This window comes from Eublepharis macularius, chromosome 5, assembly GCF_028583425.1.
Source record: "Eublepharis macularius isolate TG4126 chromosome 5, MPM_Emac_v1.0, whole genome shotgun sequence".
NCBI lineage: Eukaryota > Metazoa > Chordata > Lepidosauria > Squamata > Eublepharidae > Eublepharis > Eublepharis macularius.
In genome coordinates, this window is record NC_072794.1 from 154,801,102 (window position 1) to 154,873,190 (window position 72,089).

The 72,089-nt window shown below is 44.5% G+C and overlaps 1 protein-coding gene across 1 annotated transcript; it reads left to right on the plus strand.

Annotated features, from left to right (window-relative positions):
- The first annotated feature begins 2,492 nt into the window (after positions 1 to 2,492).
- RBM38 (RNA binding motif protein 38) lies at positions 2,493 to 42,485 on the plus strand. Its single transcript, XM_054980564.1, has 4 exons — positions 2,493 to 3,014; positions 7,209 to 7,332; positions 12,935 to 12,989; positions 40,284 to 42,485. Exons 1-4 carry the CDS (start codon positions 2,847 to 2,849, stop codon positions 40,585 to 40,587), a joined length of 651 nt encoding a protein of 216 aa, XP_054836539.1. The 5' UTR covers positions 2,493 to 2,846; the 3' UTR covers positions 40,588 to 42,485.
- The last annotated feature ends 29,604 nt before the right edge of the window (positions 42,486 to 72,089 follow it).

Below are 72,089 nucleotides of genomic sequence, written 5' to 3' on the forward strand. Positions count from 1 at the left end.
ACTTACTTCCAAGTAGGCAAGTTTAAATTTGTTCCCCTAATGTCTTAACAGGGAAATCCTAAACAGAGTTACTCCAGTCTAAGCCCATTAATTTTATTGGGCTTAGACTGAAGTAATTCTTCTTAGGATTGCACTGTTAGCCTTGGAAACTTTGGCTGCTTCCATATACCTTTTTTTGCTGTTTGGCTCCGCATTGGCTCTCAAATGGGTGCAATCCCCCCCCCCAAAGAATCCATGCAACATTGTCCTCCATTTGTCCACTTTCCAAGGTTTCTCATGCTTTGCTCTGATGTTTCCCAAACCTGCTTTGGGGCAATCTCCCCACTCCCAATGAAGTCCAAACAGGTTTGCATGCCATGTAATCAGAATAATGCACATTTTCAAACCTCCTGCCCATATGATCACCATTTGGATGCCATCACCCCCACCCCCCCACACACAATTTAAGAAAATGTTGCTATAGCATTATAATGCTGTATGATGCTATAGCGACATAATAGCTACCCAGAAGCTTCAGAGATTGGCAGAGGGACGTGGCTGCAGGGGATGGCCAAGAAAGTTATGTAAAATCCTCCCATGGGATACTGGATGGATGGAGGGGGCATCCTTTAACAGCTATTGAGGGCTACTGCTGTGAAGTGGCTCATCTCTGACTCTGGGGCCCCAAGTTTTGCCAGAGGCCCAGAATTACTAAGATTCCCCCTTCCCATGTTGCCACTGCAGATGTCTCTGATTTCACAGCAGCAGTGGCTATCCAAGGAGAACAGTAACTGTATAGAATACCTTCCAGAACAGCTTTATGTATACAGCTAGCTCCCATGTTCTCCATATATCCCAGGCATCTAACAACATGAACTTTTGCCTGAGAATGTCCCTGCTAGTGTAAACTAAAACGGCAATGGAACCTGTTGTGCCAACAGTAGATGTAAATTGAACATGAATGAAAGCAGAGAGTGGAGGGGATCCAAAGGAGTGAAAATTACAACTCTATAAAATACAGTAGCAAACAGCATGGGTCCACTAGCACCTATAAGGCTAACAAAATTTGTGGTAGGGTATGAGCTTTTGTGAGGCACAGCTCACTTCTTCACTTCAGATATCTGAAGAAGTGAGCTGTGACTCACAGAAGCTCATACCCTACCACAGATCCTGAGGAGTTAGCCGTGTTAGTCTGTAGTAGCAAAATCAAAAAGAGTCCAGTAGCACCTTTAAGACTAACCAATTTTATTATGGCATAAGCTTTCGAGAATCAAGTTCTCTTCATCAGATGCCTGATAGCAAAATCAAAAAGAGTCCAGTAGCACCTTTAAGACTAACCAATTTTATTATAGCATAAGCTTTCGAGAATCAAGTTCTCTTCATCAGATGCCTGATAGCAAAATCAAAAAGAGTCCAGTAGCACCTTTAAGACTAACCAATTTTATTATAGCATAAGCTTTCGAGAATCAAGTTCTCTTCATCAGATGCCTGATAGCAAAATCAAAAAGAGTCCAGTAGCACCTTTAAGACTAACCAATTTTATTATAGCATAAGCTTTCGAGAATCAAGTTCTCTTCATCAGATGCCTGATAGCAACAAATTTTGTTAGCCTTATAGGTGCTAGTGGACTCTTACTCTTTTCTACTGCTACACAGACAGGCAAACACGGCTACCCATCTTGATCTATAAAATACATTGTCCAACCAATTCCAGTTCGAGCAGCTTTCTTTGACAAGGGCTTTTCTTGCCTTCAGCATCTGTCTACTAAGTGCATGAGGCTTCTCCACAATTGCCCTACTTAGTGGTGGGTACGTGGGCTTGTCAACCTCCAGGATGGGGGCCTGGATATCCCCCAGAATTACAGCTCATCTCCAGACTGCAGAGATCCGTTCCCGTGGAGAAAATGGTTATTTTGGAAGGTAAACACTATGGAATTATATCCTGCTGAGGTCCCTTCCCAGGTTCCAAACCCAAATCTCCAGGTGAGGTTGCCAGCTATACCTTGAGAAATTCCTGGAGATTTGGTAGGTGGAGCCGGGGGGGCGGGCGGGGAATAATGCCGTGCCATCACCCTCCAAAGCAGTCATTTTCTCCTGGGAAACTGATCTCTGTGTAATCTATAGATCAATTATAATTCCAGGGAGCTCTCCAGCCACCACCTGGAGGTTGGCAATCCCAGCCAGAGGAAGCCCGCAGCCTTTGCCAAACTTCTGCCTGCCGCAGCTGGAGCCTGCGAAAGGCACAGGAGCCTTCTGAAGAAGCCAAGCTGGCAAAGTTCCGCAAGCACAGGCACCAAATAACTTCCAAGAGGGTCTGAAATTTCAGGACGGCGGCTGCGAACTACAAGCCCCGTGGGCCTCTGCGGGGTTGGAGCTAGTTTATCCCCCCCTCTCCCGTTGGGGGGTGGGTGGGAGGGGAGGCGTGGTTGGCGCCCGGGCTTGACAAGGGGCGGAGGGAAAGGATGGGTACAAAGCGCCGTGCGCGCCGGGGCCGGGCTGTGTGCTGCGCTGCTGCGAGCGGGAGGCGGTTTGCAGGAGGGGGCGACGGCAGCAGCTGCTTGCGCGCTGGGAAAGCCAAGCCAAGCCAAGCCCGCCTTATGCTGCCCGGGCTGCATGGGTGGCCAAGCGGCCGCTCTCCCTGATCCGTGGGCGCTGCTCCTCGGGGGACCGAAGCCCTCGCCTGTGGCCGGCTGCAAGGCGGCGATGCGCCGGCTCCTGCCTTAGCCCTGGAGGTCTCGCCCGCCTCCCGGCCCGGCTGCCCCCTTCCTCCTCTTGGATGCTTTGCCCAGCCTCTCCCACTCCCCGCCGCCTTCCTTCTCCTTCGGTTCTCCGAGCAGCGGCCGCCGTCGGGGCTGCTCGGCCGGCGCCATGCACACGGTGCAGAAGGACACCACCTTCACCAAGATCTTCGTCGGGGGGCTGCCCTACCACACCACGGACGCCTCGCTGAGGAAGTACTTCGAGGGCTTCGGCGACATCGAGGAGGCCGTCGTCATCACCGACCGGCAGACGGGCAAATCCCGGGGATACGGCTTCGTAAGTGCGGGCTGGAGGGCGCAGCGGGTGGAGGAGGAAGGCTCCGAGCCGCCGCTTTCGAAGCTCCTCTGGCGCGCCGCGTTCATTTGTCCCGGGTAGATGGCGAACACGTCGGGGTTTGTCGGATCGTCCCGTGCCGCTTAGAAATCCTTGCTTCGCCTCTGGAGATAGATCAAGATGGGTAGCCGCGTTAGTCTGTCTGTAGCAGCAGGAAAGAGCAAGAGCTCTTATAGCACCTATAAGACTAACGAAATTTGTGGTAGGGTATGTGCTTTCCTGAGTCACAGCTCACTTCTTCAGGTAGTTGAAAGCTCATAATCTACCACAAATGTTGTTAACCTTATAGGTGCTACTGGACTCTTGCTCTTCGTCTCTGAAGTAGCCTGCACTGAAGTCGGTCTGTGTCTGTGTAGCCTACATTGTTTCTAGCCCGCCTTTCTCATTGAGTCTCAAGGCGGATTAAACAGCTTAAATCCATACAGTTAACGGCAGGGATATTCAAGAAGCAAGGGAGTTCTGACTCTGGAAAGCCCATATCCTGGAAATCTGGTTGGGTCTTTAAGGTGCTACTGGACCAGAATCTTGCTCTTCAATAAACAAATATATTTAAAGCCGACAGAAACGCAGTATAGAGTTGAAGAAACGCTGAAACAGTGTGCAAGCTATTATAACATGGAAACATGCTATGTGAACTAGTTAAGGCTTTAGTTCGGAAAGATTTCAGCTGTCCTCAGTTTTCTACTTATTTCAAGTTTTTCTGTGACCATTTCCTATTGCATCTGCTCATTTTTAAAAAAACAATTTATTATTCCATTTATACAGCCCACAGATTTTAAACAATAGGAGCATCTGTTCATTGAATGTCCTAACTGTTGATCGTGTTGCACCTCGCTTGGTAAATTTTCTAGCTGTTGAATATATTGTATTCACTTGGACTGGGTGATCCATCTTGGGTTTTAGTGCAAAAGGCAGATGATAAATAAATTAAAAAAATAAGACTGACATTTTAAACAACACAGAAACTACCCAGTAGGATCATACCTTGTCCATAAAACATGTCATACTTTTAGCCCCCCATGCTCCTTCCTCCCCAACCCATTTGTTTCACTTTGCCCCCATTTTAGCCAATGCTTCATTACTCCTTTTGCACATCTTTGCCGCTCCCTTGATGCATGACATAATTGATGGAGATCCTTTAGCCCTTTGAGGTCATGAGTAGGGCGACGGGCTTAGAGCTTTGACTCTTGAAAGTTCACATCCTGGAAATCTAGTTGGTCTTTAAGGTGCTACTGGACCTGAATCTTGCTGGCAGATAACTGGCCTGTATGAAACTACATGTGCCTGCAGGTGTTGGATTTGCCAGGCCTTGTAGCAGGGTGGTGTATAGTGGGACTAGTATATGAGAGCTGGGTTCAAATCCCCCACTATGCCATGAAGCTCTCTGGATGACCTTGGGTTTCTCTGGCTCCCTCACGGGGTGGGGGGAGAAGAGATCTTTGCATACCCTGCCCTGATTGGCTGGGAGGAAGGATGCGATAAAGATGCATTACATGGGTAAAAATATTCTCCCCCCTTCCATGGAGTTTTTTTTACAATGGTGTAAGGAAGAGGAGGAAATCAGAAAAGTCCACACAATTAATCTTTATGGCTAAGGAAAAAAGCTCTTCCAAAGCTTCTCAAGAACAGGTAGATGAGATGGAGTGATTCATGGAGCACGCATGTGAGTTTTGGTGGGTTGGATGACTGTGAGTAGACTAAGCAGGAGGGCTGGATTCACGGAGCATCTCTGGAGATGCTGAATCCTCAGGCTTGGGTTCAAGAAGCTGCCTTACATTTGTAGACCTATCATGATTGCAGGATAGTAGTAAATAACTGCATTAGCTTTTTCAAAAATGGAAACCTTGCTAGCTGGAGGACAATGACAGTTCTGTGGCTCCAGCCATAGTCTGTTCCATTGTCTCCGCTCTGTAGGATGCCAGGCCTGTATTTCTGGAAGTAGAGGGCGATATCTCTTGGCTCTGACGGTGTGCATCCAAAGAAGTTCTGCAGTTTAGGGGGTGTCCTCTAGCGTGCTATCTTTTCAAGGAATCAACTTTGCCATTCTGTAATGGTGGGCTTGACCCACTTCTGTGTTATGCCAAACTTTATATTGTGCTGGCTGATATTTTTTTTTACATTTTGTTATGCTTGGTGGCAATTGCCCACTCAAAGTTCTTTCGTTTTTATAGAGCCGCAACAGTTAACTTGAGGCTATATTTTGTTTCTGGTTCTTGGCTCTTACTGTGGAATAACTTCATTGTCCCAATATACTGCCGTCTTCAGCTGTCCCCCTGAACTGGCTCTTTGTAACTCTTCCCAGTTTTATAAAAAAAAGGGGGGGGGAGAGAAAGAGTCTTCTCTAATCCCCCCACCAGTAACATTAATGCTCTCTTCCTCCTGGGTACCACACCAGCTCTAAGATTTGTCCTTTATTTATCCTGTAACTTTCCACCAAACATCATAGAACATTATTGGAGGAACAGAGGTCATCTTATCTCCCTTATAGGAAATACTGAAATAAGTTCTAGACAACATGGCAGCAGCGAGGCACAACTTGCCACCAAAGTGAAGCACTTAATTCCACTTGGTTCTGTCTATCCACTTGAGGCACAGCTAAACTCACTGGTTTGGGAGCTTTGTTGTCCAAAGGCTCCTGCTAAGATGATTTTCCAGAGGAAATCTGAATCTCAAAAGCAACAAGTGGGGGTCAGCCCCCTAACCAGCTCTTCCGGTGATGCCACTTTGACGTCTTGGACAGCTTGTTTTCACGTAAAAAGTCAAGAGTTGGCAGTTTGAAGGGTACCACAGGACTGTACTTTTGACAGCCTATTTTCTCTGAGGCACTCAGCCAAGTGCTGTCGACCAATTAAAGCAACTTCTTATAGTCTGCTTCTCAACCAAGTAATTATAAAAAAATTGAATAAATTTCCTTTTTACTCAAACACTCCTTTCGGCGTAACTACCATTTCAATAAGCAAAGAAAATCTTTATTTTCTTTTTATGCCTGATCGTATAAATACACCAGAACTGAAATTGCTTTTTTTTAAAAATAACATAACCTCTACCTCTTGTTGCTCCGATCAGTTACAACTTTTATTTTGTTATGTTTTTTTAAAAAGAGGAGGTGCCAACTGCCTTATACTGTGTCACACTATTGGTTTGTCAACATCATTATTGTCTTCTCTGACTGCTAGTGGCTCTCCAGAGCTTCAGGCAGAGATCTTTCGCCTCACTTCCTACCTGATCCTTTTTAACTAGATATTCTGGGGATTGAACCCGTGACCTTCTAGCATGCAAAGCAAATGCTTTATCACTGAACCACAGCCCCTTTTACACTGAAGGGACATGACCTGGGCTTCCTAGCACACACACGCACCACAGTTTATATTCATAACAGGATCATCATATTTATCTATAGAATTCAAATTTTGGTCTCTGGATGCTCAGCATGTCTTCATATCTGGGGCCACCTTTCCTGGCGTGTTCATGTTGTGAGCTGAGCAGATTTAAAGGCTGTGTGTATATGGAAGTAGCACCTGCCCTCTTCTCAAAATGGAGTAAGGTATATTTTCAAGAGGAAAGTTCATTGCTTGTATCCTGTTTTTCACTGCTGACTGAGTGGAGGCAAACGACTCCTGTTCCTTTTGGCAATGACCCTCTCCTTCTCTCGGCAGGGCACAAACGGAGGCCTCTTCATTTCAGAAAACAGGAACAAAAAGTTGTAGTTGCTCTGAGCTTGGCATCCGCCCGTAGTTTACCCCACTCCTTTTATTGTCAGTTCCCTTGGGATGCTTCTATCTGCTGATACTTGTGCTAGTGTAAATCATTACCAACCCACCCCGGTTGAAGACCAAACTTTGCAGGAAGCAGGTGTACCAAGAGCTCAAGGAACCTTGAAAGAGGCATGGCAGCATGTCTCTGCTTCAAGGAGTGTGGGGATTTGTGGCGTTCAGCTTGCTAACCTTTTACTTTGTTGTGAAGTCAAACAAAACATCATACGGACGGAGACGGAAGGCTTTTCTCTCTAATTTTGACCTGAAGGACGACTCCCTCCTGCAGCTCTTTTACCTCTGCAGTTTTTGTGCAAGTGCTTGTTAGAAGAGAACAAGTGGGACGTTCAGATGCTACAAAACGTGGATTGTTTTTTTTTTCTAGGTGACTATGGCTGACCGAGCTGCAGCCGAGAGAGCCTGTAAGGACCCCAATCCCATCATCGATGGCCGGAAAGCCAATGTCAACCTTGCATATCTGGGAGCAAAACCAAGGAGTATTCAAACTGGTGAGCGTTCAGACATTTATTTCCGGTTAGCCAGGCTTGCTTAAATTTGTTCAAGACCTTGAATAGGGCAATATAAATACGGCTGGGATTTTATTGTTTGTGCCCAGGAAATTCAGATTCTGCCATCAAAACAAACTCTGCCTGTTATGCTTGTTTTGAGTAATGCTTTCTTCTGCCGAACATTGAGCTCTCAAAGCGCTGGCAGTCCTGTAGGAAGTCGAGGAGGGGAGATGAGGCGGGGAAAGGTGGGCAGTTCAACCACACACATCCCTGCAGAAAAGGTGGGCAATGTAACCACACACAGCTCTGTGCTGGTGGCTGAGAAGGGTGGGCTGGTGACCATAGCAACTGTGACTAAGTGATGACCTCATCAACCTGCGCCAGTTTCTGTCGGTGTAAGTTGTGGCTCTAGAGATTGTAGCATGTAAACAGAAGATGGAAAGGAAGGATTAAGGAGAGATGGCAAAGTCTGTCTTTACTTGAAAGAGCCTACCCCTCTGCTCAGTGAAGTTCAAAATCTCCTTGGGTGGAGGAAGGCTTCGAACTTCGCTGAGAGGAGTGGGTAGAATATTTGACAATAGAAGGGAATGCTAAATGTTCCATTGCGCCTGGGGACAGAAGCCGCCACAGGCGGCTGCACTGCTGTGCAGACTGGAGACAGTTTGGTAGTTGGCAACAAAATAAGATAGAGGAACACCAAAAAAACAGCGGCTTGTCAATTTTAGCTGCAGGTGGCCTTTTCTGTTGATTAGGACAACCAAAATATTGTACTATGGCTGCCAACTGCCTGGAGAGAGAAAAATACCCTATCCTTTTAAGGGGGGCTTAATGGGGTGTTATTTACCAGGTGATTTCCCTGTCTTTAAGAGCATCACCTGCCTGTTTCTACACATACTAAAGGGGCAGGTTATTTTTCTCTGTTGGCAACCCCTGCATGTTTCACTGGTGATCAGAATGCAACCTTGCTGACTTGGTAGCTTTCGGATAGCTAGGTTTTGTTGTTGCTGGTGCTCTTCTGGTGTGTACACCTTGGTACAAAAGCCAAGGGACTGCCAGAACCTTCCTGTGCCCTGGTGACTCAAAGGCTGATTTGCCATCATCCCATTAATAATAATAACATAATAATAACATTCAATTTATATACCGCCCTTCAGGACAACTTAACACCCACTCAGAGCAGTTTACAAAATATGTTATTATTCTCACAACAATCACCCTGTGAGGTGGATGGGGCTGAGAGAGCTCTGAGAAGCTGTGAATGACCAAGGTCACCAAGGTCACCCAGCTGGCTTCAAGCATAGGAGGGGGAATCAAACTCTGTTCTCCAGATAAGAGTCCTGCGCTCTTAACCACTACACCAAACTGTCTCACCAAACTTGCATTAGAATACAGGAGTCCCCTTCGCTCTTGTACAAGTGGCGGCCATTTAGTCGTATCATGAAACACATAGTAGACTGCCCTTAAGGCCATTTTTGCAAGGAAGATGAAACCTGCACCTGCCAGGGACAGCGTTGCCACAGCAGAGTGTGTAGTGAGTTTGCGATATGTAATCCTTCTTTCTATCCAACAGGCATTTTGCTCCTATCCATTCCTTTTTGGCTTAATCACACATAACTGAGCAAGTTGCTAGTCCTGTTTGTTATATTTTTATCCTTTTCTTTCTCCCAAGAATGCCGAGCAACCAACAGGGTTATCACCACCCTTTTTAGTTTCGCAACAACCTTGCAAAGCGGGTTGGTTGAGAGACTGGCCCATGGGGACGTAGTAAGCTGTTAGGGTCGAGCAGGGATTTGAACCTGGCTCTCCCAGTCTTAGTCTGACATTGTAATATCTGCATCATATTGGCTTATGCTCTTGTTTTGGCTACTTACATTTTCTTTGATTTTGCACATTTCCATCCTTGGTATTTATATGTGCAAAGAGAGTGGCAGAATTCTGGTGCTCAACTTTTAAAATGTTTTTTTTCAGTGTAACCCTAAACAGAGTTACACACTACTAAGTCCATTGAAGTCAGTGCACTTAGAAGGGTGCAACTCCGTTTAAGATTGCACTGCATATCAGGCAAGTTATAAGTGTGATTTGGTTGAATTAAAACCTGTTGGTTTGCAACCATGCAGAGCTTCTCCAAAGATCTTGGTCATTTATTCTGTGCCTTTTTTGCATTAGACAACTGCTTATGCTGGTGTGGCATGGTATAGTGGTTAGATTGAGATCTGGGAGTCCCAAGTTGACATCCCAGTTTGCTATGAAAGCCTGCCAGGTAGAGCTTGGGCTAGTCACACAGTCTAACCTACTTCACAGGGTTGTTGTGAATAAAAAATAGAGAAGAGGAGAATGATGTAGGCCACTTTGGGTCACTATTGGGGCAAAAAGTGAGGTATAAATTAAGTAAATAAATACTATTGAGTCCCTGGGGACGATATGAAATGAAGATTTCACTCTTATTGCAAGCATGCAAAGTCACTAAGCAAGATAACTAAATTGTGTTCATTCTTGTGAACGCTGACTTGGGAGTTTCAGGGACTAGGACTAGGAAATTCCCAATGGATTTTGTTGGACTTATTTTTTTAGAAGAATGCTTGGACTTGAGCAATAGTTTCGGAAGTAATGGCTTCTATTACTGGGTAGAATAACATTTCTCCATAAGACAGAAAATAAATTTTTATGCTATTTCGGCTGGTAGATCCATAAATACTTATAATTTTGATAAGTGGGTACATTATAGATCTTGAGTAACAAGAGGGCAGAAAAATGGAGTAAAAGATCACTGATGTGGGTTATTTGAATGATCCTAGTGAAAGACATAATAGTATCTCCTGGAACCTAAAGCTGATGATGATGTGCCTGGATCCTGTAGCCTTTAACAATAAATTCTTAACTTGCAGTGTTATATTTATAATGCATAACCTTAGAAGCCACATATTGTCTCCCCACCCACCAGCCACAGCGATTACTTTGTTAAAAAGCTACTCAGAGGTGTTTGACAGGAAGTCATGGGTTCGGTTTTAAGACACTGGCCCAGGCAAACATTACAGCAACTGATAAGCCTAGCAATAGTGTGGTGGTGGTGGAGACTGCCGTCAAGTCACAGCTGACTTATGGCGACCCCTGGCGACTTTTCATGGCAAGAGTCTAACAGAGGTGGTTTGCCATTGCCTGCCTCTGCAACCCTGGTCTTTCCTGGAGGTCTCCCATCCAATTACTAACCAAGGCCGACCCTGCTTAGCTTCTGAGATCTGACGAGATCAGGCTTACCTGGGATCACCTTGTTATTGGGATACATGAAGCTACCTTCTGTTAGATTAGATCACTGGTCTATCAAGGTCAGTATTGTCTACTTAGACTGGCCGCTGCTCTCCAGGGTCTCAGGTGGAGGTCTTTCGCATCACCTGCTACCCGGTCCTTTTAACTGGAGATGCCGGGGACTGAACCTGTGACCTTCTCCGTGCCAAGCTGTTGTTCTACCACTGAGCCATAGTCCCTCCCCAAATGTTGACTTGATTATAACAGGAAAGGGAGGAGGAAATCTTTATGTGGACCAGAGAAGAGGGAGCACGGCGCCTCTGGAAGTCCTGGTTTGGTGCTCAGCTGTTACTGACAACGGTCAAACTCAAATTTCATTATAAATGCTGATTTTTAAAAAAAGCAAGCCAAAATGATTGCCTGGTTTTTTTAACCACTGTGATACGTTTGGATGAATAGTTGGAATGCAGTGTGTAGGATACAGTGTTATGTTTGCCATATTGCTTAGACTGGAAAGTGGACTTCCCGTGTGGGAAAGCTTGGGGAGCCAGTATGGGCTCCTGGAGAGGCCAGCTGTTGGGTCCCTGCTGATACTGGGGCCTCTGGTTTGCAGAAAAATCCTGTTTTGTTTTTAAATAAAGCCCCAAATGGAAAACTTTGTGCAGTTAGAGGATTCTGAGAGCAAATGATGGCAGATGAAGGCAGCACAAAGAGACGGGAGTTACACTGATTAAAATGGGCGCGTGCTGCTCAGCCAAGCCCAGGAATTACAGTGCAATCCTATGGAGAGTTACTCCAGTCTTAAGCCCATTGACTTCAACTGACTTAGACTGGAGTAACTGTGCATAGGATTGCACTGTTAGTCTTTATGGATTTGGTTGCCATTTGATAATGTAACTTTGAACACTTTGCAGACTTAAGAATAAAAGAGTGTCTGTTGGGGGGCAGGGCGGATGATAGATATTTTTATCTGAAGGTGGTGTAGCCTGAGTCTGCTTTTATGAGCATGTATGTTCGAAGGTATAAATGAAGTTGATGGCATGGGAGCCCACTAATGAGTCTGTGTGCAGAAAAAATAATCATGTGACTAAAGTTTGTGCAAATATTGGGGCTGTTTGGTTTGACAGGAACCCTTTCCCCCAAAGTATACCCAATCCTTTACAACTGCTATAGACAGGGTATGAAAGGCTGTTGGTGGAAGCAGAAACAAACTTCTGAGACTGAGTGGGAAACTGACAGTGATAGATCAGAGACAACAGATGTTAGGGAAGAAGGAAATTGCATATCACTGTCACACCAATAAAGGATGTACCACTGTGAAAAGAATAAAATATGGCAACACTTTGCATCCAAGGAGAGGGGCCTGAAAAAGGGGAAGAAAATAAAGCACTGGCAGAAAGAAAACTGTAGGCGACAGTTGAAATAAATGGCTGGAAATAAATTAACAAGAAATCGAAGTTTTGAAGTTCTTCATCTGAGTACAAATGAATTCTTGGAGATAGGTTATCTGTGACACCATAGCATAACTATTTTTTAAAAAGGAGAGAGAATTCCAAGCACAAAGAGTGTCTATCAGTGTGCAACTGTTAAGAGTAGAACAGGAGAAGCAATGTCAACAAAGTAGGATTTGAGTTTCATAGAGACCTGTTGAAGAAATAATGTAGAAAAAGAATACCTTTGGAAAGGTGGAGATTCCAAGCAGCCATATTGGTTTGCTACAAAATCCTAAGATAAATGATGCAATATCTTTTAAGACCAATCAAAATGGCAAAAAAGAAAATGGGCAGACTTTCAAGTTATCCAGAACTCTTCATCAGGCTGTTTAAAAAAATAAATTAAAAAAAGTAGGGGGAGAGAGAAGTGATATTTCAAGTCATGATCCTTTAGGCTTTTTGTCTGCATCCTGTTTTGGTAAGAGCAGTCCCCCCGCCCCCCTTCAGATGTCTGCTACAAAAAGAATTTTAAATACTTTATTCAAAAGAGTAGGCTGTATTGAAAGGTCAAAAGTAGTATTTAAAAATCAAGAAGTATTTTTTTAAAATGCAGAGGTCAAAAGGAACAAAGAAGCAAAAATCATACCACTTCAGTAGTATCATCTATTTAGATTTTTATAGTCTGCCATTTCCTTTAGGTACAAAATAGGTTACATTCTTCTCATTGTAATCTTATGGGACCCAACAACATGAATGGCAATACCTTGTTCAAGGTCTCCCATAGAAAGTGTGCGGTTATGCTAAGTCTTAAATTTACATGGCCTAGAATTTGGACTAACGCCCGTATCGTTGGACTACGCTCATTCTTAATCAACAAGATGTTTTATGGAGTAATCTAATATTATTCTTAACAATTTTCCCCCTAGGTTTTACCTTGGGGGTGCAGCAGTTACACCCAGCTCTCATTCAGAGACCCTACGGGTAAGTGAAGTTTTTGTTAATATCCTCAACAATTGGTTTCAAAGAAATGCTTTAAAAAGAAAACAAAATGTTAAATTTGAGGCAGTAAGCAAACATCCAATATCTTGTGATGAAGCTTTCTGGTACTTTTATTTTTCTTGGTAAAACTTTTTGAAAAGTTGTCTGTGGGTTGTCAGTTTATTGTGACTTAAAGGATGTTACACCGCCAACAACTAGCAGACATGACACCCAAGCCCTCCCTGTGTACATCCTGTGTTTGGACATGTGATAAGGTTCAATAGAACACTGTTTCTCTCTCCTCTTGTCCTCACCCCACCACCAGTAAAACATGGCCACTACAGGGAAGGAGGGTCTGCGTGGCACCCTCTTCAAGCTCACATATTTGGGGCGGGGCCCCTCCATGTGGGCATTGGACACATATGAAACATGAACATATGTGCTCTACTTTATTCATGCAAGTGAAATTTGTTTTTCTTGTCTCTTGTGGAGGAGGCTATCTGATGCATCTTCTCCCTCTTCGAAGCACTGACAATTCCATAATCCAGTCCTCTGTGCCATTGCTATTATTGTTGCTACGGTTATTAACAATGTACTTATATATTGCTCTCCCAGACAGATTAGTGCCCCACTCTGAGCAGTGAACAAAGTCAGTGTTGTTGCTCTCCCCACAATACAGCTGGGGAGCTGGGGCTGGGAGGAGTGGCTTACCCAAGGCCACCTGCAGAGTTCATGGCAGGAGTAGGAGTCAAACCAGCAGAGTGCTGATTTGCAGCTCAGCCACTTAGTCACTATGCTACAGCAACTCACTATGGAAGGAAAGCTCTCTTTTGCAGGCTCCATTGAACCGAATGGGAGTTGCACCAGATTGCTGTTTTGTGACAACCGAGGGCCTCTTGTGAGCCCCTGCCAAAACGACCCTCCTTAAAATCTGAGCACGGCCGTGCCTCTGCACAGCCCTCATTCATTTCCACGGGGCCTCCATTGGAGACGCGGTATGTTTCTGCTTTGTTCTGCAAGTAAAAAATTCTGGCCCTAACAACAAGCTGCATTTGGATACCAAATCTAATGTTTGATGAAAGAAACATCAGGTCAAATTTGATTCTGGACAGATGTGAGACGGGGCTTGAGGAGTCCGGAGAAGTGAACCATTGTCTTCCGCTTTCAATAGCAAAGACCATCCCTCCCTTATCCAAACCATCCTCTTTTTCTGCATCTAATGGAATCTGGCAGCTGCTCTGGAAAAGACAAGTGTGCTCCCGTGGAACAATAGGGACTGTCATACTACCTTCATTTAACTGTTGAATGATTGATGCAGTTCCTTTTTTTTTTTTTTAAAGTACCATTTTGGGAAGTGACTATTGATTGGGTTTTGTGTGAAACTTTTCAAGGAAAATAGGTCCTTTTTGGTTTGTGATTTTTTTTTTAAAGAGAAAGCTTTGGAATGCTGGTTTTTAAGGGATAATGCGTGAGAGTTCTCCCCTTGCCCTTTGCCAAGAAGAATTAATATTTAATCTTTTCTCCTGCACTCCACACACAAATCTGCCTTTCTTTTCCAGCTGTCCTACTCTGGCTTACACAAAGGCATCAAGTTTATGCTTCTAAAGATCTAAGATTGAGCAGGGTGGTGTTTTTGAAACATTGAGCCATAGCATCTTTATGGTGTGTATTGTTGAAACACATTGTTTTCCTTACAGATAGCTAATGGTGAATGCCAGGGGAGGGGAACTTCCTAAATAAGCGGGGGCAGGGGGGCAGGGGCTGCTTTGTTTGTTTAGAAAGCCTGTTGTAGTCATTGAAATCAGTAACAAAAACCCTGTTGAGTACAGTGTAACTCTTATGACTGCTGTTTTTCTGGCAAAATCCTCAGTTCCTTGAGAATTTCACTGCCTCTGCAATCCCATCTGAACATAGGTTTACATATGCATGACTGTTTTCAGAAATGAACTCCTTGCATTTTGTAAAAATAATTTCTACTCCCCCCCACCCCCCAATGGAGTGTTAGTGATGCTATGGGTATCAATTTGGCTGTCATTTAATTGAAAACCTCTGTAAATTAATTTATTGTCAGAGTGTGCTAGCTGCTGCCCAGGACAGAAGTGGCTAAGTCCCAGTTCAGAAAGTCTATAGCTTATGGGCTACTAGTAGAGCAGGCATAGCAGATAGCAGCCATAGAATGTGTAGTATAATATCAGGAGGGAATCCTCCCTCCAAGCACTCTGTATCTCCAGTTCACTGTCAAATATGTATGCTAGAAACAACGACTGTCTGCAGAATCCATTGCCTACAGTCTCTGTTTCTGTGGTGTTATGGAATGTTCATGAATATTCCAACTGAGGAGTGTAAAGGATCACTGCAAGTGCAAGGTCACACAGGACGTACAAAGATTTATGCACAGCTGCAGAGGGAGAAGAGGCTTGCCATTACAATCAGTTAAGTCCTAACTGTGTAATAACTTGGTGAATCCAGGGTAGAAACTTTTGTCCAAGCTTCTTCAAGTACTGAGTCACTTAGCAAAATTTCTTGAGCAACCTGGGCTTTCCCAACACTTCTGCAAATGCATCTGGCAGACTGCATTCCAGAGAGTGTTATTCACTTCCATTGTAAATGGATGACATCCCGATCTACGTGATATTGTCAAGAACAGACTGGACTGCAGGCGGGGAGGACTTTCCAGGTTATCAAATGCAACTTGTAAAGTCTGAGCCTGTTGGCAGGGAAACTGTATGGAGTTGAAAGTAAAGGCACAACGAGGAAGGAAACACCAACAAAATTGCCTTCCTGGGGTGCAGTCCTCTGTCTGCTTTCATGTTGATTTCCATGGGACTTGGAACCAGTCCCCGTGTAACCCTCACAGGGCAGCTAACGTTGAAAATGGCACGCCGGTGTCTTGTTTTGCATTTCCTAATGTTGACTTCTGCCGCACATGGGTTGCTCTTACCCCACTGAGTTGCCAATGCCACTGTTCTACTTTCTTGAGGCTGGTGGGGGGAGGGGGGTGCGGGACGGGCATGGCGACCCACAATGTGCAGGGAGTGATCCAGACAGAAAAAGTACTTAAAAATATCTGTAGGACGGAAAACTCATCACAAGGATGCCATTTTCAACAGCATCTTCTCATCACTTGTGAAGTATGTAACGTCCTCACATAGGCCTTGGAATACAGCTTTAATTAGACTCCAGCCCGGGCTTTTTTTCAGCTGGAATACGGTGGAACAGAGTTCCAGAACCTCTTGAAAATGGTCACATGGCCGGTGGCCCCGCCCCCTGACTTCCAGACAGAGAGGAGTTTAGATTGCCAGCGGCATGGAGGGCAATCTAAACTCCCCTGTGTCTGGAGATCAGGTTGTGGGGCCACCGGCCATGTGACCATTTTTGCCAAGGGTGTTTTAAACTTACCCCCTCCTTGTTCCAGCTGATCCAAAGTGATGTCAGTGTGTGGTCCTGGGAGTGTGTGTGCACTTTGCGTGCGTGCATGTGGTACCAGGGGCACCACCTGCCACCAAGAGTTGCCCCCTGTGCTGGCAAGCCACTGAGTTCCACCACCTCTTTTCGCAGAAAAAAAGCCTTGACTCCAGCTATACATTGCCTGCCTTGGAATGGGAAAAGTTGCTGGGAGAGGGGGGTGATGGGGAAACGCTTAACCTGTCCCCCTATTTCAGATTCTCTACCACCACCCCACACCTTTTCCATCTGTGGTGCTTGTAATGGATGTTTGCTGGGTCTTGCCCCTTCTAAAATGGCTGTCAGTCTGCCATTACATATGCATTCATGTGATGCGTGGTTTCATCCACAGCTTCTCAATGCAATGTGTGTGTCGTGGAGAAGCAACTGCACCCTGATATATTCAGAGCAGAGCTCTTTTTCTGTATTATCAATCTGTGCGCTCACAGCAAAAACAAATGTGCATGAAACTAGTGTCGTGTGCGGGTGGAAGAGTTTTACAGTATCTGTGTTTTCCTTCATGCACCACAGAACATGAAACAATTCATGTAGATAGGGCTTGGCAGTCTAGGCTGTTGATGTTCCATTTCTGGGGCATGTATTTCGCCAGTCGAGAACTGTCAGGGCTGCACGGAGTGCACATGACAATGAATTTGATCAATTATTTATTGGTTGCCAAGAGACAGGATCTGGGAGACCAGGGGAGGCAGGAAAGGGGGTGGGGAGAGAATCTCTCTCTCATTATTTGCAAGCATACGTAAACAAGATCTTTGCTGCGTCCTGCTCCAGCAGTAATTTGCTCACGTGAGACGCAGGCCGGCAAAAGTGGGGCAGGTACACCCGAGCGATTGGTGTGAGCAGCACAGCCAGTTTCCTAAAGCGGAGTGGCGAGTGCTGTCCTGGGCAAAACACGTTCAGCAGTTGGAACAATCGGATGAACGTCGGTTCTGATGTTCCTTGAGCGACCCTACGATCTTCAGAAAGGAATATTGCGGATTGCAATGTGAAGCTCCAGATTTCTGTATAAGCAGATGCAAGCGAATGAGTTAAGGAAGGTCACCTGCCCTCCTGCTTTTTAAAAACCGAAAGCAGAATTAACAGTGTATTGTCGAAGGCTTTCACGGCCGGAGAACGATGGTTGTTGTGGGTTTTCTGGGCTGTATTGCCGTGGTCTTGGCATTGTAGTTCCTGATGTTTCGCCAGCAGCTGTGGCTGGCATCTTCTGAGAGATCTCTGTCTTTTGGTGCTACACCTCTGAAGATGCCAGCCACAGTTGCTGGCGAAACGTCAGGAACTACAATGCCAAGACCACGGCAATACAGCCCAGAAAACCCACAACAACCATAGAATTAACAGTATTCGTTTATTGGAATATTCTGGGTGATCCCAATTACTGTCCCCGAAGGTGCAGGGAAGTGGGTTATGTGCACCCACATCCATGGGTCCCTCCCTCTCCCCCTCCCTGCCTCCCCCACAGTGTCCTCCTTCATTGTCCCTTAGATGTGCTATCAGAAGCATGGACATTGCTGCAAGCTCTCATGGTCCAGAGATGTCTCCAAAGGGGAAACTTTTTGCATGAAAGGGGCTTAAAATATAATGCCAGAAAGGAATCCAAGGGAAGTCTTTCAGCTCAGTCTGTATCATAGGGAGGAAAAGAGTCAATTTTTTCTGCAGTCAATTTTATTGTCTGTTGAATTTTAAGCTGCATAGCTAAGACTTGGATTCCCCCCCCCCAGGTCATAGTTAGCCTGTTGAATTAGGCTCTGAAAAGTCTATTCCTTGGATAAATATTTAAGATGCTACGGTCTAGGGAGCTTCAAAAGAACAGTTATACGCTGACCATAAGGACCAATTGGAGGCCTTTCCTTCCATATCAGAAATCCTCAGGGATTGACTTGTGATTTGGGGAGACGTCCTGAAGACCTGTGCTTGTGTTAACTACAGATAACTGATCTGCTGTTTAACAGTATTGAAACTTTAAGCCTGAGTCTTGTGAGAATCTGCACTGAAATGCAGCCGATGAGTACAAGAGTCAACCTTTCCCCTCCACTTTGCTTATATATATTTTTTAAAAGTTTCAGAGTGTACAGCTGTAGAGAGATGTTTGAGGGTGGCAGCCCCCCCCCCTACATGGATGAAACGGAAAAATATTTAAAATGAGACTTGCTGGATCTTAAGACTTTTCCTTTGCTGAAACTTCCAAGATTTTGAGCAGTCCTCAGTGGGGCGTAATTCTAGCTGGGAATGCTTGCAGGAATGTTAGATGCTGGTATCCCCCCGCTGCTTACTGGGAAGATAATCCTGTTTGGGGGGAAGAGAAATGGACCGGTACCTGCCCGCACTGTCTGGTGAGCCTCCACATGGACCATCTATGCAGATGGCTGGATTCTCTCCCCACCCCACTTTTGAGAGGGAAGAAACAAATGGTCTGGGTTTCCGTGTGAAGGTATCTCCACTTCAGGAGAGTGTTTCATCCATATCTGAACGGGAGCAGCTCTGGGGAGTAAACATTGGAGGTACTCCCTTTAGGGACTCGCTTTGTGTTGCATGCTGAGGCACGCAACTTCCAAAGGGTCTGTTCTCATGTTTGCTGTTACAGCAAAGTTACTATGGGGAAAAATTAACTTAGAAAGGAGGGAAGGGAAGCGAAGTCTGTATTGTCCCCTCTGACTGACGGTGGGTTTCCAGGATCTCAGGTTGAAGTCTTTCACATCACCTGCTACCTGAGTCAGGGATGGAACCTGGGACCTTCTGCATGCCAAGCAGATGCTCTACCGCTGAGCCACCAGATTCATAGCTTCATATGAAGCTGCGAACTCCCTTCATTGCTACTTCTCCAAGTGGCAGTGGGCCCCAGTGAGCTGCTATGTGGTGTGCTATTATGGCAAATGAACAAGCCCTGAATGTTGCCTGTATCTGCAAACAGTGGTTCTAGGCAGCCATTTGAAGTTTGGGAAACAGCACTGGGAACAGGGGAGATTAATTTTTTTAAAAGGGCAACCTCTTGTCATCACGGTCCTAATCTGAATTTCTTTGCATTGAATTTTTTTTTGCATTCCTTTTTTGAAGAGGGAAGGCGGACCCACTTGAGATCACAGAACTTCTTACATCTGTAATCATAATTATTTTTATTGGCTTCATTTATAGCCCCCTTTCTCACTGAGAGTCAAGGTGGAATACAAAGCTACTGAAGTTCCACTATCTGTGCCAGACAGTCTTCACTCATTGGCTCAACAGCAGCTTCTTGAGCTATGTTGTCCTGGTAGAGATCCCAGGGTGCAGAATACACAGCCAAGATATTATTTGTGAGGGGCTCATGGGTATGTAAACTGCAGGACCGGATCTAGGGTTGCCGGCACCCAGGGCAACCCAAGTCCGGCTCCTCACACGCAGCTCACGCTCCGGCGTGCTGTGGAGTTGGTGGAGGCAGCGCGGGTGGCTGGGAAGCTGCCCACGCCATTCGCCTGCCCCACAGGACAGGGGGTGGCCGCCCGCCCCCTGTCCTGTGGGGCAGGCGAATGGTGCAGGCGGCCTTCCAGCCACCCGCGCTGCCATTCACCTGCCCCACAGGACAGGGGTCGTGCAGCAAGCCGGCCGCCCCCTGTCCTGCGGGGCAGGCGAATGGTGCGGGCAGCCTCCCAGCCCCCCGCGCTGCTGCCTGTGCACTCCCGGTGGCTGGCAGCTGCACCTGGTGCCCCCTCTTTGGCAGTGCCAGGGACCCCCCTGCCCCCCATCGATCCAGCCCTGGTAAACTGTTGCTTTCCCTTCACGTATTGGAGACAGACCCCTTTCGCCTCTGCTTTGCATTATGTCTCTGTAAGCTTTATAAGGGGATGAAACAGTTTGCACAAACAACTGTGTTCTTGGCACCTGGCAGGGTGTGTTCGGTGGGCAGCTCTGTTTGCTGTGCTGGAGCACAGACGCAGCTTGAAGCTTTTCCCTTTACAGTTCCTGTAGTTGGAGACAGTCTCTGAGCCCTTGCATGCTGTTGTTGGGCTTGAATACAGGAAAGCTATGTTCAGATCCCCACTAGGCTTTGAAACTCCCCCGAGTGGCTTTCAGGCGAGCCCCACGCACTCGCCCAGCCTGCCTCCTAGAGCTGCCAGTGGGGCTCAAGTGACACTCTGAGCTCTCTGGCGAAAGCGGTGCCTGCAAACTCATGAAGCAAATAGTGACTTCCTCTTGGCCTGTCTCCAAGTTGTTGGCTGCTCACTGAAATGCCTTTTGAAATCGGGAGAGCAGGCCCAACCGTTTCCCGGAGCTGCGAGAACAATGCTTGCCTATGAAGATGTGCGCAGGCCAGCAGCCTGGCCTGCAGTGCTGGAACGGGTTTCAGGCCTTGCAAAGATTGGTGGCAGGAGCGGGGAGCCTTGAGCGTTGGGCAAGCAGGCACTGTGGGCCAACTTGGGGTGGAAGAAAGGTGTGTCGACCGCCAGAATATCCCCCATCGCTGACCTGGGAGGACAGCAGACTGGGGGATGGCTGTAGTTGTGGACTAATGTAATCTCAGGTAGTCTTTAAGATAGCTTGAAAAAGCAGAGCACGGAAGGCAGTTGAACTCATTTCTGGGGGGAAATGGATCCCAACAATTTGGGCTTGGCAAGGGTAATGCTTCTAGCCAACAGGAGCTTGCCAGCATCCCTTTTCAATGTGAAAGGGAACTAGGGTTTCGATCCTACGACCGTGCTTCGCTTCAGCCACAGCGCAGGTCGCTTCCTCTCCACTTGCACTTTGGTTTGCTCAAGGGCTCATTCAGAACCATTGATCTTGGGTGAATGGAAGTCCTGGGGGCAGAAGAAGTGAGCTTGCACGGAGGCGAGAGGACTTGTCGGGACCATGCCCTGAATCTTGTTGAGAATAGTGAAGAGTCCAGTAGCACCTTTAAGACTAACCAACTTTATTGTAGCGTAAGCTTTCAAGAACTACAGCTCTCTTCACCAGATGCATCTGATGAAGAGAGCTGTGGTTCTCGAAAAGCTCCAAGAAAGTTGGTTAGTCTCATAGGTGCTACCGGACTCTTCACTATTTTGCAACTACAGACTAAGACGGCTAACTCCTCTGGATCCTTGAGAACCGTGGAAATACTGGCGATGCTGCACAAGCCCTCTTTTCCTGCCTCTGCAGTGAGGCTGCCATAATCAGAAGGCAGCTGCTTTGTGAAGATTGCGCGCTGGAAGGGGGTTCCCTACGCCACTGTTCCTTGGGATTTGCACCGTTTTCAGTGTGCAGCTGACGAACTTGAGCACATGAAGATACCTTATCCTGAATCAGACCATCGGCCTATCAGAGTCAGTATTATCCCTCCAGTATTGGCCCTCCAGGGTCTTTCACATCACCTACTACTTGCTCCTTTTAACTGGAGATACCCGAGATTGAACTTGGGATCTTCTGAATGCCAAGCAAATGCTCTTATCACTGTATCTCAGCTCCTCCCCTCTAACTCGGTTACTGAGCAAACGGTCTTGAATTAAAACAAGTAGTCCCGAGTTTCTAGCCTCGGTGGCTTCCCTGATCAGTTAACTGGAACTTGAGCATCTTACATTGTTCATTTGTTCGATTCAATTTATATTCCACCTGACCTGCAAGCAGGTTCAGAGCAGGATAAAATCATAACATAAAAGTATAAAAACAAGAACATAAAAGTATAAAAACAAGAACATAAAAGTATAAAAACAAGAACATAAAAGTATAGAAACAAGAACATAAAAGTATAAAAACAAGAACATAAAAGTATAGAAACAAGAACATAAAAGTATAAAAACAAGAACATAAAAGTATAGAAACAAGAACATAAAAGTATAAAAACAAGAACATAAAAGTATAGAAACAAGAACATAAAAGTATAAAAACAAGAACATAAAAGTATAAAAACAAGAACATAAAAGTATAAAAACAAGAACATAAAAGTATAAAAACAAGAACTCATTAAAACAGCAGCAGACATAGATTGCACAGCCCTCCAGTATCAGCAGATCTGTGGGGCAGGGTGGCCAGTTGATAAGCAGCTTAACCATACACCGGAGGCCAGTTGGATGGCTCACCTGCCTCAGTCACCATATGCCTGGCGGAACATCTCTGTCTTACAGGCCTGGTGGAATGATAGCAAATCCTGCTGGACCCACGTCTCCGCAGACAGAGAGTTCCACCAGGTTGGTGCCAGGACCGAGAAGGTCCTGGTCCTAGTCAAGGCAAGGTGAACCTCGTTGGGGCCAGGGTTCACCCTCCGGGGAACATGTGGTTCAGACTTCCTGAGGCCCCTTCGGACTAGGCCCAGTGGATGAAGAAGCCACACCTGAACTAAAGTAGGAGTGATAAGAACGTTTCCTGCGTGCATGGTCATGACACTTTCTCTTCAGCTATGCAAGCATTTATTTCCAAGGTCAGTTCCAGTGTAAACATCTCTCTTTCTACAGATACTTCTACAGGGAGGGGTGGGCAAGATAAATTCTGAAGGAGTGCATTCTCAAGCATTTACAAGCAAGATCTTTGAGTGAGAATCCCGCCTTTCCTGTGTTCCGCTCATTGATTGAAGAAAAACAAAGTGAATTTTTCATTCAGATTACGGGTTTTTATGGATAGAGCAAAAAAAAAAGCCCCAAGTGACTTTTTGTTGTTGTTCCTGTCTTATTTCCAAAGTTTGGCACTGGGATAAAATTGAGGGGGGGGGGAATAAGCCGTGCACATTTGCCACAGCTCTTACTGTTGTGATAATTTAATTTTACCCGCCTTCCCCACAAGCAGGCTCAGGGCTTGTTACAACACTATAATAACACTAAAACCATTTAAAATACAGTACATAGAAGGAAAAACAGCCACAGTATCAAGTTAAAACAGGTTACCCGAGATGGCTATCAGTGTTCACAATACACCCCGTCGCTCGAGATGTTATGGGGTAGGGCAAGCAGATGATATATGATGTTAATAACAGGTGTACCACACAGATCACAGTGGGGGCGGGAGGGGGGCAGTTGGACAGTTCTCCAAGCCTCAGTCACCACCATAGGCCTGGCAGAACATCTCCGTCTTACAGGCCCTGTGGAACTAACAAGTCCTGCAGAGCCCTAGTTTCGACGGAGAGGGAGTCCCATCAGGCTGGTGCTGGGGCCCAAAAGGCCCTGGCTCTGGTTGGGGCTAGGTGAACGTCCCTGGGGCCAGGGTCCACCAGAAGGTGTTTGTCAGCAGATTGAAGTGCCTTCTGAGGAACATATGGCAAGAGACAGTCCTGCAGGTTTCAGTCAGGTAGCCATGTTGGTCTGCAGTAGAACAGTAAGATTCCAGCAGCACATTGAAGACCAACAAAATTTTCAAGCTGTAAGCTTTCGAAAGTCAGAAGGGCATCTGGCCTGCCTGCTGAGGAACCAGCAGTGGGCAAAGTACTGTGATAAGAAGTTCCATTCAAACACAACAGTATCCCCACAACAATCTGTGGTGGAAGAAACATTATGTGGGAATGGTCTAGCGCCTACAGAATGTTGCTGGGAGCAGGTTTTATCTGCTTCTCGTCTGGCTTCATCTTTATGCTCAATACATTGCAAAGGCAGGGGCCAGTCAAGGAGAGCCGCCGTTATGATGTAAATATAAAAGAATGCCTTTGTTGCAAGTTCCTGTTTTCACGGCAACATTTGCAGCCTAGAATGCAACTCCTGTTTCTTCATTGCACTGAAAGAGCATTGGCCAAGGTTCTAGAGGAGGCAAAATGCAAACCATTGATCTGATCATACATGAAGAACAAAATGATCTATTGCACAAGATTTTAGGAACAGGACGGGACTAAGGGCATGGGAACATCTATGCCCGATACATAAGCATTTAGTTGCTTAGTAGTAGTTAATGGATTGGAGCAGTGACTTTTCATCAGTACTCTGGGAAAAGTCTAAAGTTTTTGGAAAGCATTGAAGGTTCCTCAACGAGAAAGTGATTATTGATGGGCAGTTACTTCCCACCATTCTAAATATTCTCTTGCAATGCTCAGCTGCAGAAGAATATTGAATGCATTCTAGAGTGTACGCTGCATTCATTTGGGCGATACATGAGGCACAATGTGCCAGGAGAATGGGGTGGTGTGTTTGAAAATATAACACCCCAAGTCTTCTACAATGGTGTCTAGTGTGTTTGTTTTTCAGGCTTCCTGCCTTCTGGGAGGCTCTTCTGGATCGTCTGCTGAGGTCCCATCCGAGCATCTGCCCCGGAACCTCTTGAGATTCTTTGCGCAGAGGCCACTGCTGGTTCCTCAGCAGGCAGGCCAGAACAAATTTCCTCCCTTCCACGAAAGAAGGAATGTTTGTAGAGAATTAAGACACGCACACCCCAGGGATCCAGAATATGATCATGCATATTTTTTTAACCAGTGGTGAATAATAATAATAATAAGAACAGTAACAGAGCAAGACTCAGTGGTACCTTAAAGACCATCTAGACTTCCAGGGTATGAGCTTTTGAGAGTCAAAGCTCTCTTCAAGTTTTGACTTTTGAAAGCTCATACCTTGGAAATCTCGTTGTTCTTCAAGATGCTGCTGGACCTGAATTGGGCTCTTCTACTACGGACGAACACGGTTACTCACCTGAAACGATAAGAATAATAGAATCGGAAAGGACCCTATTTGTGTTACGTTTTACTCTCCAGCGACAATTGTTTCTCAAAGCAGCTCACATTAAGTAAGAGATACAGTTCTTGTCCTCAGTGTTAAAAGCTAAAAATATGAGATGCGCGAGGGAAAGGGGCAGGGCATGGAAGCTAAAAGGAAGAGACTTGTGGCGAGGGTCCTGTGACTGCATTCTGCATATGCTGGACCCCTCCGCCATGCAGCATGTTTCCACTTGGGTCCTGTGACTGCATTCTGCGTATGCTGGACACTCTCCGCCATGCAGCGTATTTCCTCCTGCATTAAAAAGCACTGAACTTTAGGAAGTTCTAGCAGCAGCAGAAGCATGCTTTGCATCTGAGGTTGTCCAGCGCATGGGGAATGAAGTCACAGGATCTGAACCAATGTCCACATTTATATCCAGGTGCTGCCAAATGGCCCTTGCTGGTGTCCATCTGGAGAGCCAGTGGCTTCTCCACTGGTTGGCGGCTTGGGCGAGAGGTTCTTTCCCAATTGCAGTGCCTGGACAAATTGAGCAGAATATTTATTCATTTCATTTATATCCTGCCTTTCTCCCTGATCTGGTGTACCTTGTTCTCCTCGACTCCATTTTATCCTCACAACAAGCCTGTGAGGTAGGTCAGGCTGAGTGTGTGTGGTCACCCAGCAACCTGGACAAAGGACAATGGCATCACTGCCCAGGATGACACGAGCGTGTGAATTGGCCGTCAGAGATCAAACTATAGCATCCTTACAAACGCAGTCTTTTTGAAGGGAAGCAGCTTATGCACTCGGTTTCAGGTCCTTGAGGAAAGTTTAGAGATAGCAAAAGGAGTCCCTGTATAAGAAGATTAGTAGTCTGTTGTCACAAAAAGGTTATAACACCATTCATGCTAGTAGACTATATGCTGCCTGCTTCCGCATACTGTATAAAATATACTGGAAAAAACGGTAATAATTCCAGGGGGAGTGATTGTGTTAAGTCAGGGCCAAGCTACAAGTGACGAATGACACTTGAACAGCAAGTGGATTGAGTGGCGCAAGTGAACAGGGAGAAATACACTTGCCGTTCACTTGTAGCTTCGCCCTCAGTTACAACAAAAATAAACAGAAGTCTTATATATTTATTTTGTTAATATTCTGCATTTCTTCCCAGTGGGAACCCAGAAATTGGAGCGCCTTACATTGTCCTTCTCCATTTTATTTTCACAACCACCGTAGGTTAGGCTGAGTGTATGAGATTGGCCTAAGTTTAACTCGGCAAGCTTCCATAGCAAAGCAGGGATTACAAACTTGGATCTCCCGGATCTAGTCTGACACTGTGGTCACTGTATCACACTCATGGCACCTTAAAGACAAACAAGAGTTTATTTTAGCACACATTTTTCCTCGGTTAAAATTATGTTGATCTCTGAGGTATCAGAAGCCCTCTATTTACTTTTTGCAAAGAGAATTTTGTGCTACAAACAAATACAATTCTGTTTGTCTTTAAGGTGCCACAATTCTCCTGTTTATTTGGGGAAAATCATCTGCATATATTTTCGCTAGGGTACCTTGGAGGATAAACCAGGAAGTTCATATCTCAGGCAGAGGAAAATCCGGCAGAGACTTTCCTACCTGAAGTTCTTTAATTAGAATTGTTGGGAATTTGGACCTGAGACCTTCTCCCTTACAGAGGAGGTGCTCCCCACTGAACTGTGACTCCTCTGCAGTAATCCCCAGACACACACCACAACTCTGTTTGGAGCGCTCGTTTAGAGCAGTTTGACTGCCGTGGTTTCCTGCCTGAATAGTGGTTAATTGGGTAAATTTAGATGCTTGAATAGTTTAAAAGGCAGAGATGCTGCATTTGTATCTGAGAAAAGAAACTTAACTTTCATTTTTCCCCCCTCCTGTGGGCTGTACAGTTTTTACTGTAACATGTCACACCCTCGGCTTCCTCTGGTGCCTCTCCTTCTGTGGTGTTTCTCTTCTCTACTCTTCCCCCTCCTCCCCCAACACACACGCTTCCTGTGTTATAGTTTATTTATTTATTTTTCTAAAAATACCGAACAGGGCCCCAGATCACCACATCAGGTGCCGTGTTGCCCCTTCGAAGTAGCTCGCGACACCTATTGGTGGTGGCGGGTGAGAGACAGGGAATTCCAAAGTAAAGCTCCCACCCTAATACAATTATTTTTTCTCTGCTTCATTCGGAACATGGCTGGCTGGCAAAGCTTCCTTAACTTTGCAGCCATGAAGCGTTGCCATTTGGAACATAAAAGGTTAAAAGAAAACCTGGCTCTGCCAGAGCATGGTATGGAAAACCAGGGGCTGATGATCTCTGTGGCCCCTGGTTGCGCAGTGTTTGGTGTCATTTTGGTTGGTTCTAATAAAAAGTATCCTGACCTGTATAGCCCAGGTGAACCTGATCTCATCACATCTCAGAAGCTAAACAGGGTTGGCCTTGGTTAGTAATTGGAAGGGAGACCTCCAATGAAGGCCAGAGTTGCAGAGGCAGGCAATGGCAAACCATCTTTGTTAGTCTCTTGCCATGAAAACCCCTCCAGGGGTCGCCATGTCAGCTATGACTTGAGGGCGCTCTACCAATCGAAGGCATTACATAGATTTGGGTCTTTGTTCTGGCTTTGTGGAGGCTGGTACAGCTGTTTACAACTGTAAACAACTCTTTGGGTTGCTAGATCACCCTGCTAGCTAATCTAAGAACAAGTGTAAGGATTATATACCAGGTTCCCCTCCACCACTACCTTTGAGGCAGACAGATTTTTAAAAAATTGTTGTTCATAAGACGCCACTTTAAAAATTGCAAAGCAGGCAGGCTCGACTCAGATGTCACATGAAAGCAAAGCCTAAGTAAACTCAGTACGGTGATCCTGCAAATGCAGGCCAATGCACGAACTGTGGTTAGTTCAGATCACTCAAACTAGGATTTGGAGCTATGGTTTGAAGTGACCTTATTAACCACAGTTGGTTTTAGCTGTGGTTTAGTGAGACACACATATCCTGGCTTAACCCTGGCCTCTTTCCTATCGACTCTTCACCCCACCCCACCCCACCCCACCTGCACTCCCTAGCTATGCTAGCACTTGTGTAAGAACAAAGGCAATTAAACTAGCATTTGTCAAGGCTAATCAGGATTTAAGTTTGAGATTATACAACTGGGATTTGTTCATTTTACAGACTAATTAAAAACACACACACATCCCATGCGTTTGTGTTATACTTAAACCAAGTCATAGTATAAAAGTGTATAAAGAATAAATATTCAACATAACTTACGTCAGCCTTCCCAGAATTTAGTAACACATTTATTGACAACTAGTCCTAGAATTGATTATCTTCTGCTTTAGTATTGATTCTTGCCAATACTGTGTCTTTTAAACTTGTATCTATTAACCCTATGGTATTGTTTATGAAATGCCCTTGATACTGTATTGAATGTACTTGACACTGATTGTACTAATCTCATAGTGTGTAATCTGCCTCGAGTCTCAGTGAGAAAGTCAGACTATAAATGACATAAATAATAAATAAATAAAAATATTGACCGTTGTCAGCAGGCTAGTAAATCGAAGCCCCCTGCCTGCTAAACATTTTATACTGATGTTCAGGAATGTATGGATTTTTCTTAGCCTTGAAATATTTCCCCCATTCCTGCAGTGGTTTGGGGAAGCTGATGGTCTGGGAGAAATAGTTACATCATCTCAGATGGATGTGTCTTCCCTGATACGGGTTAACCTCAGCTGTACATGCTGTACCCACCCTGTCGTAGGCTGCATCCATGCAGAGTGGATTCGCTGTTTTGCATTCATAGCTGCTGCAACTGCAAAAGCATGCACGTTAGCAGTGGAGCAGCCAGAAAGTAGTTTCCCATGTACCTTCTTTGGTCACCTGCCATTTCCTCTGCATTCTTCTTCCCACCGTGCCACTGGATGTCTTGTTCAAGGCTTTTTAAAAAAAATAGTAGTTGCCGTATGTCGGTTATGATTTGACAGCACCTAATTCATTACCAGTTTTTTAAACACACCCTGGTGGTACGGCAGGGAAAATGGCAGCCACAAGGGGCCAATGGAAGGAAAATGGTGCAGATATAGGGGAGATCTTTGCAAATGAAACCTTCTAATCCAGATGGCGTGATAATACTCTTGGGCTGTGCTCTTTCCCAAAAGATAGTTGCAAAGCAGGATGGGGAAAGGACAATTGGAGCATGATTAGAGTGCAATACGTGTGGATGTTTGAGGGGAAAGTGTTCTTATTTGGCCACCAAAGAAAAAGTCTCTGAGTGAATGCAGCCATATTCTCAATCCTGGAGGTAAAGCTGTAATGACAGGATTTCTTCCATATTTTTGCACTCCATTCTTACTAGTAGAATGGGGAGGGTTGGTTTTAAAGGCCGCTCCATAACTTTTGGGTTATTCACTAAAAAGGATTTAAACCTTTTTCAGCCTGTGGGCTCCTTTTGAATTCTGAGGGTGAACTGAGCACCAATCTAACATGGATGCCATAGGAGGCACAGCCAAACCAAATACCCTCCCCTTGCTTTGCAAAAGAATTCCAGAAGAGGACTAAAAAGGAATGAGGGAAAACCAAAGGGGCAGGGAAGAAGAAGGGGGAATAAAACAAAATAAAGAGAAGCCTGAGGGGAGAATGGAATTCCCAAGAATCTGGAGAGAGTCTAACAGCCAATCTTCAGCACTTGACCAGCTACAATTCCCTGGTTTCGTTAAGATGGGTAGCTGTGTTAGTCTGTTTGTAGTAGTAGAAAAGAACAAGAGTCCACTAGCACCTACAAGACTAATAAAATTTGTGGTAGGGTATGCGCTTTCATGAGTCACAGCTCACGGTATTTGAAGAAGTGAGCTGTGATTCAAGAAAGCTCATACCCTACCACAAATTTTGTTAGTCTTATTGGTGCTACTGGACTCTTGCAGGTTCCGTTAGAGGAAGCTGGGTCAGTTGAACTGGTGTAAAACCTATCTTAAGTTTACGGCATGCCTAGTATCTAAGGGTATGGTGATGGATGTATGCCACCTCTCACTGCCCCCCCTCCCGGGAACCAGAGCAACTAACACTCCCCCCACCCTCTTCTTTAGATGTCTTTAAAGAAGAAGTAAGGACCATTAGCTGCTCTCTGGAAGCAACTATGTGTGAGTGCAGAACTGTAGGGTACCAGCTTTTTTTGTGGTCTCATGTGCATGTGCAAACATGCGCAGTTCTTACAGTCTATAGATGTATAGCCAAAGAAAGAAAGAAAGAAAGAAAAAAGGGACGACTGTGTGTGTGTCTGTGTGTAGCGTATAAGAGTGAGACTGTCATTTTTCTCTCTAAAGCTAAGCAGATGCACAGGCATTGTTTCCATGTGGTGGAGAAGGAGGCTTCTTTTTTGCCATTATTTTGTGCAGATTGTATCTTGAACTCTTGTTGCCTAACAACCTTTCTGGTCTATTTGTCCAAAAGTATTTTTGGCTGAGCCAGCATGTGGCATTGCTAGCTGTACTGGTGGACAGAACAGGGAAGGGGGGCACTGCAGATCTTTTCAGAATGGATCCCTTTTAGCCCGGCACCCAAGTGTGTTCGCTTACTCTGCAAATGATCTCCCCTCCTTCACACTTCCCTGCTGTTCTCACAACAGTTGTGGCAATTCCTGATTGCAAATGCTTGTGTTTGCAGGATTTAGCAGCCTGACAGTCTCTGTTGCCATGGGGGTGAGGGGAGTGAGTGCAAATTTCTATTACTTAGGTTTCCTTTCTCTCATAAGCCAAATTTCAGAAAAATATATTTCATCAGAGGAGCAGAGCTTGCGGCCTCTTTAGCTTTGGCTGTTATAAAATATTTGCATATTTTTTGAAAGGCACCGGGGCTTTTTTCCCCCTTTTACAGACCTTCAGTTACTTTGGCATGGCATTTTAATTTTACTTTTAAAAGCACAAGAGTATAGACTTTCTTGACAATAAAATTTGCATCAGTTTATAACGCTGAGAGAATGCCTGCTGCTACTCATCGGACGTTGCTACTTTCTTGGAATTTATTCCTGGTAGTTTCCTCGAATTTGAGTACATGACAGATAAGATCTGTATAATCCTTGGGGCAATAGTGGATGGGAGAACCACCTTGTAGCTTTAAAATAACACCCTCTGAACACATTGTGCTGGTTTTATGTAGTGCAAAACTTGGTGCATTGTTGCACAATTTCAGGGACCAATGGGTATTGTGTGTAGACTTGAGCTGAGCAGTTGGGTGGTAAGGAGGCGTTAGGCCTGCAGGCTTTCTGGCCCAGCTTTTGCCATTGGAGCTCACAGGGGTGTTCCAGGAAAGGTGTGATCCAAGATGCACAAGGTACGTACCAATAGCATCCTCCCCCTTCGTTTGAGTTCTGCTATACTATAATGCCAATGGGCTGTTCAGCATGTGTTCACACAACCTTAATGCATTTTTAAAGTCTCAGTCCATGGCCATTTCCAGACGGCTTACCTGCCTCCGGAACGTCGCGCCATGTTGTGGGGAAAACGCGAAATACCGCGTTTTCTTGCGTGACGTCACGCAAAACTCGCGCGAGAAAACGCGGTATTTCGCATTTTCCCCGCAACATGGCGCGATGTTCCGGAGGCAGGTAAGCCGTCTGGAAACGGCCCATGTTTGCTTTGTGAAATGGATGTGGTGGGGGGTGGGGGAGGTTAAGTTGATTTCTTGCAGTCTGGGCTCAGCTGACATTTGAGGATAAGGGGTTTCAATATTTGCCGTGTCTTTCTTTGCTTGCACTGTTGATCACTTCTGCAGAGGGGAAGGCCTGGGCACCTGGGAAACTCCACATGCACACTGAAAGTTCTCACATGTGTGAAGAACCCATGCACCATTGCTTTCATGAACAGGATTTTGCCTGCTTTTTTGTGATGGATTTGACTACAAACTTAGACAGAAATCTGTAGCCCGGTTCATTGTTTTTGTACGAAAGCCTTTGTGGAGAAGTGGTTAGAATGCTGGAGTAGAATTTGGGATCGCCTGGTTCAGCGTCGCATGCTGCAGCTATGAAGTTTACAGGCTGACTGTGGGCCTAGCACTCTTTCTGAGCCTAACCTGCCTCTTAGGGTTTTTGTGAAGGTAAAATAGGGAAGGCAGAATCATCTATTCCACCCTGAAGAGATGATAAAAGTGTGATAGCTAGCATGGGGAAATGGTCTCATACATACACTTGGTGTAATCAGCAATCGCCTTGTTCCAAGTGTGATAAATCTTAGCAATGATACATTGAGTGATTCCACACACGTTGGATAATGCACTTCCAATCCTTTTTATAGATCATTTGGAACAGATTCTTTTGTGTGCGTAACAAAAAATCCACCTCAAACGATTGATAAAGTGCATTGAAAGTGCATTATCCAACGTGTGCAGAATCAGCCATTAACAGAGCAATCCTAAGCAGAGTTACTCCAGTCTAAGCCCATTGATTTCAGTGGGCTTAGAATGGGGTAACTCTGCTTAGGATTGCACCCTAAGTGTTCTCTTACTACCTCATCATGCCAGCATTGTGAGGCAAACCCCCCTCCCCAGTCCCAAACCCAGATTAATATGGCCATTCCCAGATCATGTATTCTGATAGGGCTACTCTCTTTAGGAGATGCATAGACCCAGGGTGGATTTGATTTAAATCAAACTGATTTAAATCACGATTTAAATCACTAGTCATTAAGGCTTGATTTAAATCATAGTTTTCTACATAAAGACTAATTCTTGCTGGTATAACTTTAATATGCAAGTAGATGCCTGCCTTACCGATAGGTAAAGGAACTTCATTAAAGTATTCCCAAACTGGGTCTCTTTTATGGCCTGCTGTCATTATAGGTTTTTTCCTCCAAGGAAAGAATGTGAAAAACCTCAGGTCATACACACAAAAGATCCAAAGACTTGTGCAGTATTGTGCTCAAAAAGTTTCACTTTCATTTTGTACTGCTTGCCCCTCCCTCCTCACACTTAGTTTCTTCTTGTGCAGATCTATTCCACTCCAAACAATCAGAAAAATATTGTTTCTATTCACTGAACTTCTTGAAACTTAGCACTGGAGGGGTTGATTCTGTCTTCATAGGTTTGTAGAACAATAGGATTAAGGTCTTTTTCTCAACTCTGTTCATGTTATAACATTTTTGCTGTGAAGAAGAGGCATGTGATCTCTGCTGAGCTGACACAAATTCAGTTTTGAGAACTGCAAAACCAAGCATCTGTGATAATATCTTATAGGCAGAGAAACTGCCCAATAATCTTACAAAAACCTCTGGAAGAGCATGACATTGTGAATGGATTAATGGAATTTATTTACCAAAAAAATTAAACATATACAGCCTTATTCTACATAATTAAAAACTAATCTTTATTTCATGATGGAATAACCTTTGGATTGTAATATATTTTCCTCAAAAAGCATTTTATTTAAAAAAATCCAATTTAAATTTAAAAAATCCGATTTAAATAAAAAAAATCCGATTTAAATAAAAAAAATTGATTTTTTTGATTTTTTTAAAAAAATCATTGATTTTTATCCACCCTGCATAGACCAGTGTTTCTCAACCAAGGTTCCACAAGACATCATCAGAGGTTCTGTGAGAAATTGTGAAATAAATAATTTTTTTTGAAATACTGTGAAAAATTCCAAATAGCCCTCAAAATACTACAGTTATTAAACTTACATTTAGTTGTATCATGTGTATGTTTCGTACTGTTACAGAGCATCAACAATACAAATGGCAATAATTTAGCAATAATTGAATTGTGCTCCCCACCATATTTTTTCTGGATTATAAACATTTTTGTAGGTAAGGGTTCCTTGGGATTTGAAAGATTAATTTAAGGGTTCCTCCATGGAAAAAGAAGATTGGGAAATACTGGCATTGACAAATATTTGAATTTGGAGCCAGCCATTCTGTATCACGGCTATTCTTAGATGGCTATGAACTCATCCATCATTTTTTATTTACTTTCATTTATGGTCCGCCTTTCTCATTGGGACTCAAGTGGAATTACAAGACCGATAGAACTATTCAGTCAATCAGCAGGCTGATTTCAAAATAATTCTGGCCTTTAAATTTACACTACAGCTCATTTTACGTGTTGGTTCAAGTATCTATAATATTAACTTGACTTATCGTGGCCCCTTCTTACATGCCCAGGGTAGTGCCAGTTGCCACTTCGGAGTCAGAAAGCAATTTTCCCCAGGCCAGTTTGGCTAGGGATCCTGGCGGTGTTTTGCCATCTTCTGGGCATGCAGTAAGGGTCACTGGGTCTGTGTGTGGAGGGGAGGTAACTATGCATTTCCTGCATTGTGCAGGGGCTTGGGCTAGAGGTCCCTTCCAACCCTATGATTCTCCAAGTTAGCTATGTCCTCCTTACTTGATATACAGTTCACTGTTTATCTGACTGTGGTAGGCCTGTATGTATATAATCGTACATGTTCTGCTTTGTGTCTCGTTAATTTTGATGTGGGCATCATGCCACATAGTTAGGATAACACCTTGATCCTCGACTGAGCCATCTTCCTTGTCTCGGGGCCCGAGGTGCCAAGTGAAATCCGAGATGAATCTCTACACAACAAGCCGTCAGTAATTCTAATTTTAGGTTTGACCGTGTTCTTTGGTGTGTTCTTCACGTTTTTTTTTCCTTGTGGTCTCGGCCAGTGATTAATCAGGAATGCCATGGAGCAGCTCATGAGTTGCCGTTCACAGGGTGAACTTGATGTGTGATGACAGTTTGAAGATCACTTGATTGATGTTTTTATAATCACATTTTGAGATGAAGTTCTTTTCTGGCATTAAGATGTTGTTCTTTCTTTCTTGATTTAGATCCCCTTTTTTAAACAGAATGACAGGGGCGGGGGCATGCATAAATTCTCATCTTTAAAGGAAAAGTAGATTTTTTTTGTCTTGCTCTGATTGCTACATCTTATGGACGTACAAACGTCCATAAACAGGACAGTAGCATATTTTTTTCCTTATTTTCAATAAACAAGTGTGATTTGGTCAAACAGTTTTTTAATTTCAGGAAAATAAACTTTTTTAAAAAAACAAACCTTTTAAAAACGCAGAAAACTGGCCAGGAGACAACTTCATTGCATTGCTGTTGATGTGTTCCTTCTTTAGTTGAAAGTAATCAAAACTTAACCAGCTTGCTATGAATTTTGGGGGATATTTAATTGTTGAGTTTGTAACCTTGTTTTGTTCGTCATAAAAACTTTGATTTTAGTTTTCTTTCCTGTTTCAAATCTTTTAGTAAACTATTTTAAAATTGAAGCTGATTTTGGATTGTGTGTGTGTGTGTGTGTGTGTGTGTGCATTTTGTAATCTCTAAATTTAGTAGACGTAGGACTACTTACAGCGAGTTTATTGCTGTATTCATTAGATTTTGAGAATGTGATTGAGAACAATTCTTTTTCCCAGTTGAATAGTTGAAAATGTAGGAGTGGGCTGTGGTCTCATAAGATGATATTTGGTTCGGTATACATGGGCCAATTCCGCATGGCTTACCTGAAGCCGGGACGTTGCAGAACATACTGGCAAAAACGCGAAAGATCGTGTTTTCTTGCGTGAGTTTTGCATGACATTGCGCAAAACTTGCGCGAGAAAACACGATCTTTCGCGTTTTTGCCGGCATGTTCCGCAACGTTCCGGCTTCAGGTAAGCCGTGCGGAATCGGCCATGGTGTAAATTTGTAGCGGGCTTCAGGATGGAGAAAGTGTAATACCATCGATCCCTTAAGCTTGTTTAAAGGAGCAGACTTCATGATTCTTCTTCCTCCTTTCTCATGGGCAAACTTTCCCCTGACCCCTAAATCATAGTTACAGTTTACACTGCTGCCAACACTAACCATAGTTATTGTTGTATATCAGGCCTGATTTTATATGTGATGCTGGCAAGACAAAAAACAGTGCAAGTGCTACAAAAGTGATATTGTGTATTTAAACTGGGCTGCTACCCACATGAAGCACCTAAGGTTGGCAAGAATTGTCTTGCTCCTCTAAAAGAGGTTTAATATGCAGAAACTGGCAGTTGAAACTTTGCATGGCATGGGGCTAAATAACATCACCCGAAGATTGCTGCAGATCAAACCAATACTGAAGGGACAACTAGAGAGGACCCGTTTCAGAGCTCTCGGTCCTAAAAGGAGCTACATGTTCCACATGGCTGCTTTGTACAGATTGCAGCCCAGTTTAAACCAGACACTGTGAGATGTGCCAAGCCCCATGGGAAAGAGCTTTCTCCCTGCCAATGTCATGTTTGCATCAGGCTTAAATAAGGGGCCTTGTGGCAACTGCCACATGCACAGGAAGGGTTTTGAGACTGCTTTTTGGAAACCAGACCCATATAGCCCAATCAGCTCCCCCCCACACACACACACACCTCCTGCTTATGGGGGAGCTTAAGTGGAATTGACTCCAGTGTTTGGATGCTTAGAAGGTAGGGTTATCAAGTCCCCCTGGCAATCAGCAGGAGATGGGAAGAGATAGGAATTTACCGCGAGGAGGGCACAATTGGCATTGCCATGCAATAATATCCTTTCTGGCATGACTTGGAAGAAATGGAGCCAATTCTTTAGCGCTCGGCCAAAACCTTAAGACTCCATCACCTCTGGGTTTCACCAGAAGTAACAGCATCTTACTGGGACACTGATCACCCATCCCCACCCTTTCTGGCCTGCTTCTGCCCTCCACTCAGCTGAAGATTGGCAGGCAGGGATTCCCAGGAGATTGCCTACTAGGGCACTTGCGAACCCTAGTATGGGTTTTTTGGGACACAGAGGAAAATCTTTCATTGTGACTGGTTCAGTTCACTTCTAAATTCTGCCTTTAGCCAAAATTAGAGCCCTGAACAGATAAGGTTCTCCGCCCCACCCTCCCACATTTCAGAATAGATGTTCTTCCACCAAATTTACATTTCTGGATAGTTTATTTCTATGTCAGGCATAATTATCATGTTTGGAATATGCCGAGAAATACTCCAGAATAGCTAGCAAGAGAGGATGTGGCTGTCTCTGCACTGTAGCTTATTAAAATGTCTGTCAGAGATGGCTTCACTATAATTAAATTCCAGGGGGTAAAGTGACTTAGGTTCCAATTAGTGTTCTCCATTTTTCTTAACTGTATGTGATATACAAGTAACTACGAAGTGTATGTATACAAATATAGCCAGGAGAGAATGGGATGCCTGGAGAAGGAATTCATACAAATGTCACCCAACTGTAGCAATCTTAGTTGATTTAGTCGTATGACTTTTTAATTAGTTGAAACTTCATGACTAAGAGCAACAGTTTGATTTTTAATATGGACCTGCACACTACAAAAGGTGCCACTGCCATCTTAAAAGAGGAATTCCCTCTACATGCAATAGATGCGGAATTGCTTCTTCTAAGATGGCTCCTGCCCCCTTCAGTTTTTGTGAATATTAGTGGAAAAGGTAGTTCAATGTAAAAAAAAAAACCCTCTACTGCCAACGTAGTTGAGAGCATTTCTTTGATTAATCCAAGAGGTTTTAATTTGTTGATTTAACAAATCAGTCATTAAAAATCTGCAGAGCTAACTTGGTGTAGCACTGGTCTGGGTCTTGGGGAGACTTAGGGCCAAGCTACACATGACGAATGACACTTGAACGGCAAGTGGATTGAGTGGAGGGCAAGTGAACAGGGAGAAATACACTTGCTGTTCAAGTGTCATTCGTCATGTGTAGCTTGGCCCTTAGGGCCAAGCTACAAGTGACAAATGACACTCAAGTGTCATTCGTCACTTCTAGCTTGGCCCGTAGGCTGAAATCCTGATTCTGCCATGAATTTCACATGGTGATCTTAGGCTGAGAAAGACAGGTCTAACCCAGCTCACAGAGTTGTTGGGAGGATAAAATGGAGGAGGGAGAATTATGAGCTCCTTGGAGGAAGGGGGGAATAAAAATGTTGCAGGCTCTCCTAATTGCAGGTTGATCTTTTTAACTAGCAATAGGACAACTCCTGGCATACGTGTGGCATAAAGACCATTTTGCTTTCTGCTCAAGGCCAGATCTCCTCTCAGGCTACTGAGGCACTGGGCTAGTGGTACGAGAGAAGGCAAAAACATGGCTTGTGTGTTCTGCATCACCTCTCAGACCTGTACGGGTACCAGTCAAGTCCAAGGCGAATTCCTGAAATTCTAGCAGACCAATGGGTTTGGCTTGCTCCAAGCATGCCCATCCAAGTGCAATCCTCAATATCCGTCTCCTCACCACCGCTTTTTTAGCACTTGAACCAAAAAGATTGCCTACCCTTGTGCTAGATCTTTGTTTCCATGCAGCAGATTGAGCCCTCAGTGATCAAAACTGGGGCATAAATATACATACATTAATAGATATGTTTTGTCTCGGTCCCAAAGAAGATCTCCTGAACACATAAAACTCACTGACAATTCCAGCAAACAAAAATTCCTAAGATACTTTCCTTTCTCCTCGGCTGTCTCCCACCTCAAAAAAGCTTTATACTCCTAAGAGGTTAACTTTTGTAAGCTGGTGGTGTCTTTTTGTCCAGGGTTTCAGATAGATTCATCATCAGCTGAAACTAGAACAAGTTGCAGCCTGTTAGAGAACTGGGGAGGGTGTTTACATGGTAACTTCAGAGAAATATGAATAGGGAGTGGGAGAAGAGAAGGAAGAGTAAACAGAATAAGCGTTTTGTGTTTTACAACAAACGTCCCGTAGTTATTGCCAAAAAAAAAAAAAACCCTGCCAGTATTGTGGCAATACAGGTTTTAAACATGGTGTCAATGACAACATGCTGGAATGTTAAATAAACTTGAAAGGCCTTTTCTTTAATTATAGCCAGAAGAAACCAGTCAGTACGTTGTAGGATTCTCTCTGATGAGAGCTTTAAGGCATTTGCCTCATGGTCATGTTGAGGTGGCCAGAAGACTCTGTTTTGACAATAACTCCTGTTTTATTGAGGTACCTCAGCTAGAAGTTGCCACATTTTTTGCCAAGCCCCACTCCAGGGAGGCTCTGATGGCTTGTGACAGGCCTAAGAAAAATTGAGCACAGAAGGCCTGAAGTTCGTGACACCATTTGTCTGGAATTCTGACAGGACTATTGCAGGATGCAGATGGAAAGTTTCTACTGACTATTCGGGGATCATAGTTTTTTCTGGACTTGATATGGTAACAGGGATTGGCTACATTAGGATTGCTGGGCCACAGCGGGCAATCCCCAGGAAGAAAAAAGGGGGTAGGGCCTGGCTGTCCTCGTCAACATGTTATTAGCTGATCGAAGCGACCTCCGGAGAACATAATAATCGTTGCAGCTGACTATTCTGTTATAAAGGTATCCTCCTGGGCTGTTCATTCCATTACAGTTCTGACCTCTTTTTAAAAATGTCTCCTTGAATGGTTTTGCAGAATGTCACAAGGTGGGAGAATGCACTGAGAATGCATGTGAAAAGGCAGCTGTCAATCTTACCCATTTACGAATGGCACCTTTAGAAGGTTTTGCTCAGATGAGTAAACCTGTCACAGTGGAGCGTGGCAGGTGAGGCAGTCCTGGAGGCATGTGGGTCCAAGGCCATCCAGGGCTGTGTAGATGATGATCATAACCTTGAATTGAACTCAGTAACCGATCAGTAAGTCATAGATTGTTTGCAGAATGGGTGTGACGTGTGTTGTCCTACCTAGTGCACGATAGTAACTGGGCTGTGGCATTCTGCAGTAAATGGAGTTTCCAAGTTGTCATTAAGGGCAGACCCCATGTAGAGTGCATACAGTAAAATAGCCTCAAGGTAACCAAACCACAGATCCGCGTGGTCAGGTCAGTTGATTCAGGGAAGGAGGCCATCTTCCAGACTAAAAGAAGCTGGTAGAATGCCCTTTTTGGCAGCTACATTAACTTGTCTCTCTAGTAATAGCACTGGATCTAGTATAAGTTTCTGCAGGCCAAACACGGGTTGTTGTGAGTCCTTTATCAGGATATAGCTCACACAAGATCTCAAGTAATATGTATATGCAGCATGGCTTATCATGGTGCTGATTCAGAAAGCATTTATTTAAGGCAGGGCTGGTAGCAGAATGCTGAATTAGGAAGACCTTATATTCTTAAGAATTTATAGTTAAGCATCCACAGTTTCCATTAGCTGGCTGATTAAAAACCTTCAGTGTTTGTTTTTGCTTTCTTTCTGGTTTCCCATGGAACAGTTCTAGATCGTGTTGGACAAACATGGCATAAACTGCCCCAGCAGTTCTTCTATCTTTGGAAAAGTAATTTGACTGTATTTTTTTTTAATCCTACAGGCTCACACACCACTTTATCTACCCTCAAGCAATTGTTCAGCCCAGCGTGGTTATCCCGACTCCTGTACAGTCCATCACATCTCCGTACATAGACTACACAACCGCGAGCCAGGCCTATACACAGTTCACCACAGCTGCCTACGACCAGTATCCGTACGCTGCCTCCCCTGCTGCTGGCTTCATGGGGTACGGCTACACGGGTGCAGTTCAACAACCTCTCACAGCTGCCAACCCGACGGTAGCAGCACCTACAGCCTTCTTGCAGTACCAGCCCACGCAATTGCAACCGGACCGTATGCAGTAGAAGCCTGGTTGGGATCATCTTGTTTTCTGGGAAGACTGTTCTTTGTTTCCTTCCATGATGGAATGGAAAGATGTAAAAAGGAAAAAAAATATCTATCCGTGGAATAACAGAGCAAAGCAAAAAAAAAAAACTTTTAAAAACCAACCTTATTAGGAAGAATGCATATCATATCAATACCTAAGCTATTTATAGTGTTACAGACAAGTTTTAAGTCCTTGCAGAAAGACTTACACAGCAATGCAGTAATGGACTATTTTTAAAAAAAAATCAAGACAAATAATGTTGCAAAGATGGACTGAAAATGACTTTACAAAGTGAAAACTACAGGTTCTTGCACACTTAATAGCAGTCTACTTCCATTGCCTATCTTTTTCTTACTTTTCCCATTTAAAAACTCCTCTGTGTACCCATTAGCCGAACAAGTTCTACAGTCTGGTTACTTATCCTCAACACACAAGGTACTCGGAGAATACAGAAATGGAAAAAAATGCAAACTTTTTGTTGTTGTATTAAAAAACTTTGTAATACTCAGAGATGCCTTACAGAAAAAAAGAACCTATTTTAATATTTATTGTGATCTTTTTATTCGCACGAGCTGTGAATTGCAGATAAAACTTCTGCCTTGTTTAATTCTCAACTAAATTATTGTACGTAGGTGGGGAGAAAAAGTTCCGAAGTAAGTGCTAAATCACTTTTGACATGCAAAAAGGGAATATTGGCTTTAAGGACAGCAGAATATTCCTTAGTCAACGCACTGTAATTTTTCTTATCGTAATTATTACTCTGTTATCTCAAAGTTTAGGTATATTTTTAAATGCAAAAAAAGGAGAAAAAAAAGAGGAATACTGAACTTATTGTCTACTTTGATAGATCTTTTGTTATAATGCTGCAAAGTCTAGAGAAATCCTACAGTATTTATATAAAAGCTAAGCAGTGGGTGGGCCATGGGCCCCATGATGCTTAGGAGAATGTCAGGAATGGCTCAGAGATTTAAAGTGGTGTTACACACTTGAACAAATGGGTTTATCCATAGTGGTACAACAGCTGATTAGGTAAAAGAAAACAAGACTGTGTAAGTTAAGTACATTTTTACAAAAAAAAAAGAGCAATAAACTATTTTGATTTTTAAACAACTCTGGGCTGTATTATATACCAGGTGGATTTTAATGTGGCTGCTAAGTCATAGGGAAATGCCTTGCTTGAACGAGAGGGTGTGTGTGTGCACATGCAAAAAAAACTTTTGTATTTCAAGGATTCTGAGAAGAGTCACCTTGTATTGTCGAAGGCTTTCATGGCCGGAGAACGATGGTGGTTGTGGATTTTCTGGGCTGTATAGCCGTGGTCTTGGCATTGTAGTTCCTGATGTTTCGCCAGCAGATGTGACTGGCATCTTCAGAGGTGACCTTGTATGGAGTGACCTTGTATGGAGTCCTTCCCAGTGAGTGCCAGTTTGCCCACTAAGGAGGGTGGAAAGCCATCTTTCTCTTGTTGTAATGCTGTGCCTCCCCTCTCCCCAAGAATGAATGGCAGCTGTTCCCTTACATAGGAGAAATGGTATACTTTTAAAGAGGCCATTGGAGGAACAACTAAACTGGACATGGGAACCATCAAATTGCAAGTCTGTGATGGGAAGTAAAGTTACTTCATAGACATGTGACAGGAAGAGACTTGCCTTTACCCTCTCTACTAAGCAACCTTATGCCACTCTTCTGCTACTGTTTTCTCAGCATACAAAAAGAGGCATGCCATGTGGTGCCTCTCTACGGATGCACACAAGTAGCAGATCCTTCCAAAGATGTTAAAAAAAAAACCTGAAGGACCCACTGCATGGGTTGAAGAACTCTACTTTAAAGTGTAACAGCGTTGGGAATGGGCAAATTGGGAACTGAAATAAAGACCTCTGAAAATATGGTTGACTCAAAATGGTAAATATGTGCGTCATGTTAGGTGCTAGCAACCACGTCCTGTGGAGTGCCAGGATTCTTGGAACCTGTTCGAAACATGACGTAGTTAACTTGCTCAGCAACCAGCAAATCCCATCATACCCACACTTACCTACTTCCCAATCTGTGGGGGATCATCTGTTGCCTACCTCACAGGGTTGTTGTAAGGATTTGAGACGAAAACTATTACTTGCCCAGAGCACTGGGTTCAAGGCAGTTGATATTTCCAAATTAAGATGCCAGAGATGGGTGGATCCCACTGACCCATGTTTCCCACGCAACTTCCTAATAAGGTGCATAGCATTTACTTCATTTATGCCCCCTCCTTTCTTTCAGCGGGGACTTAAAGTGGCATACATTGTGTGGAAGGTTTGGAATTCCAATTATTGGAGAGATGGAGGTTTGTGGACCCATTTGTCTCCAAAACAGGCAGGAAAGGAGAGGGAGGGACTTGAACTGCCTCAGTTATGCTGCAAAATGAGCCCTTTTTATGATAGCTTTTCTGGGGCTGCATCCCACCCAGAATATTTACTCTCAAGAGCTTGCACAGTATTTCTAGCCAGCAATTGTTCTCACTCAGGGCTTTAATTCTGTGATTGATTGATTTATCTGTTTAAATCCTTGTTTTCCAAATGTCTTGACAGCGGAGACATTTTTCTGAGTTAAAATTGGAAGCGTGTTTCACCGCGAGCACCGTGCCTGTGCTGAGATGTGGTAGCATTGCTTTCACCGTGTGGGTGGCACATGCCTCCTGATTGGAAGCAGATATGCCCAGAATATTAACTCCTGCGCTTCCCAGCCCGTAAAATTGGGATAATGACGGCCTACCTCACAAGATGGTTGTGGGACATACATGAAATTAAAATGTTTTCCTGCTCCAAGCAATGGCTACAGATCAATGTATATGTCCACATCGGGCCAGGTTGCCTTCCTCTCAGTAAATCACATTTCTGTACAGGATGCCATTGAATCAGTCAGTTATGGAGGGCATTCCCAGGTCACAGTACAATTACCTGCCCTCGGAAGACTGATGACAAAGAGGTACAGCTACAATAATTACTCTTGCTCTCTGAAGACACTCTTGTATTTCGACCCACTGTTCCAGAATGACTGATGGAAGTGCAGTTTCTCCCAGGGCAGCAAGCATTAATAGTCTTAGAAAAACAAAAACTTCCACATTAAATAAATGCCAGTGCTAGTGGATTAATAGGGAGAAAACTGATTGAAATCCTGCCTATTAAAATACCAACCCAAATCCTTGCATTGCTTGGTTGGGCTTCAGTGAGTCTTCAGGCAAAGGAAGTTTCACCGCAGTGAAAGGGAACGTTTCTCTGGGTGCCTTGTCTTGAGGATGGATGGAATTGTCAAGAGATCGTTCACGACAAACGGTAAGATTGCATTGGAATGAAGGGAACGAGGCAATGGAATGGGAATGCTTATCGGGCAACGAAAGGGCATGGTGGGAAGGAGCAGCCCTCTGTGGGCGCCTCTTGGCAGGGGAGAGACGCTTTGTTGTTGAGAAGCCATAGAAGAGCTATGTGCCGTGTCACTTCCTTTCAAGAGCGATATGGGGCAATAATGACTATGCCCTAAAATAGCAAATGTTACGTGCTTCCCATCATGGTACCTTCTCTAGCTATCATCCTTCTGCAATTGCCCTCTCCTCCCAATCAAGGCATTCCCTTTTCAAACATTATATTCTTCTGTGCAATAAACTGGTTCGTTGCACAGATTGTAAACAGATGGAGGGCTGATTCCAGAGTCGTAACTGAGAGCAGAACCACAAGTGACAAAAGGCACAGATTGGACACTTGTCTGCTTCCCTCAAGTTTTGATGGGAAATGTAGGCATCCTGGTCTTGCAGCTTGGCTCTCTGACTGTTGTCCAATGGACTTTTCAACTGTCACTTGTCCAACATTCCACCAAGCTGCCTACATTTCCCATCAAAACTTGAGGGAAGCTGACAAGTGTCCAACCTGTGCCTTTTGTCACTTGTGGTTCTGCTCTGAGTTAGCCCGTTGCAGCAAACTCAAATAAGTTGCATGCAGCACCTTGGCTACTAATACTTATTGTGGCACCAAGGTAAAGGTAGTCCCCTGTACAAGCACCGAGTCATTACTGACCCATGGGGGTGGGGGGATGTTTCATCCCGACGTTTTCTTGGCAGACTTTTGTTATGGGGTGGTTTGCCATTGCCTTCCCCAGTCATCTACACTTTGCCCCCAGGAACCAGAGTACTCATTTTACCGACCTCGGAAGGATGGAAGGCTGAGTCAGTCTTGAGCCGGCTTCCTGAACCCAGCTTCCACCAGGATCAAACTCAGGTCGTGAACAGAGCTTGGGCTGCAGTACTGCAGCTTACCACTCTGCGCCACGAGGCACCAACTGCTATGTATTTAGCACCTACTTCTATGTTGTGGTCAGTTGACAGAAATCCAAAGAAAAAGTTGCCTGTTAGGCCAAAAGGCTATGAATTGCAAAAATCTGTCATACATACATAGGACAAATGTGTACAGTATAAGGGTCCGTTCATGCATAAGAATTGGGCTGGGCAAGCTGTGCTGTTACCAAGTTAGCTGAGGGTTTTGTTGTTGTTACAACTTCACACTCAGGGCCAAGCTACAAGTGACAAATGTCACTTGAACAGCAAGTGTATTTCTCCCTGTTCACTTGCCTTCCACTCAATCCACTTGCCATTCAAGTGTCATTCGTCACTTGTAGCTTGGCCCTCATTTAATATTTGGGGAGGTAACTCAGGCACAGGTGTTGTGGAGGGCAGGAATAAAAACAGAAAATTTTCTCAAGGAACAGAAGGAAGCAGTAAGGTTCCCACAACGGTCTATGCTAGATATGGCAGAAATTCCACCCACTTTCATCCTGGGGAGATAACCATATGTTTGGTACATTTGCATGCGGAAGGTTCTAGGTTCAATTCCCTAGCACCACTAGTAAAGAATCTAGGGAGGACAAGGAAAATATTTTCTAATGAAATGTTTGAGATTGGCTGCCAGTCAGACCAGACAGCACTAAACTAGACAGATGGCCAGTCAGCCTTGGTAAAAGGCTGCTTCATGTGTTCACACTTTTTAATTGCTGTTTTCCAACAATAGTTTTTTTCATAACTGAATCTATCCAGAAGGCTGGTTTCTGCCAACCCTTCTGTCTCAGGTCAAAGCTGGGTTCACATGGCACTCTGGCCATTGGACAGCCTGGGGGATGACATGGAATTGTCATTCATCTCCTTCTGGGATCTTGCCCGTTCTCACAGTCTCCCGGGTATTAGTCGGGTGGTATTTCTTCTATCTTTCATTCCCTTTTATAAGGCTGAGTTTTGAAGACCGCAGAAAGTTTTAAGCAACTTCTTATGAAAAATAATAAAACCCACCCCACCCCCCTTTATGTCTCTAGAACTTTCATTTCCCCAATATTATATCTGAACAACATTTCTCAAACTGGCATCTAGGGAAACGGGGGCTGTAGGCAGGAGATGCTCTGTGTCAGAGCATCTGCTTGCCACGCAGGAAGTCCCAGGTTCAATCCCCTGCATCTCCAGCTAGAAAGATTTGTTTATAAATTATCTGGAACTCGGGGTGAGCAGTGTTGCGGCCAAGTTTGCAGACGACACAAAACTAGGATTGTGAAAGTCAAGGATGACTGTGTAGAGCTCCAGGAGAACTTCCACAAATTGGGTGAGTGGGCAACAAGGTGGTAAGCAGAAAGGTGATACACGTTGGAACGACGGCAACAACCAAAACCCCTTCAAGTAAATGCTAAAGGGGACTGATTGTCCTGAGACTCAAAGGGAAGAGACTTTGAGGTTGTAGTAAATTGCTCAATGAAAGTGTCAACTGAGTACACTGCAGCAGACAAACTCTGTGTGGGGATTATTCAGGAAAGGACTGGAAAGAAAAAAGCCAATATGTGCCCCTCTATAGATCTATGGTGCAGCCTCATTTAGAATACTGCATATAGTTCTGGTCACCATATCTAAAAACAGCTGAGAAAGGTACAGTAGATGATACCCAAGATGATTAGGAGGTTGGCGCACTTTTCCTGTGAGGAAAGACTGAAGAGTCTGGGACTTTTCAGTTTAGAAAAGATGACTGCGGGGGGGGGGGGGACATAATAGGGGTTTATAAACTTATGCAAGGGGTAGGGAGTGGACAGAGAGAACTTTTCCTCTCCCAACATATTAGAACTTGAGGATATCCAGTGAAGCCAATGGACTCAGGAAGGACAAAAGGAAATACTTGTTTCTACAACAAGTTATTAAAATGTGGAATTTGCTGCTAGTTGATGTAGAGATGCCAACAGGAATAGATGGCTTTAAAAGGGCATTACACAGGTTCAGAGAGGATAGGTCTATCTGTGGATAGTAGCTATGGTTACTGAAGGGAACCTCTGAATACTAGTGCCAGGAGGTATTGTTGGCCCTCCAGAATAAATGCTTGGCCACTGGGTGAGACACGATGTTGGACTAGATGGACCACTGGTCTGGGCCAGCAGGTCTCTATTATGTTCTTATTTCTTGAATGAAGTAAATAACCATGGAGACAGGGAGATTCTGCTCTGCCTCCACAGACAATAATAGTAAATGGTCATTTTCAATTGAATGCCCTGATCTGGATAGCCCAGGTGAGCCTGATCTCGTCAGATCTCAGAAGCTAAGCAGAGTCGGCCTTGGTTAGTTATTGGATGGGAGACCTTCAACAAAGACCATGGTTGCAGAGGCTGGCAATGGCAAACCCTCTCTGTTAGTCTCTTACCATGAAAACCCCATTGGTTGCCAGTGGAGTACCAGATCAAATTCAAGGTTCTGGTATTGACCTATAAGGCCCTGTGTGGACCAGGTCCAACGTATCTACAGGACCATCTCTCCCCAGATATTCCCCGGAGGACACTCCGATCAGGGGACAAACAGCTGTTGGAGGTCCCTGGCCCTAAGGAGGCCCGCCTAGCCTCAACTAGAGCTAGGGCCTTTTCGGTTCTGGCTCCCACCTGGTGGAATGCTCTGTCTGCCGAGATCAGGGCCTGGCAGGGCCTACTATCCTTCCGCCGGGCCTGCAAGGCAGAGTTGTTCCTCCAGGCATATGGCTGAGGCTGGGCCTCTGCCGGCCTGAAAAAAAAGGGTGTATAAAATCTTAACCCTCCCTGTGAAGGCTGTCTACCATCCTGTTTTAAATGTGTATTAATGGAAATACACTGCTGTTTTAATGATGTTTTAATGTAGATGAATTTTTATTGTATTTTAATATGTTGTTATCCGCCTTGAGCCCGCCCACGAGAAGGGCGGAATAGAATTTGAAATATAAATAAATAAATAAATAAATAATATAAATTAGGGGTTGCCATAAGTCAGCGATGACTTGTTGTTTCTCTCCCTGTTTTTGCATCTGCTACTCACACAAGGGAGCAGCGGATGAAAAAACAGGGAGAGAAACGACAGAATAGATGCTGAGATGTCACTTCTGTGCACTCACCTAGAAGAGACATTGTGGCATCAACACAGGGTTGCTGGCCCCTCAGTGGGGGTGGGGGATCCCCTCCTCTCAGCCTCCACCCCCCCCCCCACTACTCAACTGACTGATAGGGGGGAAAGGCGTGCTCCTGGCACAGCGATGTCACTCCCAGGAGTGACGTCATCACACAGGCCCCAGGAGTAGGGTTGCCAGGCCCCCTCAATCTCCCAGCAGGAGATTGGGGCCTGGCTTTTACCTGAAGGGGGGGTGCACGCGCGCAGAGCACGCTCACGCTCCTGCAAGCGTGATGACGTCACTTAGTGACATCACCACGCAGCTCATTTGGGCGCAGATCGGGCCCATTGTGGGCCCATGCAGAGCGCAGGAGTGTTCCTGTGCTCTGCAGGGGCCCACAACGGGCCCAATCCACACCAAAACGGGCCCAATCTGCACCCATTCTGGCACAGATTGGGTCCATTTTGGCACGGATCGGGCCCGTTTAAGGCCCTGTGGAGCACGGGAGTGTTCCTGCGCTCTTCAAGGGCCCACAATGGCCCGATCTGTGCCAAAATGGGCCCGATCCACGCCCGTTTTGGTGTGGATCGGGCCTGTTTTGGCATGGATTGGGTTAGTTGTGGGCCCTTGCAGAGCGCAGGAGCGCTCCCGCGCTCCACAGGGACCCCGATCCAGGCCAAAACAGGCCTGATCCTGGCTGCTGCTGTGTGCGGGGGCATGCAGCACCGCAGGGGAGGCGTGCATTGAAGGTGCGCGGCCCCCCCCGCTGGCCAGATAGGTGGGGGCGGGGGTGGGAGGGTGGGGGCGGGGGATCCCCCGCCCCCACCAGGGGTCTGACAGCCCTACCCAGGAGTGCTCCCCTGTTTGTGCTGGACCGATATGGGCCCCAAACGGAACGAATCAGCCCGATACGCAGCAGGGGAGCACTCCTGGGGCCTGCGCAATGGCATCAGTCTCAGAAGTGAAGTCATCATTCCGCACTGGAAGTGTGTGTGTGCTTTGTGTGCATGGGACATTTCATAAGGTAAGCGCTGAGTGTCCCCCTTCTCACCAGGAGGGGAAGGGGACTTGGCAATCCTACATCAACAACACTTTATCTCTCCTGTCCCCCCCCCCAAAAAAACCTCCCAGAGGTTGCACATCCAGGGCTGGCTACACTAATAGATTATAAAGGCTTCCCGGTGGTACGCATGCCTTGTCATGTGCACTTTGAAAAGAGGGTATCTAGCGCATGGTGGGTGTTAGCAAAAAAGGGGAAAGCTTGGTGGGGGGAGTCCACAAGTATTTCTTAAAATCAAAATAGGGCTCCTCAGTTTTCTGACATTTGAGAAGCACTGGATTTGTACATGAATTTACTTCTGGACAGAATAGACACAACATTCCAAGGGGACAGAATGCGGTAATGATGTTTTTAAAATTCTTTTTCAAGTTATCCTGGCAATTTGGAAGACTGACAGAACTCACGTGCCTATTGAAATGATCTCTAGATCAGATTTTTTCCTAGCCCCAAACTGCCCTTTCTGCATAGGGAAGGTGCCCCAACCAAGTGTCAAATATGCAATATCAACCTACAGAATCAATACTCTCACAGAAAAGTTCTCCTTCCCAGCACAGTAACTACTAAAGGCAAGCTTTCTAAGATACTCGATTCCTGAGGTCAGAGAGGTTATCCAGCTACACAGTTTGCTGCCACTGAACCAGTCATTAAAACATTTGCCGTTGCTGATAAGCTGCACAACAAGGTGGGGAGGGAGAGGACAAATGTGCCCTCTGCTGCGTTTATCTATTTCAGACACTTGTAGTGACTGAAATGTTTCCTGCTGGATAAAGTGGTGTGTTTTTTGGGGGGTGTTGGTAGGGGGGGGATGTTATTTACAATCCATGCATGCAGCCATAGTCACAGAAGGAATGCATACGGTTCCTAACTCTGGATTGTGAAATTCCTGGAAATCTAGGGGTGCTGGCTGGGAAGAACAGAGTTTGAGGAGAGCAGGGAGCTAGGGTTACCAGTTGCTCACTAGAGGTCAGAGGTTCCCCTCCCCTCGTTGCCATCTCCTGCTGCTGCTCAGCCGGGTGGTAGGAGGAGACTAATGGGTGAAATGGGGGACGATCAACATCTCCTATGTCATGATGCCACTGCTGATACTATCCGGAAGTGACATCATCATGTTGAGTGACACCTTAGCATTTGTCCAAAACTCTATGGTCAAACCTTTAAAGTGCCATTAGTCCTATTTTATTTTATGAATACAGACTATGGATTATGGTGGCCAGCTCCAGGTTGGGAAATTCCTGGAGATTTGGGGGGGGGGGGGGTGGAGCCTAGAGAGGGCAGGGTTTGGGGAGGGGAGGTGCCTCAGCAGGGTATAATGCCATAGAGTTCACCATTCAAAGCAGCCATTTTCTCCTGGGGAACTGATCTCTGTGACCCGAAGATCCACTGTAATTCCGGGAGATCTCCAGCTACTACCTGGAGGCTGGAAATCCTAAATTATGGATCAAACTTCATGTTGCTGCTGACACAAGTCAGGTCACTGTTCCCCAACTGTCTTTTTGCAGACTGAAGTGACGTGAAGGGACTATAAAATGCAGGAAGCACACAGTAAAAAGCAATCATGCAAAATTCAAACTCCATCAAGCCAAATGTTTTTGCTATGTTCCTTAACGTATTTCGCTAAGATAATGAACATGTAGAGTGAGTCAGAAATCACAAGTCCAGCTCCCCATATCTGCACACTTCTGCTCTTCAGTCGCTTGACAGTCTCCAAGAACAGGGCAAGCTGTTTTTTTCCTGCAGGCTCACATATGACTGGTGTACATTAGGGCTGCCAAGAACCTGGAGAGAAAAAGCCCGGCCTCCTTAATAGAGGTAAAATGGAATGTATTTATCAGGTGATGCTGAGGGAAGACTGTGAGGGAAAAACGGCCTTGGACAAGGGCATCACCCCCAGAAGGGAAGGAGGGACGGGGGAAAAGCCAACCAGACCCACACCTTGTGCAGCTTGGCTCCTCCTGCAGCTCTGCCGGCCACAGCCATCTTCATGCTGTGTCCAGTTCTGCTGTGCTGGGCGCATATGTGCATGGCTTGCCTGAACTGGGAGCTGCCTTCTCTGGGCCACCTTCCCTGAGCAGAACATGGCCCTTCTGCCCTGAGTTGGACAGCCCAATTGAGGGGGACAGGTGATCAGCCCACCAGAAAGTTCTCTGGGGGGGGGGGCTGTGAAAAGTTTTATCTGTCATCCAGACATCATCATCATCATCACCACCACCACCACCACAATATTTGATTTATATACCGCCCTTCAGGACAACTTAATGCCCACTCAGAGCGGTTTACAAAGTATGCCATTATTATCTCCACAAAAAAACAGCCTGTGAGGTGGGTGGGGCTGAGAGAGCTCCAGAGAACTGTGACTAGCCCAAGGTCACCCAGCTGGCTTCAAGTGGAGGAGTGGGGAATCAAACCCGGCTCTCCAGATTAGAGTCCCGCGCTCTTAACCACTACACCAAACTGGCCTCTGTTAAAGGCTCAGGGCTTTTTTCACAAGGTTGTTGGCAGCTTAGACTGTGTATGATTCACTTTGGTTTCAAAAGTCCATGCCAACATATTCGTGCCATTAGCAACCAGAGAATGCTAACACCACTTTAAAATAACTTCTCCCGTCCTTTCCATCTAGCTTGGAACCAACCCTCTGCCCTCTTTGTGTCCACATATTATTCTTCCAGCTCTAGTGATTTGCTTGCTCCATGGCAAAAGCTCTCACAGCTGAAATAATTTGACTAACAAAAATCAGTCGGCAGCTTAGAAGGTTGTCATGTATCAGAAGCAAGAGAGAAGGATTCAGCCCACAGAGCACTGCTTCTGTTTAGCACAATAGAATGCTTTGTGACTGTTAACTTTCTCCTCATGTGGTCTGGCCTGGGCTGCCTGTGGCTGAAGGAAAGCTCCTCTTGCAAATATATACAGTGTATGCCTTTAAAATAATGTAGATCGCAAAGAGGACAGCAAGTGAGCAAATTGCTTATCGGCCCCTGCCTATATTAAAATTTGTTGAATTATCATTGTCATATTGTTGCGGGTGGCTCACTGATCATCTTACGTCCCTTTTTTCCCCTCATGTACCTTTCTGACCCCAGTTCTTTGCCCCTGTAATCTGCACCCAACACATCCCAAAGGAAAGGGTGAGGCTTCGTTGTTTATTTGAGTTGCCAGTTGCCTGCTGCTATTTGGCGGGGGGGGGGGGCATTGCCATGCTGAGCAACTCTCTATTCCTCCAATTTGTATGGTTTTTTCCACAGAGATTGGGAGAATTCCTAGAGCATCGCAGTGACATCACTGCTGGATCCTCACCCAGAAGTGATATTACTGCCTCATGAAATGCTACCTTTCCCCATGGTCTTCCCCCGAAGTGCCTGGGGGTTCAGAAAAAGACGTGGAAACCCTACTGATTATTATTATTATTCTCTCTTTTTTCCACAGTCAACTAGATATTTGGGTTGGAATTTTTAGACCCTCACCAACTTGGATTTTATCCAAGAATCTAGGTGTCAGTTCTAGGGATGGCAGTCCATGACAGATAGATCTCCAAACCCCTCACAGCAAGTACTCCAGGGTCTTGGTTGAAAAGGTTTTATTATAGAGATCCAGTAAATTCACAGGTACCTCCAAAGATGAATAGGATTGGCAAGAATGAGAATACAAGCCTATGCACTTTGATATAAGGAGCAGGATTCCCCCTCCCCTGGGGCAGTTAGCAATAAGGTGCAAAAGTCCCAATTCTCATGAGAAACTCAATAGCTTTGTCTGGCCAGAGAAAGCCAGAAGATTACAAGGAATTCAACTCCTTCTCTCTCTTGCAAAGAGTTACACTTTAGTACAAGGTCAGCCAGTAGGCTTCATAGATAACAGTCTCAACGTTAGTACTTTCACTTTTAGGCAAGCTTGAGATGGCATGAATGTAATGGTTACAGTCAGGGCTTTTTTTCAGCTGGAACACGGTGGAACGGAGTTCCGGAACCTCTTGAAAATGGTCACATGGCTGGTGGCCTCGCCCCCTGATCTCCAGACAGAGGGGAGTTTAGATTGCCCTCTGGACCGGCGCGGAGAGCAATCTAAACACCCCTCTGTCTGGAGATCAGGGGGCGGGGCCAACAACCATGTGACCATTTTCGCCAAGGGTGATTTAAACTTTTAAAAAACTCCCCCCTTGTTCCAGCTGACCCAAAGTGACGTCATTGGCCCTGGGAGCATCCGTGCACTTTGTGCGCGCACATGTGGTACCAGGGGCACCCCTCCTGCCGAGAGTTGCCCCCAGTGCTGGCAACCCACTGAGTTCCACCACCTCTTTTCCCAGAAAAAAGCCCTGGTTAAAGTACATGAGCATAATGAGAGAGCATATAGTTACACAGTATGATCAAATCAATACAGGGAACAGGGAACATATGAATGGCATGGATGAATGGTATGCACATGATGACACTAGGTATTGTCTTAGTATGTGGCATGTTCCAAATAGTGCAGCTGTTTGCAGCTGGTCAGTTGTTATCCCATCTAAGCTAATATCACTTAGGTGTTTAGTTAGTGCTTTTGGAATTGCACCTAGCTCTCCTATCACTACTGGAATAACTATTGGAAGTTTCTCCCAGAAAAGCTGGACTTCCAATCTTAGATCTTGATATTTTCTTGTCTTTTCAGTCTTTCCCCCCCTCAATTTGACTATCACTTGGGATTGCCACATCCGTCTGACTTTCTTACTTTCAACCACAGTAATATTTGAAGTATTATGTTCTAGCTTCTCTTAGCCATTTGGATTTTGAAATCCCATTTTGGATTTTGAAATCTTTCTCATTTTCAACAACTTCCTTGGGCTTATGTTCCCACCAGCATTTCACAGACGGTAGCTTGTACTTTTTGCATAAATTCCAGTGCAGCATTGCAGCTGTCTATTTCCCCCCCATAACCCTTGCATTAGCTATTCCCAGTTGTTATTCTTATCAACTTTACCATCACTATTCCTTTTATATTGGTCGTGCAGTGGTTTACTTTGAAATGCCTTACTTTCCTATATTCATCTTTTTTACCCTTAAATTTAATTCTTTGTCTGTAAATGCTGGCCATCATCATCATCAGCAACTTCTTCTTGTTGTTGTTACTTTATCAATTTGGTAGTGCAAAAAGGAAAGCAAAGATGAGCTCAAATACAAACAGTGGCATGCATCTACCCATCTGTTTGTGGAGCAAGTTTTTTCTGCTTCCTCCTTCTGCAGTGGCCCACTGGACCCCGCCCCCCCCCCCCCAATCCCAATATTTTGTTCCCAGGGATCAGCACTCTGGAAGAGTCTGTTCAAAAAGGCCTTTTACTCAAATGGGAGGGCTGTATTGTAGAGAGAGGGTCTCAGGTGCTTCACTAACCAGTTGGGGATCATAGACTTCACTATGTTGCCTTACATATTATCTGCTGCTTTAAATATGTACTCCTATGTACCACCAGTGCTCCATGTTGTCTAACGTTAGTCCTAGAATTGATTGTGTTTCGCTTCAGTATATTTTTCTACTCTGTACTGGATTCTTGCTAATACTATGTCTTTTAAACTTGTATCTATTTACCCTATAGCATTGTTTATGGAAATATCCTTGATACTGTACTGAAATGTACTTGATACTGATTGTACTAATCTCATACTGTGTAATCTGCCTTGAGTCTCAGTGAGAAAGTCAGACTATAAATGACATACATACATACATACATACATATAGTGGGGGGGAATTGATGGAAATTGCTGCCCCGTATTCTGCAAACAGGATTGCTGTACATGGCTAGATTCCTGCCCTTAGATCTGACTGTGAATTTAGACTAGGGAAAAAAGCTACGCTAATATTTGAAAGCTTTATTAGAAAGATAATAGAAGAGTGGAATTTAATTCATTCATTTATTTATTTGAGGTATTTACATTATCTGCTGAGTCCCAATAGAATAAATCCAGTACAAAAAATTGTTCAAATTGTTTAAAACATTGTTAAAATCTGCTAAGATCTCTTGAGCTGAGCAACAGCCCTGATTGTAACTTCCACTATAACTCAAGGCATTGCCAAAAATAAATTTCTCCCTGTGATTCTCAGCTGCACATGCCGTACCTATGTTTATTTCCAAACAAGCGTAGAAAACACTGATTTCTGAGGATGTATTAAAAGGAAGAGGCCACAAACAGCAAAAGCATCAAAACTACATCAAATGCCCAACATGATTGCAATTGTAAGCACACTTAACTGAGGATTAACAGAGCAATCCTAAAAAGAGTTACTCCAGTCTAAGCCCATTGAAGTCAGTGTGTTTAGACTGGAGTAACTCTGTTTAGGATTGCACTGTAAGCTTCACTGAGCTCAATGGGACTTACTTCTGAGTAAAAATGCAAACTATGCACATCCTTTTATGCTTTAAAAACCATCAAAAGTCCCTGATTTGGTATCTTGCAAGAATTAACAATTAATGATTCCAAGGACCCACACCTTCTCACGAATCCAAATCGTTTTTTTAATAATCCTTCACAATAAAATGAGAAGGGGCTGAGAAGAAATACACAGCAACCTTTTTTCAGTTGTTTTTTTTAATTAAAAGAAGGTGCCAGGCTGCACTTATAGAGTAGCCAGAATGATAAGAACCAAATTCCTTGTCTCCAATTCCAGCACCCTGACAACGTGGCAGTTGATAAGAAGCATGAGCTCTCAAGCTATATAGGGAAGGCGTATAGAAGAGCTTTGCCCCTATTTTTTGAGGCACAGTTTATTCGGCATTAGAATTAGAAGCCCTTTTCAAATATATTTTCTCAGCCAGCTTTCAGAACAAGAGGCTACCACCTTCTATGCCTCTTTGTACCTGATGTATAAGGATATGTTTATGAACTTCCTCGCAGAGAGCTTGGACCATAACAGAACATGAAACAACACCTTTTGGCACACAACTGAACAGAAATCGCAATGTATTCCCCCATGAGCAAAAGGAAATTTTGAGCAGAAAAACGGCCAATTGGGAAAGCATTCAGCAAACCTTTCCTTCTCTTCCTCTCCTTCTTTGGAGGTTTTTCAGCAGAGGCTAGATGGCCATCTGACAGCAATGCTGATTCTGTGAACTTGGGCAGATTATGAGGGAGAGGGCAGAATAGGTTACATCAGTGTTTAGTTCTTGCGGTCCCTTCTTACATGCCCAGGGTAATGTTGATCGCCACCTTGGGGTCAGGTAGTAATTTTCCACAGGCCAGTTTGGCTAGGGATCCTGGAGGTGTTTGGCCATCTTCTGGGCATGGAGTGTGTGTATGTGGGGGGGGGGGGTCACTGAGGCAGTTGGGGGGTAGTTGTGAATTTCCTGCAGTGTTCAGGGGGTTGGACTAGATGACCCTAGAGGTCCCTTCCAACCCTATGATTCTATACTCAAAATCACATCCTCATAAAGGAGCTTTTCTGATCACTGCACCTCAGTGACTTTCAAATCTTGGCTGGAGAACACCAGGATTCCCAAGAAGAAAATAAATATGACCTCCCCCCAGTCTTCTTTCCCCATGACTTGGGGTTATTATCACCTGTCTAGGATTGCTAAACTCAAGGCTTTTGTGTGACGGCCATTTATTTCGAGGGGCATCTGTAGGAAGAGCAGCCAATGGTTTCTCCCAGCTACAAGCACGTCCCCTAAAGGTCTTGTTGCTTTCATCACCAAACGTGGCTGTGAAATAGGGAACCAGGGAAGAAATTCCTTCCTGGTCAAGGCAGCAACAGGAGCTATTTGCTCTCTCTCCAAGATAAAAACGAATAACCCTCATGCAGTCTTAACAGCTCTTTCCTTATTGTTCTGCATTGGGATTTGATAACATGAATCTGTACTGAGGGTTGTTTGCAGCCTAGAGAGATAAATCTAATAATAGTGATCAAGACAAGCACCTTGGGCCTTAACGATTTCCAGGCCGTTAAAGTTTATGACATTTCCAGCACAAAATATAAGCAGAGCAAGTCTGGCCTTGCTGGGGGATGGTAACTTTGCAAAGAAGGGTGACTTTGTACTGATCTCTGGCTTGCTGTTGGATATTCCAGTGAAGATAATTTTCTGCTTGGCCTTTAAACAGGCAAAGCTTTCTTGGCAAGTTGCTTGTAAACTCTGGAACTTCCTCTAGGGCTGTCTTCTTTACCTGCCACCACTCTGAATGGCAGTGAAAGATTTTTTTTTTTAAAGTAATGTCAGCTGGGTTGCTACATCATTTCTAGGGAAAACTCGGAAGTGACGTATGGCAGCTCTAGGAATTGCTGGAAACACTGTGATTTTACCATAGAGTTTTCAGCAATTCTTAGAGCGAACATATGTCACTTCCAGGTTTCCTCCAGAAGTGATGTTGTAAGCAAGCAAACATCATGCTGCCCTCATGCCCCCATCCCTAACCCTCCCTCCTGTTGTAAGGCTCATCCTGGCAACCTTAAATCCCTCTCACAGGACCTTCACTTAGCCCTTTACTATGGGCCTCTTCTAACATCAATTTCAGACATTTTTTCATTGCTGAACCCCTTTGAATTAAAATCTTACCCACATAGGGTTGCTAGGTCTCCCTAGCAACCAGGAGGAAGGGGGGGCCCAGTACATACTAGTGTCCCTACTTCCGGCTGAAGCGCAATGACATCACTTCTGGAAGTGACATCGTACTGGCTGTGCGAGTGCTCCCCCTTGCTTCTTACAGGGCCAATTCTTTAAGGATCAGCTTCTTTGGGGCCCAGATCAGCCCTGCACGAAGCACAGAAGCACTCCCATGGCCAACATGATGATATCACTTCCAGAAGTGACATAATCATGCCCAGCTGGGAGCACACATGCCGCGTGTTCCCCTTGTTGCCTCCTGGCGGGAGGTGATTACTGAATGGCTTGCTACCTCCCACTGATCGCCAGGGATTGGCGGGCATAGGGGAAAACAGCCACCAGCAAGGACATGTGTGGGATACTTCTTTCCCCTGAATCCCTTTCCCTACACTAGTTCCTCTTTCCTTCAGCTTGGCAGCCCCCCTATGTTCATTTTCCTTACGTCCTTTTCTTCTTCAAACTCATTAAACAAGTTTCCTTTTATCAGTAGGGTTCCCAGGTGCCTGCCAGTGGCAAGCAAACTCCTGTCTGCTGATCTCCCAATGATTGGCGGGAGGGGGCAAGCTCCCAGAGGTTGCCCACCACCGGCAGGCACCTCAGGAATGTGTGCTGTGTGCATGCTCCCAACCGGCACGGCAATGTCACTTCCAGAAGTGACATTGTTGCACTGGCTGCAGGAGCATTCCTGTGCTTTGATTGGGGACGATTGGGGCCAAATCGGCCCCAAACAAATTCACCCCAAACGGGCTGAATTGGCCCCATGCAGAGCATGGGAGCATTCTCACGGCCGGTGTGGTGGTGTCACTTCCGGAAGATTGACACGCTGCCTGCACGCGGTAAGTACCAGGTCACCAACCCTCCTGGTGGGAGGATAGAGGGACCTGGCAACCCTATTTATCAGTCCCTCATCTTCATCTATATTTACTAATTTACTTCATTTATATACTGCCTTTCTCCACCAGGGGGACCCAAAGCAGCTTACATCAATCTCCTTGCCTCCATATTATCCTCACAACAGCCCTGAGAGGTAGATTAGGCTGAGATTGTGTGACTTGATCAAAGTCACTCAGTGAGCTTCCACAGCAGAGTGGTGATTCAAACCTGGGTCTCCTTTATCCTTCTCTGAAACTCTAACCATTACTGCACACTGGCTTTTGTGGGGTGGTTGATTTTGAATAATAGCAAAGAGCCAGGCCTGGGTGAGTTATGCAAGTCATGTGGTATCAAGTCATGTGGTGGTTGTTTCTGGGGCTGGTCCCAAAGAGTCCCCCCTCAAAGGCCAAAACAGCCTTTGAAACGGCCCTGCTCCCCTCTTTGCCTGACAGAAACCAAGCCTGGAGTACTGACCTGTTACTTGGTTGCCTAGCAACAGCCATGGAGGGCATCTAGTTAAAGCTACAGGAGCTCCTTTAATCATTTGGTGGGGGGAGGGGTTAGATTTCAGATTTTTCTGTAATCCTGGAGCATTTTTCAGATGTGTACGAAGATCTGACTTGTCCATTCATGGCTCCAAATTCCAGATTTAAATATCCACATATCATGGCCTGTTCGCTATTAGAGCTAGTTTGGTGCAGAGAGCCAGTTTGGTGTTGTGGTTAAGAGCGTGGGACTCTAATCTGGAGAGCCGGGTTTGATTCCCCACTCCTCCACTTGAAGCCAGCTGGGTGACCTTGGGCTAGTCACAGTTCTCTGGAGCTCTCTCAGCCCCACCCAGCTCACAGGGTGTTTTGTTGTGGGGATGATAATGGCATACTTTGTAAACCACTCTGAGTGGGTGTTAGGTCATCCTAAAGAGTGGTATATAAATCGAATGTTGTTGTTTGTTGTTCTTGTTGTTGTTGCTATTGATTTTGAAACCATAGAGCTTATGAATCAATTTTAAAACCTGTACGCTTAGCAACACTCTGCAGCCATCATGCATATGTTCTTATAAATAAATTCTACTTCTGATCAATCACTTCTGATTAATCAAAATACCTGTTTTTATCTGGAATATACTACTCCTACATTCTGACCATTCTGTCATACTACTGTCTATAAACAAGCCTTCCTATAATATCAGTTAAACTGAAGAGATCTAAGGCAAAAGCCTTTTGTTGCAGCGAAAACCTCATGAGAACATGGAAGGAGTCAGAAAACAGCAATATATAGGTAACATATGGTGCAAAACACCACAGGTGGTATTAGTGGTGGGATTCAACCCCACCCCCAAGGGTAGATATGCTCAAGGTAAAAAAGTATGGGTACCATAGGCCATTTCCACACACTGTTAAAGAGACGGGCCACTTACTGAATGCTGGTGTTTTTTTTCACAAATTCCAGATGACTCTGATTTCAAAGTAGAAGCAGGCAGTTTGGCTTCCATTTGTTCAGCATCTTTTAGCAGGCACAGGAAAGAGTGGGAAATGCCGTTCTCAGAAAAGACGCTGAACAAACGGAAGCCAAACTGCCTGCTTCCACTTTGAAATCAAAGTTGTCTGGAATTTGTGGGGGGGAAATGTGAGCATTCAGTAAGTGGTCCGTCTCTTTTTAACAGCGTGTGAAAATGGCCATAGAGAACATCTGAAGTTGTCTATGTGTGTATGGGCGGGGAGGAGAGTGGGGTTGTGACCAAGGCCCTCTGGAGGTAAAAGTTTAAGGTAACATAAGGAGGGGCTGTAATAAAGATCCAAAAAAAGGTTAAACAAAAATGCTACAAGTCTTCTGCAGCTACATGAAAATAACAAAAACCACTGTGAAATCCAACCACTGAATCTACCCCATCAGATGTCATTTCAACCTTAGTTTATAGAAGCCAAGTTTCTAGATCTGGCACCCAACCAAGCCAAGTATGTATTCCATCAGTCAAATAGGTTCTGGTAGCCATTAGGGTCCAGTATTAAGCAGAAAGTTAGCATGAACTCATCTTGAGAAAATAAACTATTAATCAGAAAGGATGGGGGAGGGACATGCATTCTCGTTCTGGCCTGAGCCCACCACCAGGTTGGACTAAAAACAGTAATCATGCTGTGGAATGCCGAGTGAGGGTGCCACGGTGTACCAAAGCTGGCATTTGTCAAAAGAAACCAGGGCTCTGGGCTGCTGCCTAATGCCTTTGGCCAGTCTCACTGGATCAGAACAAAGGGCCAGCCAAAAGGATGGAGTGAGCGATTGGAAACATGGATTTGAAGAACTGTCACGGTCAGTTAAAAAGAAACATTTTATGAAAACTGAAGCAGCTTTTCTCATCTCTGTTGTATGTATATATGTACATACTGACGCTCACTTAGCAACCGTTCCCCCCCCCCTTCCCTTTGTTAGGCTGAATTGCACAAGATTTGCCCAGTCACATCAGTTAAACAGCAGACACTGAATGCCAACAGAGAAGAATGCAGAAGGAAAGCATCCAGCTTTTCTTCTTTGAAAGGCCGGAGTCAGGCATGCTTGGAGCATGCAACATAATTTTAACCCCTTGTTGCCAGCTAAACAGATTGGTGTCGTTTTCCCTCTTTGCTGTGGATTTAGACAACTTTAAATTAATAATACTACAGTCTCAACAACTTTTTCTCCACTGCACTTAGTATATTAATTCACATGCAACATTTTTTTTATATGGACACCTGAGATATTAAACTACACATAATGTCGAGGAATCACGATCTAATTCTTAACATGGAATTAAGCTGCAAAAGATTGCATGTTATTGGGGGGAGGAGAAAAAAGGATGGAGGCTGCAGCTCTGAGGAAGAAGAGGTTCTTCACGCCTCCACCGCTTCCTCAGACTTCTGGTAGGTAAGGTGGGTGGGGGAGAAACGTCTCCTGCAAAAACGAACAGATGTCTTTTTCTTCAGTTCTTGATTGAACGTTAAGTTGCATGCAAAGTAGCATTTATTCTGATAATTTATCTGTTACCAGTTTTTGTACTGGGAATGTTTTGCAAGCATTGTAAATATAATGAGGGGATTGAGACCTTTGTAACCATATACATTTTTAGTCCCTCGCCCTCTTTCTTTGATTTTGTATTTTTATTTAAAACAAAGGAAAGCAGATGTCTTTAGAGATGATAGATGCAAATTTCTTTCACACTTCGTATTTGCCCTCAAATAAGGAAACCAAAATTCAGTTGCACCAAAAATATTCCAGTAGATTGGTGATCCCCAGTTTTGTTGAGCTGTGGGCACTTAACGGAAATCTGGCAATGTGCTGCTGTGGAGCAATTGACAAAAATCCAGTATAAGAAAGCATAATTAAATCTGTATAACTTAGCATTACTGATCATTCACATGTTGGTTAACAATCCATAAAAAGTTCCGCAGCCTAGTGACTGGTTGTTATGAGTCCTTTATTAGGAAACGGCACACATGAATTCTTTCAGTAAGTAGTAAATATAGACATCATCATAAGTAGTAAATATGCCCATCATCAGCTGGTAAAACCTCAGTCTCAGCTCCAATCCCCTGCCCTGGAGAAATTAAGAAGAGAGAGAAAAGTCGATGCTCTAGGAATTTCCCCATGTTGCTATGGTATTTACCATAGAGATTAGGAGAGATTTCTAGAGTGTCACCAAGCATCCTCCAATGATTGAGGCAGCTATTACTGAATGAGTGCTCTCTGTAACCACAAAAGTGATGTCTCCAGGGTTGTTCTGAAGCATCTCCTGCTCCACTGGGATAGAGAAAAACCAGGATTGATCTTTGCTTTAGGGAAGATATATTTTGGGGTGGGAAGAAGCAAGTGGGCGAGAGAAAACATGTTGGTGGGCACCATGACATATGAGAACAATAATGAAGGGAGCTCTGATTCTTGAAAGTTCATGTCCTAGTTGGTCTTTAAGATGCTACTGGATCCAAATTGTGCTCTTCTACTACAGACCAACACAGCTACCCACTTGGAACTTAACTCTCAGAAACAACACACACACACACACACACATACACACAAATGCCAGGGGCCACTTCATCAATGGGGAATCTTTTTTTAAAAAATGTCAGCGGAATTTGCACAGCAGAACTTGTGAGTGGCCACCTTCTTGCCACTGAGCTCAGCAACATTTGAAACCATCTTCTGGCCTAAGGAGACTTCCTACCACTTAAAAGGCAGGAGGAAGAGCCTCTGAAGTTGGAGGAAGAGTTGCCACGTGTCCACTGGGGGCAGAACATCTCCTGCGCCCTTCAGGCATTGCCTGCAGGTGCTCCAGTGAAAGAAAAAAAATTAAAACTCTCAGTCAGCAACAGAGTGATGTCACTTCCAGGAAAGCCCTGAAGTGGCATCAGTCCTCTCGTGGAATTGCCAAATATGGTTTTACCATAGACTTTCCAGTGATTTCTAGAGAAGCATGATGCCACTTCTGGATTTTCCTGGAAGTGACATCACACTGTTGTTGCTGGCCTCCCCACTAAGTTTCCATTCCACCTGGTCTCCAACTCATTGCTAGGCTGGCAACCCAAGTGAGAGGGAGCCTTCTTAGGCAGGAAGAAGGCTTCAAACATGGCTGGCAGGAAAACCTCCTAAAATGGAGGCAGGCGTTTCAGAATGGGTGTTCCCTGCAGATGCAAGAGCGATGCCTCCAGCTCCAACGAGGTAAAGACGGACACAGTGAATTGTACTTGAGCTTGTTTCATTAGACCTAAAGATGGTCTGGCCTTATAACGTATTTTCCCAGTGGGCTATTGCCCTGGAGGGCCACTGGTGGCCAGCAGCAAGCTGAGCCAATGGCCCCCTGCAGTGCTGACAGTGCCATAACCTCTGCTTGGTTTGCACCTAGGCTCTGGCGATGACACCAGTGGGTAAAAGCTCATCCCTCTTTGCTGCAGCCCAGTTCCAAGGCAAGCAGACCGACTCTGCCAACACCCCAGAGGCTGCTTGGCTCAGCTTGCTCCAGAGCTGTTTTAATATCCCAGTCCGCTCCTGATTTGGCCTGAGCTTTGTAGACAGTAGCCTGTTTTATATTTTACTAAATCCATAATCGTTGCAAGGACAGCCTGGATAAATAGCGAAGTGGTTGGCATCCTAAAATGACCCCAGGTGTAATGAATGACAATGGAAATGGGTTCAGCTTTCTGAAAGGTTTTCTCGTTCAGAGACAGTGGTTTATCTCAGGCTACATATTTCTGGGCACTGCTATTTTTATTCCTTTTCTTTCTGACAACCTCTTTGTCACAGGAGACTGGCTGCAAGGCCGATGTAGGAACAAGGGCACAGTACTCCACAGCAATTACAGTACATCAGACTTGGAAATGTATCTCAAATACATAACAGTGATCCAGCCTAGCATGGCTGAAGTTTTTCAGAACATTTTGTTTAGGAGGCTCTTGTACCCCCACCCTTGCTATTGTACTACCTTTTTTCCTAATTGTTTTGAACACATACTAGAGTCAGTGTAGTGGTTAAGACTGTGGGACTCTAATCTGGGGAGCCGGGTGTGATTCCCCACTCTTTCACTTGAAGCCAGCTGGGTGACCTTGGGCTAGTCACAGTTCTCTGGACCTCTCTCAGCCCCACCTGCCTCACAGGGTGTTTTGTTGTGGGGAAAATAATAACATACTTTGTAAACCGCTCTGAGTGGGTGTTAAGTTGTCCTGAAGGGCGGTATATAAATTGAATGTCGTTGTTGTTATTGTTATTATTATTTAGGCATTTTTTCAGTCACACAAGGACAATATCACATTTGTATCTATCACATTTATGTCCTACCCTTTCTCCAAGGAGCTCCAGGCAGTATATCCAATTCTCTACTCCTTCAGCTTATCCTCTCAACAACCTTATGCGGAAAGTGGAATCTACCTCTGACAAGATGGGGGCCACCACAGGAAAATATGTAGCTGCGGTTGCTTTTGCCCATGTGCAGATTGGCACCCACAGGAGGCGCTGTTTGGATGAGCAAAACTGCTCTGGTGGAACATAGGGAGAGAGGTGGTCCCATAGATATCACAGACCAAGACCATGAAGAGATTTGTATGTGATAGTCAATACCTTGAATTGAGCTCAATAGCTGATTGGTAGCCAATGGAATGACTGCAGAATGGGAGTAATACTCATACTCCTCCTAGCCTTGATAATAACCAAGCTGCAGCATTCTACACCAACTGGATTCTCTGAGAGCGGGACCACAAGTGACGCCTGACACAGGTTGGGCACTAGTCAGCTTCCCTCAAGTTTTGATGGGAAATGTAGGCATCCTGGTCTAGCAGCTTGACTCTCTGACTGCTGTCCAATGGACTTTTCAACTGTCACTTGTCCAACATTCTGCCAAGCTGCCTACATTTCCCATCAAAACTTGAGGGAAGCTGGCAAGTGTCCAACCTCTGTCAGGCGTCACTTGTGGTCCCGCTCTGAGTTAACTTAGAGGGGAGACCTATGCACAGTGAATTACAGTAGTCAAGTATTGATGTTACCATGACATGGATCCAAGGGGCCCGATCAGCTGTGTCAAGAGAGAGGTCGTCTTCCAGGCTAGACTGGAGTTTGTAGAAAGTATATTTTTCAGTTGCCTTAATTTGATTTTCTAGCAGTAACACTGGATCCAGTAAAACCCTTAGGCTCTTAATGGAGTCCGCAGCAGTCAGACAAACTCTGTTGAAAGTGGGGAACACGATATCCTTCAAGATGTCTGCCTCACCAGCATCACTTCCATCTTGTCTGGGTTTGGTTTCAATTTGTTCACTTTCAGGCATTTGACCACAGGTAAAGCCACCAGAGCCATCTCCATCCCATAGCCTGGCCTGAATCCCAAAGTGAAAACAATCCAGAGTGCCAGAGTTATCCAAGAAAACCTGGAGTTGGTCAGCTATTGATCTGTCAATCACTTTGCCCAGAAAATGGGTGATTAGAGACTGGGTGATAATTAGAGATGGGCACGAACCGAAATACGACCCCAAAAAACCCACAAAACAGGCTGGTTCGTGGAAGCTCCTTTTCCGGAACTTCCATGAACTTTATACTGGTTCGTTGGGTTGTATTTACAGGGGCAATTTAAACTGCCCCTTTAAGGGACTTGCAAGGGCAGGTCCCTTTAAACTATCAGCTGGCAGGCGGCAGGGGGGATCCTGGAGTTAGGGCAGTTTAAAGGGCCCTGTCACCGGCAGGTCCCTTTAAACTGTCAGCTGGCAGTTGGTGGGGGGGGAATCCCCCCTGCCACCTGACAGTTTAAAGGGACCTGCTGCTTGCAAAGCAGGAAAGGGCCCTTTAAACTGTTAAAGGCCTCTTTCCCTGCTGCTGCTAAGTGGCCAGAAAGGGGCATTTAAACTCCACGAACCACGAACCACGAACTGGGTCGTAACTGGCCCCAGTTCCGTGCCAGTTCGTGGTTTTTGGTCCATTAAAATCCACGAACCACAAATCTCATTGTTCGTTTGTTTTTTGGTCCGTGCCCATGTCTAGTGATAACTGGCAACATAATTTTTATCTAGGTATAGTTTTTTAATTAGTGTGTGCAGAACCACTTCTTCGAGTAATTGAAGGAAGGTGCCCTGAGTTATCGACTGATTTATAAGAGATATCAAGGGCTTATTTATGTGGTCCTTACATGATTTTGGCAGCCAAGATGGGCAAGGGTTCAGTGCACAAGACGTGGCCTTCACAGATGCCAGGATCCTGTCAGTATCCATCATTGGAACCAGGTCAAAGTGGTCCATAAGCGAACCAGACAGTGTATTGAGTATTTCTTCCACCTCACCAACATGACAGCTGGCATCCAGATCAGAGAGTATTTGTGTTATTTTATCAGCAAAAAACATCACAAAGGCATCACAGCAAGTTATCTATTCTTGAGACTGTCAAGACTCAGATTTAGGAATTAGAAGATATCAAGGTACTTTGAACAACTGGGATGGGTGTGAACTAGCTGATGTAATGATTGCAGAGAAATAACGTTTCTTTTAGTTGCTGCTCTTATCACTGCTTCATCCACCGTATCAGATTCAGCACAAGTTCTCCTCCAGCATACACACACTACTTTTGTGTGTAATCCCACAATTTTTCACCTAACCTCTTTGGCTGGTGTTTATACTACTACAAGGTGTATTCCAGAAAAGCAGAAATGAGCTACTAGAATCATGACCCCAAAACACCATAAATGGTTCATGGCAGTGCCTGTCTGTGCTGCCGAGTCCTGCCTTGCAGAAAAGCATTTAGCTCATAAAGCGAAAAAGTTGGCTGGTTCGAACCGATGATTTCCAAAGCACAAACAGACTTGACGGCCTTATATGGCCTCTATGCCTTATTTGTTGACCCTCCAGGGCAGCTGGTTGGCCATTTGGTAAAACAGCATGCTGGACTAGATGGGCCAACAGTCTGACCAAGCAAGGCTCTTCTAATGTTCTTAATTCTTTATGCCTATTGTGTTGTTGTGGTTTGCATGTTCCTTATCGTATTTAATTCATATATTACCCCAAGAACTGATCTGAAAATAATTTGTTATAGTCTTGTTACAAGCCATTTAGCAATATTTTATTTTATTTTATTTTATTTTATTTTATTTTATTTTATTTTATTTTATTTTATTTTATTTTATTTTATTTTATGGCTTAGAGAGAAACTTGGTGTGGATTGAGATGACGTGTCTCTTGTTCAAAATTATCTATTTTTTATTTTTATAACTTTATTTAAAAGAAGGTTAGATCTCACCTAGAGTATTGTGCTCAGTTTTGGGCACCACATTTTCAGAAGGATATACAGAAGCTTGAACGTGTCCAGGGGAGGGCAACGAAGATGGTGAAGGGTCTGGAGACCAAGTCCTATGAGGAAATGTTGAAGGAGCTTGTAATGTTTAGCTTGGAGAGGAGACGACTGAGAGGTGATATGATAACCATTTTCAAGTACTTGAAGGGCTGTCATATAGAGGATGTTTTCTGCTGCACCAGAAGATCAGACCAGAATCAACAGGTTGAAATTAAATCAAAAGAGTTTTCAGCTAAACATTAGGAAGAACTTCCTGACAGTTAGAGCAGACCCTCGGTGGAGCAGGCTTCCTCGGGAGGTGGTGGGCTCTCCTTCTTTGAAGATTTTTAAGCAGGTGCTAGATGGCCATCTGACAGCAATGCTTATTCTGTGAACCTAGGCAGATCCTGAGAGGGAGGGCAGGAAGGGTTACATCAGTGCTTAGTTCTCGTGGCCCCCATCTTACATGCCCAGTTTAATGCTGATCGCCGCATTGGAGTCAGGTAGCAATTTTCCCCAGGCCGATTAGGGATCCTGGTGGTGTTTTGCCATCTTCTGGGCATGAAGCATGGGTCACTGGCTGTGTGTATGTGGGAGGGGGAAGTATTTGTGAATTTCCTGCATTGTGCAGGGAATTGGACTAGATGACCTGAGAGGTCCCTTCCAATCCCATGATTCTATGATTCTAAGAAAAAAAAATGACAATGGAAAGTGTGTAAAGAATATTGAACAGAATACAGAATAATAGATTTAAGCAACAACAAAAATATATATAAAATAAATAATCTTATATATATATATATATATATACAAAAATATATATAAGATACATAATGACAGCTAAATTTCATATTACTCCTCTCCCTCTCCTTAATTACTTATACCCAAAAAGTTATACCCAACATTCTATATTCAGTCATGTACATCACATTTTATATTCAGCATTTTTAAGATCTTGATGTTATAATTGATCTATATCCATGTTAACTATTCTTGATTTTTCTTAATTTCCAGCTAGATGTTCAAAGAAATCTCTCCATTTTTCCTAGAATTTCTGTGTTGGGTTATCTATTACTGATTTTTGCCTATCCATTTTTATCCCACCTTTCCTATAAGGAACTGGGGATACCGTGCAGGGTTCTCCCTTCCCCCACATTTTGGTCTCAGTGAGAAAACAAATGGTAGAGTTGCCAACCTCCAGGTGGGACCTGGAGATCTCCCAGAATTACAACTGATTTTCAGATTTATTTATGTGTTTATTTAATATACGGAGACTCATTGAAACTCAAAGTGGATTGCACAGTGTAAATGCCTACAATCCGTATGGAAACACATCAAATAAACAATGTACTAGGAGCGGGTTTACAGAAAACTGAATAAGCATAGCATATGAGACAGGAGTCACATATGGGGAGTGAGACGGGGAGTGAGACGGTGAATTTCCTGCATTATGAAGGGGTTGGACTAGATGACGTTTGGGGGACCCTTCCAGTTTTATGTTTCTATGGTTCAGCATGCAGTTCCACTGGAGAAAATGGCTCAAAGTGGATTACACTGGGTAAGATCATGCAATCAATATGAAGATACATCAAATAAGCAGCATACTAGGGCCAGGATTACAGAAATCTGAGTAAGCATAGTGTATTAGACACGATACAGCATGCATTTCCCCTGGAGAAAATGGCTGCTATGGAGGGTGGACTCTATGGCATTATGCCCTGCTGAGACCCTTCCCTTCCCAAGCTCTGACCTCCTAGGCTCCACTTCCAAATCTCCAGGAATTTCCCAACCTGGAGGTGGCAACCCAAGTGACTGGCCTAAGGTCTCTCAAATAGCTTCATGGCAGAGAGGGGATTTGAATACAAGTCTCATAAATCGTTGTCTGACTATTGCACCATACTGCCTGTCATAAAAGGTTGGTCTAAACATCCTCTTATAGAGCATTTTAAGAGAGAACGTGGCTCAGTTACTGCCTGATTTAAGCAGTTCTTCTAACTTTAGTAGTAGAGAAAGTTACTGAGAATAGAATGCTAATTGAGACAGCTCAGAGTCTGCTGAGAAGAGCGGCAGGAGACAGATTAAGGCCAGTATTTTTCCCCCGCTGTCTAATAGTTTGTGAGCCTTCAGGACAGCCAAATTGGGTGTGATACTCCTGTTTTTGTATTCCTGCAATGTGAAAATTATTCCTATAATGTGAAAAGTGTGAATTAATCAAAAAAGTATACACATTAATAAATTGTGAGCTGGCACCCAGTTAAGAAATTGGAATCAGTTTTTAAAATCAGTTTTAAAATCAGTGAATCTGAATAATTTACTGAATAATGCAGCCCTAATGTTCCAAATATAGAATTCGGATTAGATTATTTCCCCCCCCCCCACTAATGGTTTCATGTATATTATTGCAGATAGACATTGCAATTAATTTGCAGTATAAAACTATTACAGAAAAAATTTATCAGAACAAGCATATCCTACAGGCAGTTTGGGGGAAGCATTGTTTCTTGTATATATTATCCTGATTTTATTTATTTAGTTACTATATTTATAGTCCATGTTTCTCACTAAGATTCAAAGTAGATTACACAGTGTAAATCGATACAGTCAATATGAAGAGACATCTAATAAGGAATATACTAGAACCAGCGGCTTCTACCTTATGGAATGACCTACCTGAAGAGGTCAGAAATCTCCTACTCTCCTGGCTTTCTGTAAACTACGCAAAACTGAATTATTCAAGTGCGCTTTTACTCAGATAGGAGAGTTGTACTATAAAGAAGTGGTCCTAAAGAGATGCACCAGTAAAGGGATACTGGGTAGTTCCCATGTTGTTTAATACGTCAGTCTTATAATTGCTTATGCTCCATTTCAGCATTTCTTCAACACTATATGGTATTCCTGTTGGTTTTAAATATTTGCACATTTGCATGTATATGCTCTATTATATTGTTTATTGACTCATCTGCCTTGAGTCTCAGTGAGAAAGCAGGACTAAAAATGAAGTAAGTAAGTAAATTGTCTTGTACCAATAACTATCTATATTGTGATACAGGAGTGGTTGCATCAGTCCACACCTGTTTGAGTATTTGTTGTAGTGTTCTATATCCAGGGTGCACCATTCTAAGACTGTCTCTTGTGGTCAGGATGGAGACTGGCCTTTCCCAGTAGCACAATCTCCAGATTACCTTTATATCAGTCCGATAGGGCATTGTATTTAGAGAGATGCGTTCCGCTTTTCGTCTCACTTGGTGTTTCCTGTAGTTATCACACAACAGCTGTGTGCATTGATCTGTCCTCCTGGCCTGTCCTTCCGTGCTGTTTTTGTCTCTGCGCTCTCATTATGAAAATACCACAGCTGACAGTGAAGATTAGATATGAGATTATGGGGCAAGAATGTACTTGAACACATGAGACATCCATGGGGAGGATTTGGCAAGTCATTCAGCATGGATTGGCAAAGATAGAACTTTGCTGTCCTCGCCATTTGGGGGCTCAACCTTTTGAAATTAACAGAGTTTCCCTAGTGATTTCTAAAAGAGTCCAGTAGCACCTTTAAGACTAACCAATTTTCGAGAATCACGTTCTCTTCGTCAGATGCATGGAGGGCAGAAGGAAACTGGCCAAATATAGAGGAGGAGAGGGGGGGAAGGGGGGAAGGAGGAGAGGGGGGATGTAAACAACTCCTTTGATATGGAGATGCAGACAGCTCCTTTTGGTGTGGGGATCAGTTTGCTTGTGTAAAGATTCAAAGGAGTTTGCCCTGTTAGTCTGTAGTAGCAAAATCAAAAAGAGTTCAGCAGCACTGCAGCACAAGCCCTCGATAACCACAGTCCTCCCCGCCAGATGCATCTGACAAAGAGAACCGTGGTCCTCGAAAGCCCACGCCAGGTGCCACTGGACTACCCCTGACCCCGCCTCTGTAAAGGAAATCAGTTACCTGTGATAATGAGATAACCATTCATAGTCCCTATTCAGTCCCAGCTTGACAGAGTCAAATTTGCATATGAATTCCAATTCAGCAGCTTCCCGTTGGATTTTGTTTTTGAAAGGTTTCTGTTGAACTACAGCAACCTTTAAGTCTTTGATGGAATGTCCTGGTATATTGAAGTGTTCTCCCACTGGTTTCTGGACGTTGCCATTTCTAATGTCAGATTTGTGCTACAATAAAATTGGTTAGTCTTAAAGGTGCTACTGGACTCTTTTTGATTTTGCTACTACAGACTAACACGGCTAACTCCTCTGGACCTAGTGATTTCTGTAGGTTTTGGATCGAGGTACTAGTCAAAATGAAAGCCATTTCATTGTACTGGTGATCACTGTCGGATTTTCTAAATGTGGGTTCTTGAGGTCTGTGTAAGTGTTCCTCTCGTGGTCAACTCAAAAAGTCAAGGAAGCTTTTTGGGTCTACCGGGGATAACCTGATCTTTGTTAAACAGCCAATCTAGACAAGACGGGAAAGATCCATTCTTACAATGAATAAATAAAAAAGGTTGGGTGGTTGCCTTGAAGACTGGGTGATGGTCATGGGGGAAAGGGATATTTAACCCTTTCCCGCTTTAATTTAGAGAGCCAGTTTGGTGTAGTAGTTAAGAATGCAGGACTCTAATCTGGAGATCCGGGTTTGATTCCCCACTCCTCCGCCTGAAGCCAGCTGGGTGACCTTGGATCAGTCACAGCTGTTTCAGAGCTCTCTCAGCCTAACCCACTTCACAGGGTGATTGCTGTGAGGATAATAATAGGAGCAACAAGAGCTGACACCAGCAAGGAACCTGTATCAACTGAATAACTCAGTAAATGTAATTTAAGAATAGTAGAATATACAATTTCCATATGCAATGAAA

Excerpts from the sequence above, each read along its gene's own strand:
- RBM38 (XM_054980564.1), top strand. The coding sequence starts at position 2,847 with ATGCACACGGTGCAGAAGGACACCACCTTCACCAAGATCTTCGTCGGG. Across the intron at positions 7,333-12,934 it reads ACCAAGGAGTATTCAAACTG|GTTTTACCTTGGGGGTGCAG; the intron begins GTGAGCGTTCAG and ends TTTTCCCCCTAG. Across the intron at positions 12,990-40,283 it reads CTCATTCAGAGACCCTACGG|GCTCACACACCACTTTATCT; the intron begins GTAAGTGAAGTT and ends TTAATCCTACAG.